The sequence below is a fragment of the Equus caballus genome, chromosome 13 (assembly GCF_041296265.1).
Source record: "Equus caballus isolate H_3958 breed thoroughbred chromosome 13, TB-T2T, whole genome shotgun sequence".
In the NCBI taxonomy this organism is placed as follows: domain Eukaryota; kingdom Metazoa; phylum Chordata; class Mammalia; order Perissodactyla; family Equidae; genus Equus; species Equus caballus.
In genome coordinates, this window is record NC_091696.1 from 35901003 (window position 1) to 35972384 (window position 71382).

Genomic DNA, 71382 nt, shown 5'->3' on the forward strand with positions numbered 1-71382 from the left:
CAGAAGGCCCATATGTGTGGGTGGAGGGGCGGGGGGGGGGGGGGAGCGTCTACATACAAGTCTACAGAGAACTATCATTTGTTGGCTCTGTACTATTTTCCAGGTGCTGTGCCAGGTGCTGCCTTCCTCTTATAAGGACCCTTTTGATTACATCAGGCCCACCCAGATAAACTAAGATAATCTCCCCATCTCAAGATCCTTAACTTAATCTGATCTGCAAAGTCCCTTTTGCCATATAAGGTCACATACTCACAGGTTCTGGAGGTTAGGAGGTGGATATCTTTGGGGGCCCTTTATTCAGCCTACCACACTGGGCTTATCCTTGGACTTCATTTATTAAAGGGTCAAGGAGCCCTCTTCAAGTCTGAGCCCATAAGAGATACTCTCTTCTGGATATCATGTGGGGTACCAATGAATTCTTAAGGTGAAAAGTGCCACTGTCTGATCACTGTCACCAACAAGCAACGTTTAGGCACATACTTTATGAAAGCCAATTCCTGTTGCCAGCAACGGACGTTCACAAGGGTATAGGCAGGCAAAGCCTATGTTCAAACCAGCGAGTGACACTGTCTCAAAATGACTTCCAAGTGAAATAACGTCAGGACAGACACCTAGCAGTGACTGGCACATAGTCAGTGCTCAATAAAAGTCAGGAGTTTGGAGGATTTCTCAGAATCTATTGTAATCAGTGAGTTGAGTTCAGGCAGGTTTGCCAAGCGAGATCCAGTTATGCCACAATAATCAAGCATGCCGCTGTCCTGGGCTACTTGAAACTCATGTCGAGAGGCTCTGATCACAGGCCACTTGAGCGCTATGGCTCTGGATAGCATCAGCTCCACGGACAAGAATCATCCACTAATGTGCTGGGCCTTAGCCACCGTTCGGCACGGAACCACGAGAGGAGGTTGCTCCTGCATTTCCTCTCACCCTTCTCAGCTCTGTCATATAAGGTGCTGTCCCTTTAACCACAGGTTGTCCACAGAAACAAGAACTCTCCTCCCAGGGGATTATGATCCTCCCAACTGTGCACCAGAGACTCAGGGCTACGATGACATAGATGCCACCAAAAGAAAAGAAGAGAGGAACCAATTTTCCAGCCGACACAGAGCTGAATCTTTGTGAAGGAGCTGAAGGCCTTTCTGGATCAATAATACCATTTTCTGGTAAGGAAAAAATACCATTTTCTGGTAAAATGGGAGTAACTCTAGTAAATGAGGAGCCGTGAAAGTGTATTTAAACCTGTAGAACAGCAGTAAGAGGAGAGTCACACTGTCTTGCCGTAACTGGATATGTGCAGACCCACCGTGGATAGGAAAACAGACTTTTCCCTTTGACGGGAAGATGAACTGTTCTCCTACTTTGCGGAGGTTGGGAGAAACATAGCAAAACTCTGTGATAGTATTTCCTTGCATTGACTTGGGAGACAACAAATGTGGGCTGGATATTTGTGATGCTTGCCAGGAGAGTGGCCTTGGTAAACTACTCACCTCTCAGTGCCTCAGTCACATTATATAAAATAAAATCCCTGCCTCCTAGGGCTATCGAGAGAATTAAACGAGATATTGCATGGAAATGCTTAACACAGTGCTGAATGCACACCAGTTGTGCAAACATCTTTCCGCTGTTGAAATTTCCCTTAACACTCGGGAAATCACTAAGACTTTAGAAATCACCTAGTTTGACTCTCACTTTTACATATACCTTCTGGAGACATTTTGTCAAACATGTTTACTGTATACAAATTTCTACAAAGGTAATGTCTTGGCCTAAAACAGTCAGTGATCCTCAGATTTGACCACGGAACCATGAACTTCTCACAGATTCCCAAGTCAGGAAATGACTCTCTTCAAATGCAAAATGGCGGCTCTTCAGTTTCCAGTTCTCCTTAAAGGCCTATCCATACAAATCTATTCAAAAAATCAAAAGCAGACCAAAGAGATAGAAAGAAGGAATGTTAGTGACAAAAAAATGTTAAAGTTTAATTGAAAAATCCTACTCTATAATAGCTTGATTTGTATTTTATTACTAAGGATTGTGTTTGCATATGCAAGACCTGTTTCACTCTATGAACATAGCATGGGAAATGCTAAAATGTATATTCAGATCAGATCTGTTTATGATATTTAGTTTTAGATTTGTTGATATGTGAATTTGATGACTTAAGGTATGGAAAACTTGTCTATGGAGATATGGGAAATAAGAACAATTCATGAAAAATCATCATTTTTCAATTTGGAGAAGATGGAGAGGAGATTTGCATTAAAAACTACACCATAGGGGCCGGCCCGGTAGCACAGTGGTTAAGTGCTCACGTTCCGCTTCGGTGGCCCGGGGTTCGCCAGTTCAGATCCCAGGTGTAGACATGGCACCGCGTGGCAAGCCATGCTGTGGTAGGCATCCCACATACAAAGTGGGGGAAGATGGGCATGGATGTTAGCTCAGGGCCAGTCTTCCTCAGCAAAAAGAGGAGGATTGGCAGCAGATGTTAGCTCAGGGCTAATCTTCCTCAAAAGCAAACAAACAAACAAACAAAAATTACACCCTATTCTCCTTAGGAAGCAAGAATGTTCCAGGTGTCCCATGTCTTGAAAGTCTTTCCAACTCATCATTAAACTGTGACCAAGAAAGTTCAAAGTGATAGAAATGAAGGCTAGAATGCTTCAGACTGATGGGGGCTCAGGTCAGCCCTGAGAGCCTGAAGCACAGTGACAGGACATTAAAAGAGGCAGAAATAAGATAAGCCACCAAGATGTTGGTGGCTCCAATCCAATAGCTTTTCTAGGGTTTTTTTGTATGTCAAATAGCTAAAGCCTTCTGCCAGAAACAGTTTGGAGGTTTGATTTTTAATGCACAGCATTTATGGAGCCCTGGCCACATACCAGCCACTGTGCTAAGGTGCTCACTTAAATCCCAAACTAGCCAATGAAGAAGGTATTATCATTACTTCTCATCACACAGATGAAATGAGACTTGGAGATGCTAAGCAACTCGGCAAACATCATCCAGAGAGGCAAGTGTGGGTGCAAGTGTGCCTCTGGTATGTGTGTGTGTGTATTTAGGAGAGGGATGGTGTCTCACTTTCAGCAGAGTGCTAAATCATGACATGGCCCCAACACTTCCTCTCTTCTTTGCTCTTGATACCTCCACCACACTTACAGAAAATTGCCCAGGTAAGGCTTGATCCCTATTCTTTCTACCTTGACATAACAGAGAGTTTAATACCAATGATATTGGCAGAAATAGCTATTCCTGGGCTACAGTAAACTGCATTTGCAGCAAATGGGCCTCTCACTTCTCCAGACGTCACTCCGAGCAGCAAAGAAGGCCTGGCAACAACAATGAGGGGATGGTACGCCCTGCACCCTTTGTTCTATTGTTTATGTTATCACCATGCTGCAGGCTCAGGCACCCTTTGCACCTGCAGATTTTTCCACTCCACATAAGGCAACTAAGTAGGACTGAAGGGCAAAAGGGTGAGGGTGTTCACCATCAACAAGAAACCTTTATTGGAGAAGGCAGCACAAAGGAGACTGAATAGCAGAGAGGTTGCATAGGCAGGCCATATGGGTTCAAGCCTTGCCTCTGACGCCATGAGAGGGATACCCTTGTGCAAGTTACTTAGGTCTACATGGGTCTCAGTTTCCCCATCTGAAAGTGGAGATAATAACAGCACCAGCTTCACAAGCTTTTCATGAATGCTGAACGATATTAGGAGTGCATAGTGCCTGGTCTGCAGCAAGCACTTAACAAACATTGGCTTCTGTTACTGAAGATAGCTCTATGAGGTGTGCTAAGTGCTAAGCACGCAACACATAGCCTCTATCCACACCATCTAGGTAGGTTAGGGAGATGGGGCACACACTAAAAAAATAATTAATAATATAAGGTAGAAAATTGTCACATGAGTAGTACAGATACATACTACGGAAATACAAAGGAAGAAATAACAATGTTAGAAAAAAACCCTGCTGGATTACAGATGGCAGGCCAGAAAGGGAAGGGGACTTTACCAATGTCACAAAGCTAGTTTTGAAAAGAGTTGGGAGTAAAGTCTAGATCTCCTGATTCATACTGTAAAACTGTTTCAGGAAACTATGCCACAATAGCACTAACGAAAATAATCTTAACAATAGCATTAGTTAACACTTTGAAGATACTTTTTATGCGCCAGGCATTTTCACACAATATCTTATTAAACCCTCATGGTAACCCTAGGAGAGAGGTATTATATTTTCCCCCATTTTACAGATGAGAAAGTCGAGGTACAGGAAGCATAAACAATTTGCCCAAAGTCCGACAGCCAGAAAGTGGCCCAGCCAGGACTTAAATGAAGGTTTCTAAACAGTTATCATGGAGGACTATAATGAAAGAGAGGAAGGCAGGGGAGCCAGAGGCAAGGGGAATGACAGACTGAATCTTGGCGGTAGAAATGGACATTCATGAAAAGTGAATGAACTGCTCTTACTGGAAGAGGAAATTCAGGTAGAGGAGTTAGAAAATACGGTTAGAACAGAGTATGAGGCAGAGAGAAGGGGGCTTGAATGTCAATCGAGGCAGCAAATTTTCTGTTTGTCTGCTTGGTTGGGGAGAAGGTAGGGACAGAAGACAGGAGCTTGACAATTCTATAGTTGTGTGTTTTGTTTTTAAGACTGATCTGGTCACAGACAGAATGAAGGAGAGTCCAGTGGCAGGGAGACTGGTTAGCGGCCAAATGTCGCAGCTCCAAAGAAGGATAGGGTGTTTTTCAGGTGTTCCCCAACTTTCTGAGGTCACACGGCCACAAGTCCACTTCCCAATCTCACTATAGAGCATCACGAGAGACTAACACTCTCCACCCGTCTCTCCCCACAGGCTGCAGTATTCCCACATCTGTATTAGTCAACAAAGCCCTTTGGGAATCATGAAGATTCTTTTCTGCTACCAGACGTTCAGATTCATCTGGCTCCCCAAGCCATCTGGCCGGCACTTTCACAAAGATCACCAGCTTTGGGCACCTCTGACTCTTGCTGACTTTGAAGCCATAAATCGCTGTGAGAGGTCATTGCCTAAGAACTTTAACTTTGCTGGGGATGTGCTGGACCAGTGGTCCCAGAAAGAGCAGGTATAAGATGACGGGCTTCCACTAGTTGCTTGGTGTCTCAGCCTTCCATTCCCTTATTCTTCCATTCCACCTGTCACTTTTAATTCAGCTCTTTCATCCCTCTTGGTTTCCTTTGCTTGTTTTCCTCCTGTCCTCCTTTCTCCCCAGGGAAGATCTTTGATCCTCAACTACACGTGGCTGTCTTTCTCTGGAGCCTCCCAGGTTCCCCTCATCCTGGCTACTCACAAAGTTAGGCCTCTTTTCCTTCATTTTCTCCAAGTCCCATGCAGAAGCTCCTTGCTTTCCATTCATTTGTTCAGGCTAGTCACAGGTTTATCCAAAGCTCAGTAATTTGAGCTTCGGTTTTATGAATAGTCATCACTGGAGTAATTAGGAGAGAATCAGAAGTTGAGAATACAGCAACAAGCCTTGAGAAGTTTGTGGTGCAGCCTCAGGTCAAGGTCCCTGCTTACTGATCCCACCCCATGGCAGGCACTGAGCTAAACACTTTGCCCATCAGAGCTTACCAAAAGGCACTGCGAGGACCTGTGCTTCAGCAGATGCAGGTACTGGGTATACACGGTATTAAAATACATTGCATCAATCCTTTCTATTAGAGAGAGGGGAAAGTCTTCCTTTAAATCTGTTATGTCTTTAACAGCTCTCTTTCACTTGCTAAACTCTCTTCTGAATAGAGAGAGCAGTTAGAAATTGAAAATCTCTGGATAAAATTTCAGGGCATATTTTGTTTTCAATATATTCATTTTTCAGTAACCTATTTTTAGCAAATGGTACTAATTTTCCAATTATGGTCGTAATTAAATGCATTTTCCTTAAGTAAATGTATACAAGTACATGTATACGATGTAAAGAAAAAGACAAAGAACAATGGCACAGGTGTAGACAGATCTGGCAAAAAAAAAAGTGGTACTCAAATGACTCAAGGTTGAGAAATACTGACCTATTATTTCATGAAATCCCCATCACCACTGTGGGGGGTTGCAGATAAGGAACTTAACCTCATAGAACACAAGCTACTTATCCAAGGTCAGCAGTTGCAAAGGGACAGGAACTAGCCCCGGATCTTAGGGAGCTTATACCCTATAGGGTAGGGCCACATCTGGAACACAGCACAGTATAATGGAGTCACCTGGAACACAAGCACAGAGCTGCAGGAACCAGGAGAAGTCAGAGAGGAGCAGAGGAGGAGGCTAAGAAGGGCTTCACAGAGGAAGTAAAATGGAAATTGGGCTTTGAAGTACTTTCCAGCCAGGGAAGGTAAAAGGAGAATTGCAGATAGGGAAAGGCAGGGAGAGTCATTTTCTTCCAGGTAATACATAACGCAAAGAGGTTTTGCAGTATAGATGACCTGCCTTGTAGAATCATGTATGAGAAGGCTCTTCCAGAAATCAATCAAGTTGATGCCCCTCCCCTAAAGGCCCTCCACCCTATTCCCAGTTACCTACGAAAGCCCATCCCTCAAACTTTTGAGTAAAAAAAGATGTTAAGGCCCTAATCAACCTTAGTACCCCGACTAGGGTTATTTGGATGGAACAGAATCCAGCTTAAGCAAGAAAGACATTCATCGGAGGGATATGGAAGAGCTCACAAAATTGGGTTGGAAGCTGGAGTCAGTCTCAGAAGGCGAGGAACCTGCACAGCTCCCCGGGGATGCACAAGTACCAAGAGCAGACAGACAGCTTGCTCCAACCATTTTCTATCCTTTGGTTCTTTTCAGACAACTCAAAATCAGGGAGAGAAGGCCTGCTTGACCCAACTTGGGTGACATGCCACCCACTGGTCAGGGAAGGACGAGCACCCTGATGGGCTGTCTCCCCAAGGCTCAATAGGAGAGGAGTAGTCCCCCCGAAGACAAACTGGGGTGCTGTTACCAGAACCCACTGGCATAGGTGCTGAGGGGAAGTGACAGCAGACGTCCCATCTACTTGGTGACCAGTCATATAAGCCTTTTCTCTTTCCCGTGTGCCCTGGCCAGACAGGAGAGAGACCAGCCAACCCAGCCCTGTGGTGGGTGAACGGCAAAGGGGACGAGGTGAAATGGAGCTTCAGAGAACTGGGCTCCTTGTCCCGAAAGGCTGCCAACGTGCTCACCAAGCCTTGTGGCCTAAAGAGAGGAGAACGAGTGGCTGTGATTCTGCCCCGAATCCCAGAGTGGTGGCTCCTAAACGTGGCTTGTATGCGAACAGGTCAGTGCCAACATTTAACATTTCTAAATCACACAGAAACAGAGAGAGACTGAAAGTTGAGGTTTTTCTGAATTGTTAGTTCTGACTGAAGCTCTGCTTACAAAGGACAGAAAAAGAAGAGTTGAAATTAAAAGCAATCATGATGTAATAATAATAACAACTACCATAAGAGGTAGGTATTATTGTGATGCCTATTTTGCAAGAGAGGAAACTGAGGCTCAGAGAGGTTAAGAAGCTCGCCCAAAGTCACACAGCTAGAAAGCTACGGAATTGGGATTTAAACACAAAGCTCTATGAGAGCAAACGTGGGTATTGACGCCTCTTGGCAGTGCTGGTTATGATGTGTTCATCCAGATGATCCAGAATTTACTCCTCTGAATATATCTGGATTCTCCTTGAGATGAATATGCAAAAGGAAGAAAAACATTTTACAACACAAGGACTTGAGAGAATATGACTGTGGATCCTAATAGGAAAACCTCTGCCTCTTGCCATACAGAAAGGTTAATGTATTCAACGACATATTTTCTCCCAAAGTGGTAATTTATAATGTACCCCAAATAAAAATTCTAGAGGATTCTTTTGCCTCCTAGGACAGGGATCGGCAAAAACCATGGCCTAGGGATGGTCATCTATTTTTGTAAACAGAGTTTTAATGTTTTAACGGAATACAGCCATGCTCCTTTGTTTACATATTGTCTATGGCTTTTTGTTCTAAAACAGCAGAATTGCTAATTGAGACAGAGATGGTACGGCCCACAAAGCCGAAAATATTTACTATCTGGCCCTTTACCAGAAAAGTTTGCCAAACCCTGCTCTATAACATGATATAAATGTTCACAAATCAACTAAAAATAAGATTATCAAAGGATATATTACTGTGGAGAATACAAAGATCTTTGTTCCAATATCGTTAATAATAGAAAAAATTGGAAACAACTATATAGAAATGATTAAGTAAATTATAATTTACCTGAGACTAAAGTATAGTTGAGGTATGTTCATTGCTAATTGAAAGTATGATGCCTTGCTTTGATGGGATGTTATTAAAAGGATAATTATAAGGATTTTATAATGGTGTTGAAAAATGCTCTTACTGCCAATGTGAAATAAAAACAGGAATATATAAAATTTTTTTGCATTCACTATTAAAAGGAACTTGCAAATGTGAAACCAATTATGGGGTGGAAGGAGATTAAAGGTGGTTTGCATGTCATAAAAAATGTATTTAATACTACTTAACATAATTTACGCAATTTGTGACATGCCAAGATTAAAACAAACCCGCAAGTTGAATGGTCAAAAATATCCAGTTAATTAAATGTTAAGCAAGCAACTGAGGATTGTTTCCTAACTCAGAACTTTTAAATCTTCTGAGCGAATGCTGAAATGCTTGTACAACACCACATGGTGGAAAATTTTGCTTTTGCTGTAAAGCGTATGCAGTCTAAGATCCGCTGGAAGAGAAGGTGCGCCTTAACCTCCGGACTGGATATCTATCCATTGAACATATTCATGTCACAGATCCACCAAGAGTACTGACCCCAAGCAACGGGCTCACGTTGCTCACCATGATCTGAGCCTATTAATCACAACGAGTTAGGGATCGAGAAAGGAAGTTTTAATTCAATTAGCCAGCATAATCGGGAAGATGGCAGACTAATGTCTCCAAAACCATCTTCAAGGATTACAGAATCTTGAGGCAGTTATATAGGGAAAACGGGCGGTGAGGAGGGGGTCCAGGGATGTTGGTCTCCAGGCATCACATTGTTCCACTCTTCTGTCAGCTGTGATGGATGCCTTGTAAGTGTTTCTCCCGCCTGTGGTCAGCCTGTTCCTGGAGAGAAACTCGGAGAACAAAGTTTCAGTTTATCAAGCTACCAGGGAGTACATGTGTAAGTGGAGGCCATAAATCAGGAGAGCATGTGAAGATTTTAGAGTACTTGCAGAGCTGTGAGTAGTCACACAGAGGAGGGGCTGGCGTAAGAAGATGGCCTCACTTATGCTCACTTACAGTACTAACAATTTCTGAGCCTATAAGATCACACAGTTTGCAAAATAAACAATCTTATATTTTCATACTAGTGAACGAGCTGAAGTCCTCTGAGGTGTCTTCTTAATTAATTTCCTTATCATCACATATTTATTCATTTTTCTCAAGAGGGGATGACACGTAAGAACTTTTAAAGTATATTCAATACATAAAATCTCCTTCCAGGAATTCAACTCCATAGCTTATGATTATTTTCCTCATTTTACAGATAAGGAAAGGAAGGCACAGAGAGATCAAGTAACAGGCTCAAGGTCACAAAGCTAATAAGTTGCAAAGACAGGATTGGACCCAGGGACTGGCAGACTCTGAAGCCAGTACTCTAAGAGTCTCCCAGTGATCAGGGTCCTGCGGGAAATCTCTGGGGACCAAGGCAGGGTATCTGAAGGCTGGATTCCACAGCTCCTCCTCACTCAGGCACAAAGCTCAAGTTTCCAGAGTCCATCACCTTACCTAATAGACAACAGTTCTCTTCAGCTCAGGGCCCTCTCTCCTTCCCAGGACTTGTCTTCATGCCAGGAACAACCCAGCTGACAGCAAAAGACATCCTCTATCGGCTACGAGCATCCAAGGCCAAGTGCATTGTGGCCAGTGAGGAGGTGGTCCCAGCAGTGGAGTCCATTGTGTCAGAGTGCCCTGATTTGAAGACCAAACTCCTGGTGTCTCCACGCAGCCAGAATGGGTGGCTCAGCTTCCAGGAGTTATTTCAGTGAGTATTTGCCCTCACTTCAACTCTGGTACCAGCAATAACACCAATCACAGCTACATCTCAGAGTCTCCTTGCCTCCAAGGACTCTGCAATACTGTGGGTTGATCCTGGCTCCCTCCCAGAAAAGAAACACCTAATAAAAGACTTTGAAGGACAGAAAGAAGGGATGTAGCTCTGCCTCCACTTCCCTGTTTCCTGCTATGGCCTGTGATGAGTATCCTGCATGGCTTGCCCTTGCCTAACTCCTGGACCACATCTCCCACCACTTTTTCTGCCTTGACTCCCTCTGGCCACCCTTTTATTCCTCCAACATGCCCCACCTCCGGGCCTTTGCACCTACTGTTTCTTCTGCCTGGAAGAAATGCTCTTCCTCAGTCCTTTTTACAGTTGTCTCCTTCCTGTCAGATTTCAGCTGGCATGTTTTCTCCTCAGGGAGGCTGTCCCTGACCACCCCATCTAAAGTAGAGTTCCAAGCCACTCCAATACATCATCTGCTGTTTTCCTCATGGCACTCATTGCTATCTGAATACCATGTGTATTCTTTTGTTCCCTTATTTACTGTCTGTTTTTCTCCTCTATGCTAGGGGTTGGCAAATTAGGGCCCATGGGCTGATTCTGGCTTAGCACCTGTTTTTTAAATAAAGTTTTATTGGAACACAGCCACATCCATTTGTTTACATATTGTCTATGGCTGCTTTCATCGTACAAGAGTACGATGTTGCAACAGAGACCTGATGGTCCACAAAGTCTAAGATATTTACTCTCCGGCCCTTTACAGAAAAAGTGCACCAACCGATGCCCTAAACTATAAGCGCTAAGATGGTGAAGGCACTGTCTGTCTGTCTGGTTGATCACTCTGTCCCCAGTTCCTACCATGTAGTTGGGGCTGAAGAAAAATTTACTGAATGAATGAACAAAACAGATCACTTAACCTCAGTTTTCTCACATGAAAAATGGGAATAATTATACTGTACATACCTCAAGGGTTGTTTTGAGGATAAAATAAGTTATATGTGAGAAAGTGCTTCCTAAACTGTAAAAAAGGCAGTAAAACGTTAATTAATGGTATTATCCTTCAAAGAGCTGTTAATAGCTTATGTTTAAAAAAAAAAAAAAAAATCCTTCCAGAGAAGCTTATAGAAAGAAGACAAGTAAACCCCGTTGAATAATAGGGCAGTTTCCTCTGTTGGAATGGAATTTTATCCTACTAATTGATATAAACCAAATCCTATTGGTCGATCCCAAAATTCTCTCCCAAGCGCCATGCCAGTGAATCCTGTTTGTGTCTTTCATTGACTGTGGAACTTTGGATAAGTTGTTACATTTCTGAAACTATCTTATCCATAAAACAGGGGTAAGCATAGCATCTACCTCATGGGGTTGTAAAAGACTCAAATGTGATGAAGGATGTGAAGTGTCTAGCACAATGCCTGGCACACAGTAGTCACTCCGTAAATATTATAGTAGTTATTGTTGCTATTATTATTTTCAAGTTAATAAAGTCACTCCTCAGTTCTGTGATTCCCTAAGGTAATGTATCCTGATTATTTGAATATGCACCTATATTAGAAAAATATTTTTAACACACTCCCCTAATACATGTATATTTATTTATTTATAAATTATATATGTGTACTTTTGTGCACTACATAAATATCAAATATTAACATTTTAAAGGACAAATAAAAGAATACATATAATTTGAAGTCCTCCTATTTTCCTCCATCCCCATTGTCTTGTATATCTCTGGGCAGCAAGTACCTCAACTTTGGAGACTCCTGTCCTCAACAACTGCAACATTCTGCTGACTCCCCAAGAAAGCATAAAGGTGTCACAAAATTCCCCCCAAAAAATGCCTTGGAACTCATGTGAATTTCAAATTGAAATTTGCACATTTTGGGGATAGTTTCCAAGACAAAGGAAATCCCTATTTCAAACAAACAACTCTGGAGTGTCATAACTCTAAAAATGCCTTGGATTGTTTCTCTAAAAACTAAGGAAAAAAGAGCTGCCATGGCCAACAGTTGGCCAGTCTTTCAGAAAACCACACGCAGCAATAATGAGGGCTAATTTCACATTGTTAGCGTCAACCTTTTATTCAAGGAGTTCATTTTAAGGCCTCTCACTCTCCTTCTGCCTCCCAAGGATAAAAGTCCATGAACGCTTTCCAGAATATTTTAATAGGATGGAGAAAAGGTCAAAATTATGGGCCAGACTGATGTTTCCCTTTTCCTATCCTGGCAAAAAGGACCCTTCCCGGTGGGTCTAGAACCCTGGATTCTGGTCTTAAGGGGACTGAAACAGTGTTCCAGGCAGAGGAACAGCAGGAGGAAAGCTATGGAGGCAAAAAACATTCTATGATGTGCAGAGAATGAACACAAGCAGTTTAGGGTGCCTAGAGAACAAAATGTGAAGTCAGAGTAGACGTCAGAAGAGCAAGCACAGGCCAGATTATGGCCTCTTATATAAAGATCTCATACGCCATGCTAAATCTTTAACTTGACTCTGTCAGCAAGAGAAGCCACTGACGAGTTCTAAGAGGTGAAGTGTCGAGGTCAGTTTTGGATTTTAAATAGATTTATCTGGCAGCTGTATCGAGGATGAATTTGAGAAGAACCAAACTGGAATCTGAGAGACCATCCTGGAGCCTAGTCTAGGGGAGAGATGAGGTGGGTCTAAATCTGAGCTCTGGTGAATGGGATGGAGGGAAGGAGGCAAACTAAAGAACCAGCAGGACTTGGAGATTGATTGGACGTGGAGGATGAAGGAAGAAGTCAAGGCTGATCTGCTTCTTAACCTGGGTGACTCAGTCAGTGGGGTACTATCAGCTGGAGAAAGAGTTTAAAGTTGGACATATTGAGATTGAGGGGTCTGTGAACATCCAAATGTCTAGCAGGTGGTAGATATATGAGCCTCAGACTCAAGGAGGTAAAGATACAAATCTGGAAGTCATCAGCACATAGTCAGTTCTAAAAAATCCAGAGAGACATAACTCAGGTATCCAAAGAAAGAGAGACAAGTCAGATAATGGAATCAGTGCTTAAAACTCTCTTTGGCATTCACAGATCATAATGTCTCTTCTTTCAGTAAAAGAAAAAAAATGAAAAGCCTTATATCAAAAGGTTTCCATACTAGATTGAGAAGCATTAAAAACAAGAGTTTTCTTTCTTTCATGGTATTAGATACGGTGAAGAAAGCCCCCTTTCTCCAGCCCAACACCTACCAATTTCGCCCTATATATATATATATAATCATGCACCACATAGTGATAATTTCAGTCAACAACAGACTGCATATATGATGGCAGTCTTAGTAGACTAATATCATATAGTCTACGTGTGTGGTAAGCTATGCCATCTAGGTTTGTGTAAGTGCACTGAATGATGTTAGCACAATGAAATTGCCTAACGATGCATTTCTCAGAACATATCCCCATCATTAAGTGGCGCGTGACTGTACTGAAGAAAATCAATACAAATGAATCTTTTTCTATTTTGAGGGGGAGGAGGCAAGTTACCAAGAAAACCACATTAATAATTCATGAAACCATTTTTGATGATATGCTGTAAGTTTATGTGATTAATCTTCACTGTGTTTTACAGTTTTAATTCATCATCAGGATGAATTAAAATGGCATCCTCAACCTTGTTTCCTTCAACCTGGGAAATTAAAAATACGATACGAGTTCCAAAAATTCTTAGGTATTGTATCAGTTATCCGATACTGGGTAACAAATCATCCCAAAACTCAGTGGTATAAAACAAAAATCATTTTATTTACTTATGATTCTGTGAGTTAGAAGTTCTCACAGGCCTCAGCAGAGGCAACTGTCTCTACTCCACATCAGCTTGACTGGGGCTGGAGGATCCATGTGGGTTCACTCATAAGTCTGAGGCTTTTGTGTTGCCTGTTAACTGAAGCACCTCACTTCTCCCACACACGGCTTCTCTCTCCACCAGGACAGTATCAACATTCTTAATGGTGGCTGGGTTCCCCCCAGTGAAAGTGAAAACTATGAAGCCTCTTGAAGCCTAGGCTGAGAAATTGCAGAACTTCTGCCACACTCTATCAGTTAAAGCAAGTCATAAGACCACCCCAGGTTCAAGGAGAGAGGACATAGGCTCCACCCCTCAATGAGCAAGTGGAATGCTTACACAGGGATGGAAGGAATTGTTGGAGCTGTGTATGCAGACAATCTCACAGATATTGTTATCAGGTAGAAAGCTCATGGCTTTAGTAATGGGAGACCCAAGTAAAGGTGGCTTAAACAATACAATTTTATTACATCACAAATAAGCATAGAGGTAGAGTGGAACGAGAGTTGGTTAATTCAGTGGTTTGATGAAGTGAGCATGGACCCAGATTCATTCGTCTTTCCATGATGCCACCCTCAGTGTCTGTCAGTCCCCTTGTGATCCCACCATGGCTAAGGTAGTTCCAGACATCATGCACTTTCATACCAATATCCAAAGGCCAGAAAAGAAGAAGTGGGGTGGGGAAAGGCAGCATCCCTTCCTCATGACTCTTTTAGAACAAAGAAACATTTCCCATAAAGCCTTTAAATCTCATTGACCATAACTGCATCACGTGACCATCCCTAAAGCAGTCCCTGGTAAGTTAATCAACACTCACTCCCTGGAGCTACAGGGAACAGTCTCCTCTCAAGCACATGGCTGCCTGACAGCTGAACAAAATCAGAGTTTTATCAGTGCAAGAAGAATGGGATGCTATTCGGTGAGCAACTAACTGTGTCTGGCAATGATACTGAAGATATTGAATAAAAAATATTAAAAAGTTTGATTCAAATGCCAAAAGATCGTCCTTTAAATCACAAAAACTCCTGAAATAATAACAATTTATAAAAATTCAATACTGATTTTAAAAAATTCATAGGGTAAAAAAAAGCACTTAGAAAAAGTTTAAATAAATAAAATACATCCTTTTGTTATTGATATTGAAAGTTATCTTCCCTTTCTATTTGGCCTATAGGGAGGTGGAGCTTAAAAAGAGAGAGAAAAGGAGCTGTTAAATCTTAGCACTGATGTGCAAAGTCCCTCTAAGATTTCTTCAGAAATTCCTCTCAGCGAGGCTCTGGATTAGGCTCTGTTCTATTAACTATCCTCTGGTATCAAGAGGACATAAGGAACAGAACGAAAGAACTATCAGAATTAAACTGGTCTGCCATCTTCAGCCACCATCTTGGGGTCCATATTTTACAGATCCGCGTCTGCAGAACACAGTTGTGTGGAGACAGGAAGTCAAGAACCAATGGCCATCTACTTCACCAGCGGGACCACAGGCTCTCCCAAGATGGCCCAGCACTCTCAGAGCAGCCTTGGAATTGGCTACACCCTCTGTGGAAGGTAGGGAAGAAACTCTGTTTTTGCTAAACTCTCCCCTGAGCTGCCAGCACGTGTACCCAACTGTCTAGCGGACGCCTCTGCTAAGATGGCTCTTAGATATCTCCAGCGTAACGTCTACAAAACAGCACTCTCGATGCCCCTGCCCAAACTTAGCTCAGTAAATGGGCACCATCTCATCAACTGATCAAGCAAGAACTTAGGAGTCAACAATGATTCAGTCCTCACAACAGCATGTCTGGCTCCTTCTCCTCATTGCCAGGTAAATGTCCCCACCCAGAGAGGCCCTCCTAGATATCCTAAAACAATCCCATTACTCTGTTTTATTTTCCTCATAACACTTATCACTATTTGAAATTATGACACTGATTTATATAATTACTCACTTTATTGTGTGCTCATTCACTATCTAGCTCCCTAAAATAAGAGCAGAGATCTGGTCTACCTTGCTCACCTTGCTTGGTAGAACAGTGCCTAGCATATAATATTTGTTCAATAAATATTTGTTGCATTAATGGCCAAACTCAGAAAATCATGCCAAACCCAGCTTCCCACTCCCCTCTCAGACTACCTAGGATTCTGAAAAAATCCTCTAACAAAAGCAGGGGGTAAAATCGCTCACCCTGCCTTGGGGCTTCTTTTGACCCTCCTCTGCAGCCACTGAGGTTCTGGCCAGTCCTCAAAGACACCAGTTTGTTTGCTCTCCTGATTTTTTTTGTGTGTCTTTTTGCTTCTCTGCATCATTTAGGTATTGGCTAGACCTGAAGTCCTCAGATATCATTTGGAACATGTCCGACACTGGCTGGGTCAAGGCTGCCATTGGCAGTGTGTTTTCTTCCTGGCTTCAGGGAGCCTGTGTCTTTGTGCATCGGATGGCCCAGTTTGACACTGACACCTTCCTAGATGTAAGTCATGACTTCTAGCTACATCTCTCCCTTGTCTCTCCCAAAGCCACAGAAAAATGATTCCTCAGCATACAGGGCTTCTTGGGCTTATGGAAAACATTCCTTTTTAAGAAGCAAAGTCTCCAGGGACTCGGTTTTTGAATGTATTTAACCGAGTGGAGAGGGAATATCCACCACACTCTCAGGTATAAAATTCACTCTTCTGCTTCAAATTGTTCAGGATGTGCTAGTGTCGCTAAACCTCTGGCCGCTTAAGAGTCTGGTTCTAAGTAACAGATCAGAAATCTCAAGTCCAAACAAATCTTTGGTTTCTGATTCAGTGAAACAAAGACAATGCTGATAAATCCGAAGCCCTGTGCAGGGGAGACTGAAGCTGGGCTCACCTTTCTCGCAGAGCAGCTCCTTCCATTCTCCCCTCACCCCATGCTTCTCACTCTGTTAATTCTCAGAACCCAAGATTCTGGAAACCAGGCATGCCTCTCCTTCTCAGCCAGAGACAGTTAGATTGAGGTATCAGATGACACCGATTTCTTTAGCCTTTAGAAAAATGTGATTCAGGCCAAATATTTTTCAACCATGAAAAATCAATTAAGTTGAATGAAATACATATTATTAAATAAGCACCACACCTGTGTGTGAACAAAAGCTATACTCACCCTGCAATTTTGCTAACTGGTCTGATGAGATGGCTTGAGGGTCTTAACAGAAATGTAGGGTAACATAAGAACTTGGATCTCTGCGTCAGGTTTACAAAGTGCCCTAAAGTAGATAAGTTAACTGTGCAGTTTCCAAATCTACATTTCATAAAATAAGAATATTGTTTTTTATAAAATATTAAATATTTTATAATATTTAAGTGAGAATATTTAAAACATTCTTATTTTAATATTCTTATTTAATATTATATTAAATAAGATAATGAATAATAAATATTGACATTATCAATTATTAATAATTAAGATATTAACATATCTTGATATAATATTAAATAATATTCTTATTTTACAAAGATAATATGTATATTTTAATGTGTCATGGATTGACACTATTCTTAGTTATATACACTACACTTGCTAAGAACAGTTGGAATTGAGGGAGCAAGTACACACAGTAGAAATGCTCACTTACAGATCAAAAGTTATTCTTGATCTCTGACAATGCAGATAGCCTAGATATACATCTTGAACACATTTTCCCAAATGCCTAAATTTAATATAAATTGTCAACTCATTACATGACATAGTGAACCTCTCTAGAAAGAGGATCTCTAAAATATTAGTATTTCTCCAGATTTAAGATGTCTAGCTTATTATTTGAGCTTTAGCACTGGAGGGATAATGAGCCCAGCAAATCTTAAACAATTAAGAAAAATCCTGAAAAATGCCTTACTTATGCATTTAACCAATCCATTCTAAAGCACCAATGTCTTTTATAGAAACAGTGTTGGCTCAAATGCAACAATTTATTTTTTGTTGAATTTGATTATGTATGTCTATTACTGTTACATATAAACATTCTTTCCAATAATTGGAAATTTCCAAAAGACATACACCTATTAGTGACAACTAATAAATATTTGCTTTCTTATTCCTAATAGTGACCAAGAGATGGGCACAGGTTAATGAAAGAAAGTGAGAGGTTAGACATCAGCTCTAATTCTGGCCTTTAATTAACCACTTTTGACATCTGTGTCTTTCTCCATCGTGCAGACGCTTACCACTTATCCCATCACCACCCTGTGCAGCGCGCCCACTGTGTACCGGATGCTTGTGCAGAAAGACCTTAAGAGGTACTGGGGCAGAAATCTCCATTTGAACCACAAACAAAAGCTACAATCCAGCATCACAGATCTCCCCTTTTCAGAACAGGAAAGCCCAGGCTTTCTCAGTCTTGACACTATTGACATTTTGAACCAAATAATTCTGTGTCGTGAGGGGCTGTCCTGTGCATTGTAGGATGTTGAGCAGCATTCTAGCTGGCCTCTACCTACGACATGCCAGCAGCACCTCCCACTCCACCAGTCGTGACAATCAAAAATGTCTTGAGGTATTGCCTGCCTAAAGTCTCCTAGGGAACAAAATCGTCCCCCAGTTTAAGAATAACAAGGAGCAACTAGGGGCAACCGAACATTTTCCTGGGGACAATCAGAGCCTTACAGTCCCAGAACTCCCACCCCCTCCCCCCACCAAAAGACACAACTACATTTATACTGCCTTAAAGGGATGCTAATAAAGTCTTAGGACTTGAAGATTATATTCAACTCAGGCAAATCACCTGACTATCCAGTGGAGTTGCACTGTCTATTCATCTAACTAATATGAATTCAACACATGAGAAAAGAAAGACAGACTCAATTAAATGGTGCAGCCTCACCCATCCTGTTCCCCGAGGTGGGGACGTCCAGGAGGGAGAGTGCTGAGACAGAATAAAGCAGATAGGAACATTCTCTTATCCTAGTCAGTGTCAGCTCCTTTGTGGCCCTCAAAGTAATTCAAGGGCTAGTCGGAGGTTTTTCTGAACAGGCACCATTCCTGTCCTAGCACACCCTCCTGCTCAGTTGGGACGTCACTGTATCACAGTCGGGCTGTTTCAGACTTCTTCAACCGAGTCTTGGGGGCAGCTGAGTAGTAAGGCCAGCAGTTAAAAGCTCAAGCTCCAAGTCAAACAGGCAGGGCTCTGCTACTGACTAACTTGTGACCTCAGACAGTGAAGATGACCTTGCTAAGCCTTCCTTCACTCCACCCAAAAGAAAGGATTAAGAGGCACCTCATTGGGTGGTGGTGAGAATTCAATGAGAGACCAGGAAGCATCCAACTCCGCCCTTTATTATTTGAGGGCTTGGGCAAGTTCTTTAACTTCTCTCAGACTCAATTTCCCATCTGTAAAACAGGGGCTGTGAGGATTATGAGAGTGCTCCTAAAGCGCTTACAACAACAGACGGAAATGCTTGATTAACATTAGCTGTTATGCCACCTGGCATAACCATTATTAGCATTTTCTCCTGCTTTTTTCCCTTTAATAGCCTGCTAAAATGTAAGCTCTGTCAGGAATCCTTGTTTTAATCACTAACATGCCCCACTTGCCTAGAACAATGTCTGGAAATGTATTAGGTGCTTGGCAAATATTCGTTGAATGAACTTTCCTGAGACTTGCCTCTCCTAGTTCCTTTACTTGTTGCTTGAATGTCCTAATTACCTTGTAATAGAAGCCACTCAGATTTCTCTCCTGAAAGACCCCACACAACTCTGACTCTCCAGATATAAATTCAAGAACTTGCAGCACTGCTTGACGGGAGGGGAGCCGCTCAACCCAGAGGTGCTGGAACAGTGGAAGGCGCAAACTGGGCTGGAGCTGTACGAAGGCTACGGACAGACCGAAGTGGTATGTTTAATGGGCAAAGTTTAAGTTTAGCATATTGGGAGCCTTTCAACCCCAGGACTGTGAACTGAGCCCCTGAAGTGCCCTCATCCTGCTCTAAATTTTTATGGAGTTTCCCAGAACACCTTGCGCAACCTCTAAATTGCTGAATTACATTTTGCCAAAGGGGAATTGTGATTATTCCTTACAGTCTTCCCGTCTCCTCCTGACGCAGGAGAGTCTCAGAGGTGTTAGGGGTTGGAGAAGTTCAGAATTGAGCAGCTCAACTTTCCATTGCACTGGGAAGGACCCCGGAGAGCCCCAAGGTGCACTTAATGGTACGCTTAGTCTAAAGGACTGGTTTTCAAAGTGTGGTCCTCAAACCAGCAGGATCAGCAGCATGTGGGAATTTGGTAGGAATATAAATTCTTCACACACGCTGCCACCACCCAGACCTACTGAATCAGAAACTCTGGGATGGGGCCCAGCAATTTGTGTTTTAACAGTGCTCCAGGTGATTCTGTTACACACTCCAGTTTGAGAACCACTGGTCTAAAATTATATATTTCACAAGATGAGCTTCAGTACTGGGAAAATGAGTCAAAACTGAGTCTCAAGTTTCATTGTCATGATAAAAATAGCTACAGATGGGGCCAGCCCCGTGGCATACTGGTTAAGTTCAGCACACTCCCCTTTGGCAGCCCAGGTCCACAGGTTCAGACCTGGCACAGACCTACACCACTCATCAGCCATGCTGTGGCGGCAACCCACATATAAAGTGGAGGAAGATTGGCACAGATGTTAGCTCAGGGCTAATCTTCCTCAAAATAAAAAAGCTACAAAAATGAATTTTTACATGCTTATATAGAACATGTTCTCTCAATAGGGAATAATTTGCGCCAACCTGAAAGGACAAGAAATTAAACCGGGCTCCATGGGGAAAGGAGTACTACCCTATGATGTCCAGGTGGGTGACATCTGACTTGTTCAGTAAAGAAGAAAGAATGTTTTACAGTTTCTGCTATTCATTATACAACTATTCATAACCCATTTTCATTTTGTGAAAAGAAAATTTTAAGAACCTAAATTGTTTCTTTTATTCTAGATTATAGATGAAAACGGCAACATCCTACCACCTGGCAAAGAAGGGGAAATCGCCCTCAGACTAAAGTCTACACGGCCCTTCTGTTTCTTCTCTGAATATGTGGTACAAAAATGCAGAATGTGCTATTTAGACTTTAATAGAAAAGGTGGTACAGGGAGTCATACAGACTTGGATCCAAATTTCATATCCACCATGTTTTGCTATGTAACTTTGGGCAAGTTACAAAACCCAAGTCTATTTTATCAACTGTAAAATGGGTAGAATATCATCTATCTCCTAAGAGTTTTGTAAAGATGAAATTCTACGTGTAAGAAGCCAGTTGCAGTGGTTGTCCTCAGAAAGGACAACCGGGCAGGCTGTGGAGTTGGGAGCGGGGCATATGGAGCACTAGAGGTGGAAGAGAGGTTTACTCTTTATTATACTCTTGGACCTCTGGTATTCTATATTAGGAACTACCTTTTTAAAGAATTAATTTCTTTTAGAAATACAATGTGTAATGTACTAGTCACTTCCTGGGATCCATACTGCTTTTTCTCTTCTGACCAAATGAATCCCCAAAGTTATCTCTGATTCCTAGGACAATCCAGAGAAAACTGCCGCCACAATAAGAGGGAATTTTTATGTCACTGGAGACAGAGGAGTGATGGACAGTGATGGGTATTTCTGGTTTGTTGGCAGAGCCGATGATGTCATCATATCCTCTGGGTTTGTACATTTTCCACTTTAAGAAAGTAACACTTTGCCAGGGGAGATCTCCTACTTGGGGAGTGTGGTGACCAAAAGCTTCCTCTCCTCTTCTAGGTACCGTATTGGGCCGTTTGAAGTGGAGAGTGCACTGATTGAACACCCAGCAGTTGTTGAATCAGCTGTTGTCAGTAGTCCAGATCCAATCAGAGGAGAGGTAGAGTGAATGTCACTAATTAAAGTAGCAATTTCATATTGTCAACTTCTATCCATTTGACCACTCTAAGGAGTGAATCAAGATTAGTCATGTAATTCTCATTATGAGGCAGACGTGGCAAAATGTACCTGGGCAATCAACTTTACAAATAAGTTGTGTCCCAAAGGGGATATATTAGGATTCTTTTGGTGGTGAGTGATAGAAACTCAACTCAAACTGATTTAAGGAAAAAAAAAGGAATTTATTGGCTCACACCTAAGAGAGGTCTTCAGATACAGCTACATCCAAGGGTTGCTGTGAAGTTAGCAAAACAGTCTCTCACCATTTCTTGGCTCTGCTGTTCTTTATGTTGGCTCCATTCAGGCAGGTTCTTCCTCCTTGATACCAGCCAACTCCACATGTACACAGGGAAGGAGACAGCTCCCTTTCCAACAGTTTCAAGTGACTCCCAGAACTGCAGTTGCCAGACAAACTAAACGTGGTCTGGGGAATGGTATATGCTGACCAGCCAGACCTGGATCACAGGCCCATCATTGGAGGTAGGAGTGAGTGGCAACCCCACCACAGAGAAGGTGGGATAATGCTCCATCAGAAAATCAGGGTACTGTTACCCAAAAAGGGGGAACAGATACTGCATAGGCAAAAGCAGCGGATATTACTGTATGTACGATTGTCATGGAACTCAGAAGACATTTTCTCACAGAAACAATGCAAACAGGAGACTGTGGCCAGGTTCCCAAACAAGTCCCATACGCCTAATTAGGACCCAGTGAAAGGGAACTCAGGGAATGACAGCAGTAGCCTTACTTGTCGGAAGAAGTCATAGAGTACGGAAGGGAGAAGTTTCCTTTCCTCATGGAAGTTTCCTATAGACTCAGAAAGCGGTGAAATTTCAGAAGCAGTTTGCCTATCAGCATCCTCCCACATCTTTCTGTAATCCCAGTTCACATACCAGTGACCCTCTGCAGTGACACTATGGATCCCATACTCACACCTCCTGTACCACCTCCTGTACCACCTCCACACTCAATGAATTCCATTCTCCAAAACATTTTTCTCCTGCCACCATATTCTCATTCTCTCATATAACTGATTTCAGCTAAACATCAGAAGTAAACACCAGTTAGAATGTATGAATAATTAATAATGTAAACTATACTTATTAACCTCAGTAATTATCTAATTGGTGGGTTTTAAACAGCATTACCAACAGAAGCAAAAAACGTCAGGCAAGAAAAACACGACAGAGGTAGAGCGACCCTTCCTGAGAGTCCATCTCCCAGCATGCACAACCCTTCCTCCATCAGGCGTCCCCAAACCCCTACCAAAACACATGTTCTCTAGAAGCACCATTTGTCCCCTTCCACACACTTCTAACAGTACAGGGCTATGGGAGTAAGTGGTCATCTGTAAATCAAGGACTGCCTGTAGAATAAACAGGGTTAGTCTGGTGGAAATGTTAAATACACGTGTGACATGTAAATCTCAACCTTCCGCTTCATTGAACCACTGCACTCCTCACACTCACAAACCATTCATCTGGAATTAGATCCCAAAATCTCACTTTACAGTGGTAGCCAAGCTTTGTTCACAGGTGATCTCCGGCATTTGCCTTCACCACTCATGCTGCTATTAACAAATAAAAAGTACCTGGGTTTAGCATTCATTCCGAAGTCTTGATATGTCTGAAAAACAACCTGTCAACATAAATTGACTCTTCTCCTGCAGGTAGTGAAAGCTTTTGTTGTCTTATCTGCACCCTTTAAATCGTCCAACCCAGAGAAATTAACTCTTGAACTTCAGGATCATGTGAAAAAATCAACTGCACCTTACAAATATCCAAGAAAGGCAAGTATTTTGCCCAAAAGTTAAAAGTGTGTTACCAGACAAGGGTCTAAGCTATTAAGTATAGAGATTTTATTAGCTTTTGACTATAGTAACTCATTATATAAGTAGAAGACACCTATTTCAACTTGTTTAGTCTTAAGAATTTTGCTTTAAGATATTTTATATCAGGACACAACAAATGCTTGATAAACTCCAAGTTTTGATCAACTGTGCAATACTGAGTAAGCAACTATTAAGGATCCTTATTGGACTAATCAGTCCCATTCCATAGGAGGAAAAATGTGGTGGCCAATCGTTTTTAGAGACAGCACCTGATTCACCTATCATAGTATTCTTGGGCCATAATACGCTTATAAATCCAAAGCACATGCCTTTAAGTATCAAGTGAGCAAATTTAAGGCTCAGGAAGAAGATACAAAGAAACTGTGGAATCTTTCCTGAAAGCATCTTCTTCAAAGAGATTTAAGAATAATTCTACGTAAAGACTCAGAGATGGCACTGTAATTTCTAGTGCTTTCCTGTTACAGTGCCTGATGCTCTCCACGAGAATTCCATTTCAATTGGCATCCATCACTGCAGCCAAAAAGCAATGAATTTCAACCTAAGAACTAGTTACATTTTCTCCATTAAATTCACTAAATCAATGACAAGTTGATTGTCAGAAATGTTGGTTTGAGGACATTTTAAAATACAGTAGTCCTATCTTGAGGGAGGGGAGCAAAGAGAATTTTACTATCTAGTCAGGGCATAGGGGAAAATTGTATATACTCTAAATTACCTCTCAAAGTCTCCCCTAGAACCTCCAGCACCCAGCCCTTAAAAACTCAAGAGCCAAGAATTAACTTGCTGTTTCTCTTTGCGTTTAGCTGTGGCCTTTATTTCCCTGGGGCAGTAGAGGCCTAGGTCCTGTTTGAACTGGGGAAAAGCAAGGGGGTAAAGAGATTATTGTATTCCTCTGGAAAACCATATAGGTGAACTTGCACGACAATCTCATGTGACAGAGCTCCACTGTCATCTTCACTGTAGAAACAGAACAGTTTCTGGTGACCAAGAAATTCAGTAAGCTCAGGCTAAGAAAAGCCCCAGACTCTGAAACTCAACATGAGTTTCAGGAAAGCTCTCTCCTATTGTACTGACGGCTGGAAAAGTCAAAATGGAATCAAGTGTCTCATAACGTTTTTCTGTTATTTAGGTGGAATTTGTTCAAGAACTCCCAAAGACAATCACTGGGAAAATCAAACGCAACGTTTTAAGAGACCATGAATGGGGTCGAACATAGCCTGATTTCTTATCAGTTAAAGGGCTGCTTCTTTTAGTCCTGGCTTCCAGATAATTCAGTGACTACTCTCTCAAAGTGCTTAAGATTTTTCCTGTTGAAAAACTCAACTAAGTTTTTCTTTTGTACTTAGCCAAAAAACAAAAATCTAAAAATATTTGGGAATTGTTATGGTGACCAAACAAAAGCAATGATTATAATGACTGTAATGTGTAAAATTACAAAGGTCAAATGATTACTTATAAAAGCACACTGGACAATGAATTCATCTTGTGTCTGATTAATTCCAAATAAAGATTAGAACTATCCTAAGAGAAGTGTTCAAGACAGAATTTCTTCTGCTTAACATCTTTATATATTACTAATTCTTTAAGGTGGATTAAAATATTAATGTTAAGATGAAAAATATAAACAACTCAAAAGCCAATTAGTGAATTTAATTAACTACTGTATTATTATACCTCATTTTGAAGCAATTTACTATCTCTTTAGCTTGGATTAGTTAAGAGTATTTAATTATTCAAGAGCAATTACATTTTCTCTATTTTTACTTTTTAGGACAATGTACATTTTTATTGACATAATTTGACATATAAATATCTTTGATATCCACTTACTATAAAGCAAGAGATTTACTAAAAGGCAGAGATAAAAAGTACAGAACACCAATCTTTAGAGAACAAATTTATTTTGATTTTTCTGAAAATATCAGGAAGTATGAAAAACAAGCTGAATATCTGGCCACACCAAAAGCAAAATACAAGTTAAAATAACCTTGAGAAATCACGTTTAACCTCAGAGAAACATGTTTTAAAATACCAACTTTCCCTCTCCTCCCTCCGGAGAGCAGAACAACTCTACTAAACCACTACACGGAAGCCGCACTTTTTTAACTGACAATTTTTTAAAATAAAAATTAAAAGAACAAAAAAAGCACTCGATCCCCATCCCCTCATTTATAACACGGTCAACTGTCAGTGAAAATAAACACTTGGTAAATCTGAAAACAAACCTTTCAATCAAGCAAGCATTCCAACAGAACACAGCCCTGCTGAGAGCTGGGGAAGAACAGCTTTTGTCACACTCAGATCTTACCAAACATTAATAAATACAAAAGGGGATTAAAAACAAATTAGTAAGTCAAAATCTTTCTGCAGAGTAGCTGCTGTCATAAAGTAAAAGGAGCCCAGTTTCACAGAGCTCTATGCTCTGTAAGCAGATGGCCAATCTTATTCCCTAAGTCTCACACTATCAAAATAAAAGTATCTTCGTCTTGGAGCAAGTCTGAAGGCACCAAAATCCGATCCTTCATATGACACTTACAACGCTCTTATCACCTTTTCAAGATGACTTCAACCTATTAAGAGTTAACTTTTTCCCTTAAAGATTGGCACCTGAGCTGACAACTGTTGCCAATCTTTTTTTTTCTTCTGCTTTTTCTCCCTAAATCCTTCCAGTACATAGTTGCATATTTTAATTGTGGGTCCTTCTAGCTGTGGCATGTGGGATGCTGCCTCAGCATGGCCTGATGAGCGGTGCCATGTCCGCACCCAGAATCCGAACCAGTGAAACCCTGGGCTACCGAAGCAGAGCACAGGGCCGGCCCCAAGAGTTAACTTTCTAAATATCTAAGATAGATAAAAAAGTTCCAGCCTTAACTGCATTAGCAAGGCCGTTTACTCTCTTTGCCCTTCCCAAATCCTTCTAGTCTGGTTTGCCAAGCCAGAACAATAGCTAGGATAAAAATATAGGCCCATGTTCACTAGCCATTATATAAATATAGTCACTGATGCAGGAAGACTTAACATTTATAATACCTCTGAACTTCTTAAAATTTAAGAATAAACCCATCCCCAAAAGCTAACTTCACAGCCCCTGAAGATTCTCAATCTGGACATCTTATTTTGCAGCCCTCTTGGGTGTCTGTCTCTTCTAGCTTTTTTCAGTAGTTTTACCCTGAAGGAACCCATGAAAAACGTTCAAATTAAGGGAACCCTCATGGCATGTGACTGTGAGCACTAAGTTGAAGGATACTCTATTTTTTCTTTTTGGTGCGGAATTTTTGCCCTGAGCTAAGATCTGCTGCCCATCTTCCTCATTTTTGGTTGAGGAGATAGCTTTGAGCTAACATCTCTGCCAATCTCCCTCTATTTTTTTCTATGTGGGTTGCCACCACAGCATGGCTTGACAAGCGGTACAGGTCCACACCTGGGATCCGAACCTACAAACCCATGCAGCTGAAGCAGAGTGCACAGAACTTTAACCACTTGGCCACCAGGGCCAGCCTCCTGAAGGATATTCTTGTTTCACAGAAATCCAGAACTGTCAGACTAGGACTCAGAGTTCCTTCTCTTCTCTCAAAGACAAAATCTCACGCTGAGAAGATTTAGAGAAAGGGTTCTTACACAGTCACACACCAGTGTTGGGAAAAGGAGGGGAAATGCTATTTAATTTGGTTTTGCAGCTCTTCAAGTTTTACTAAGGCTTGAGGCTTGTTGCTATCATTCTTCATCTCAAGCCCAAGTGGCTGTGGAAACATTTCAAGAGTTCCTCTGGCAACGTGATTGTTCCAAAGACTCAGCTTCTTTTTTCATCTAAGAATTTTGTCACTTTTAAGAAAAAACATTTTCTCCATGACCTTGCAGAATCTTGTCCATACAATGAAATATATCTGCTAAATAGACTAGTTTCTGTAGCCATTCTTCATCTGCAAAGCATTCAGCAAAGTGTGGCCTAGTGCTTTCTTGTAAGGACTCTGGGATATATCCTGTTGAGAACGCTTCCTCTGGTAAACTACTGGATTTCTGTATGGAGGAGAGTCAGGGGCTCTTCATGCAGGTTTTAGTTTTTGGTTTTTTTAGAACATTCTTACATAAATGGGTCTTTAATAAAGTTAACCATTTTTGTAGCATTATTCAGAACTTTCTTCATTTCGTCTCCAAGTTTTTTATATTAGCATCTCTCTGTGAAGAAAGCAGCATGCTGTAACGTCAACAGTAGGATTTCCTTTTATTAAAATGAGGCAAAACTTGTCATGGAATGAAGCACTAATGGGTCACCAGGAGTATAGATGACAAATCTTTGGTTTTCAAATATGGAGACTCATTAAATTTATATTGGCCTTTATTTCGGGGACAGTCCTAGCAGCAGAAAAAGTTTTCCTAACTTTCAGCACCATTTACAAATTTTACAAATGCTACAGCATGATAAATATTTGTGAAACCTGTTGACTCATCAACCCAGATAAAGAAGCTGCTGCTTTTCAGTTAACTACACAAAACCTCTCCAGCATCATGTGACGTAAGCCAATTTATTAAACTGAGAATAAAGTCTCTTCAATTTCTTGTACTGTTTCTTGCCCCAGCATTTTAATGTTAGTATTATTAGATTCTTACCAACTAGGTGATTTTTCTTTTCTGGAATAAGTTCTGCTACTAAATAATTTGCTTCCTAAACCTTTTCACTGGATATGATTTTTTGAACAAAAGCTTTACTGTTTTGATATTCTAAAGCCATTTAAAATAATCAACACCTTTACTTATCAAATGGCTATGATTACAACTATGTTACAACTGCTGGAGCAAATGCTAGATTTGTACGTTGCATTCCACAGATGATGTGCAATGGAATAGGACAGCCTGGATTACGAGTCTATATAACCATAGGGAAGTAGCTTTCATTGTAAACAAAGAATTTCTTTGTGTCCTTTGTAGCACTACTATACCATAGTAACTCAGAATACTGTAATTCTTCATCATTAACCTTATCAGAAATATCTGTGGTTCTATACCTAGAATGGTTCTCTTCTATACCACACTTTGCCTTCAAAAACTGCAGCAGTGGACTGTCAGATCTGTTTGTAGCAAACAAATGTTGACAAAATATAAAAATAGGCATAACAACTAAACAAGAAAATCGCAAAACGTACAAAAACCTCACAAAACAATTCACTTTAACCTATATGACCAATGTTTTTGCAAGTTTACAACAAAGTGGCAGAGGACAGCTGAGTTACAGCACACAAAAATTCTTTCCTTAGAATGAAAATTTCCCTCTGGGTTTATCTTTCACAAAGCTTGTTCACGCCCATTAAGTCAGTTGGCAGTGCAGAAGGGGAGGCGGGAGAAGACAATCATGAGGGACAAGCCATTGTCATCCTCCTACCACTCTCCCCTCCATGCAAGTGTTCACCAATTATCCACAGCTTCTCCTAGCTCACCGAAATGCATGTGGGCTGACTGCACGCAGTCACACCGGGCAGAAAAGATCTCTAACAAAACTGTTAACAGGGCTGCTCAATCACTGTTCACTACTGTGAGCACAGCATTATGCAGCACACACAGCTCAAAAATGATATTTTCAGTCACAATCTTATATGGAACCCCAGGAACATCTCACAGAACCCCAGTTGAGAAACCCACCTCCAATACCTAATGATGCTTTTTCACGAGAGGCCATTTTCACTTGACTCAGATCCTTCTGTGACTTGACTTCCAAGTTCAGGCTTAGCTCCGCCCTCATTCACCACCTCAGTCTCAGATATTGGTTTTGTCTGCTCCGGCTCCTCCCTATTCTCTGGTACTACCTGTGGGTTATTTGTTCCTTCTGCAGAGTCATTTTGATGTGATTTGTCACCAGATTCCAATTTAGCTCCATTTCCTGCTTGTGCTGTCTGCTTTGAGTTAAGCTGTGATGGGTCCTTAGCACTCTTCACCACCTCTTGGAGATTATATTTTCTGAACAACATATAATCTTTCACAACACTCAGGCAACAGACAGCTTTAATGATTTCTACTACCACTGTGTACTGTGGATTGGTAAGATCCACTTTGTTTTCTGTATTTAGGCTGCCTACTATTCCTGTAACAAAAAGAACAGGGAAACACAGTCTGAGAAGGATATATGAAGCTTGACGGATACAAAACAATCTTTCGTCTGTTTGGGACTTGCTAAAGCAATATATATACTAGTTCATTCACAGTATATACACTAATCCACGACATGGACCTCAATCAAATTCCCTGAACTTTTTCTTTTTTTGCTGAGGAAGATTTGCCCTGAGCTAACATCTGTGCCAAACTTCCTCTACTGTACATGGGTCACCGCCTTAGCATGGCTGACGAGAAGTGGTATATGTCGGTGCCCAGGATCTGAACCCCAACTGCCGAAGCGGAGAGCACCAAACTTAACAACTAGGCTACAGGGCTGGACCCCCTGAACTTTTTAAATAAATAAATACAAATTAACTCCTGAGACATTAAGAGTAATACTCTTATTAAGAGAATTTTTTTTCCCAAAGAAAATTCAATCTTGATTTGGAAAAGACTTCTTATCTAACTATCAGAAAATCTCATATCCAACATATTGAAATCAGTTAGGTTGGATATTATTTTGCGGACATTTTAATATACTTGTTCTACACTCAAAAAGTAACCCATAAATTTTTTTAAAAATTCTTAAAAATAAAAACAAATACTTAACATTGCACATCAATGTAAAATCACTAAGAGAAACATACCTGCCAATTCTTTGATAACTTCCTCTCTATTCAAGTGACTGTTATTCCGAGATTTGTAAACTATCTGAAATGTCCCTTTGTTTGGAGCTTTAAACCAGGGTTCCAAAAATGTTTCTGCATATTTCTTCATGTCTTCTAAGAAAGCCTTGCATGTGCCTGAGATGGGTAACATTCGTAGAATAACCCGAGTCTTCTTCTTCTTGGTTTTGTACATATCCTGGAGAATATGATGTACCAACTTCTCAGGTTCTAAAATGAAAAATCAGCACAGAGCAAACAAGTAAGACTGTCAGCTCTCAGACATTTTAAAAACCCTTCAAACTTTCTAAAATGAATTCTCATTGGCAGTAACAAAAATTGACAGAGTAGAAGGAATTATCATAAAGAATTAACCACTTCTTCCACCTAATACTTCTTCAGTGCCTACTATGTATTAACACTTTATCTAATATTTGAACTCTTCAGCATTATTACTGCTTTCACTAAAAACAACTGTTCATGAAAACGTTGGAATTAACATTCTTGTGATGTCTGATTTATCCAACGACACTACTGTACCGTTGTTTTTCTATAACAATAGCAACTATCAGTAACAAACATTAAATAGTACTTTTACAAAAACAAAACAAAAATCTTCAAGTCACTTCAAAAGATTAATCCATTCGCTAGGTTTGTACAGAAGTCTAGATCCCAGATCATAGAGGAGCTCCAGAACTACAAATTGCACAAGATCACGAGACAGTCCTTAGGCCGCATCCCGACTACATACAAGTCTATTTTGCGCTGCTCAGTGTTTTCAATACTTTTAAATTAGTTAACCATATTGGAAAGTCTAGAAACTTCTCCAGACTTCCAACTTCTTTTGAAAAACCAGGAGATTTGGCCCTACCAGAACTACATTCCCAAATGGCTAGAGCCATTCCAAATCAGCTGGAGTTGAGTAGCAGCTGCTCCTTTTACACAGAACATATACTTCTGTTTTGCCTAAAGTTACATAAGGCTAACGCAGTGTAGAGAGCATGCAATCAAATGATTATTTGGGCCACAACCATGAAGCCATTTTGTAGGCAGTGTTCTGTGAAATAGGGAGATATCCAAATATTATAGGACCAATAATCTTACGGCATATTAGTCAGACACACCTATCCCAAGTGTCCTGATGAAGACTACATTATTTGCTCCACTCTCCACTGACTGGAATCTTCTTAGCCTCATCTCTGTAGATGCCTTAATGTCACCAACTTCTTTCTTCAAAGCAGCCTCCACATCATCTTCTCCCTCACTTCCAGAGGGCTGTTGATCCTTATCTGTAAACTGTTTGCATAAAACCAATAAGCAGAAATGCCACAACAGCTCATGTTAAAAGCTATAATTAACTACCCATGTGAAACCCTCAATGATGGATGGCTCAATAGTGACAATAAAGTTTTTTATTAAGAGACTGAGATATCGCTCCCTCCAAAATGCAGAGTTAAAAGGGAGTTCCCTCAGACTACGGTACACATAATTTTTAAATGTTTTCAAAGGCATCTTGAGAGTCTGGGACAGGGGGCAATGTGCAGCTGATGAATCATTTCAGATCAGATGAATCATTTCAGGGGGAACCTTAATCCCATCACTAGATATCTTTGTGCCTGCAATGACACTCTCCTTTTTGTGAGATTAAACCACACAGCTTTGGAATTGAAAACCCTTACTCCTGTTCTACTGAGGAACAGGGAAGAGAAATACTTCAAGAACTTGCTCTAGGTATCAGCGTATAAAGGACATGCACTTGTTGCCCAGTTCTCTGCCTCACCAATGGAGTTGCCAATCGGGCACTAAAATAACTGTACACATTTATGCAGCCTTTATTATATACCAGGATGTTATTTTATGCACATAAGCAACCTTTTAGCTACCCTTAACAAGTACTATCACTCTCTTTTTTATCTAGCTCAGCAGAATTAGATACGGTGCCCATGCCGAAGTCCCAGAGCTAGTAAACGATAGTACCCGAATTCAAATCCCCTCTGCACTATCCTTCAGCATTTAATTCCTGGGGTGTTCGTGATCAGATCCTAAGCCAAGAACATAATGATTTCCAAACTGTGATGGGACAATTAGATTTTAGGTGGTAAAAGCACAAAAGTTTTTACTTTTTAAATGGTACGTGCATTTGAGACATAACTAGCACTAATACTAAACCCACTATTTCCGAGGCACTACTTAGGACCCACACATTATCACAGCCACGGTGTTCAGATGGTGGTAAGACATGGAAAAAACCAAGAGAAGGAATGAAGTTTAGCCCCGTGAACTTGGACCACCTACTAAACCTACTCGAGCCTCGGTGTCCTCGGGAACGCAACTTCACAAGGATACCGGAAGGAGTACATGTTTTTCGAAGAGCTTCAGAAACACAACGCCTGGGCCGGAGAGAACAATCTATAAATGGAAGCCACTGCGATGAACGATGAGGAGAAAAGCCCCAGGGGCAAGAATTTCCCAGCGCGAGGGGCCGGGAACGCCGGCGAGACCACGCCCCTTCGCCGCCACGCTCCCGAGAAAACTCGCGCATGCGTGTAGAGGCAGCAGGCCTTCCAGCCTACCCTCCTTCTTCAAAGCCCGAGCGGCCGGCCGCCCTCCCCAAGCCTGTACCTTTTCCGGTCCATACATGTCTTCTCCGTATTCGTTGAGCAGACTGTAGGCCTCCTCCACGCATCTGCGCTCGTTCATGTTGCAGGTAATGAGAATGCCCTGTAGCCCGGGTTCCAGCTGCCGCGGCCCGCCGCCATCGCAGCGCCGAGCCCGCTTGGCCGGCACGTAATGAGCCTTGCCTTTGCGCTTCCCGCTGCCAGACTGAGGAGGCTGCTGGACGGGGGTCGCCATGGTGCACGAGAGCTGAGGTTCGCGAGAAACGCCTTCCTCTGTGGTTCTCGGCGTCTTCACCTTTGCTGGCGCGGGCTGGTGACGTCAGACATGTGTGACGGCCTTCCTGATCCCGCCTCCCAGCTTCCTTCCTGGCTGCTAGTCCTAGGGCCGGTCAGTGGCTGGCTCTGGAGAGGGGACTCGAGGCCCACTCCTGTCCCGCCCCTCGCCAGGATTGACAGGCACTTCTTTCACCTCACCACCGGAAGGAGGGGTTTCCCTGGAAAGTGGCCTGAGGAGGGAGGAGGCCTGAGAGCTAACATGCGGGTCTCCCAGTGGATGTAGACCGCGCTTGCGAAGAACAGTGTCATTTACTCATTCAAATTCGTTGATTCATTCAATTAATATTTATTAAGCACCTTTGTGCTAATTATTGTCCTACGTACGGAGGTTGAGACTATTAGCAAAGCGAGACACACTTCGTACTCACGTTGCCCTTGGAGGCAAATGTTTCTTAGAAGTCACTGAGGCCTTCCAAAGCATCCTACTTATTCTTGCTCCGATTGAAATGTGCACATTCGCTAAACATTCCTTTAGTATTCCTCTTGCAGGACTTCAAAGGTACAAAGAAAAACAGGACACGAAGTAGAAGGATCTCATTGATGTGAGAGACTTGACATATTTATTGTATCAGGATGAGAAATATAAAATACAGGGAAACTGGGCCAAACTTCTTAACATTAAGTTGTCACCACGGGGACATTTTAACTTGTAAAATGTATTTGTATTAATACCAAAAATATTGTCTGTATCAATGTCTTCACACACTTTTATTTGACATTGGTGTCATAACACGTGGTAGTGACATTTTGGCGAATTATTGTTCTAAGTGCACTTGGTTTGGACGGGAAGTCAAATTCCTCACTTCTGAACAAAATCATGAAGAGCCAAAACAGGGTTTGTCCTTTGTTGCCCTAGGAAGGATTACCTAGTCCAGCAACCCCAAAACGTAGAATGGATGGTAGTAGGAAGTCACGAATAAAGAACTTCTTATTTATTGTGAGGCCTGCATGTCTCAGATTCCCATTCTTGTGACTCCCATGAAAAAGTAATGCTGATATGAAGTGATAGTCTAGAACTCCATATACATCTCAAAGAATTTTCACTAACAATAAGGGAAAATATTCCTCTTTTCTCCAATGAAGTATATCTTACCATTTTCTTTTCTTCATACCTGTTCCTGAAATGTTTAAGAACATTGGTCTGAATAGGTAAGCAATCCCCTTACAGTTAACACCATAATATTCCCCATACCCTAAAGTCAGGAATCCAGCTCCTTATACTTCGTGCACTTAGAAGTCAACTTGAACTTTATAAATCCCTCGTGTTGGGGTTGCATCTCTGACAGTGTACTGCTCTTGGTGAGCAAATGCAGGAATATTGTGCATTTTACTGACTTAGGTATTTCAATCTCACACTCTGAGATTTAATTATTATGTATGAAGGAACAAAATATTGAGAGGAAAAGTAATTAGTGTGATGCTGAGCTTCATGGTTAACTTGTTTTTTTCTTCATTATATGTGTAACGTAAAAAAAATATATATAAATGTGTGTTTTTTGCATAACTTTCTCTTCCTTTAGGTTCTTTTGCTTACATTACTAGTATTAAGACTGGAGTTCCTGATAGTAAGACGTTAACTGTCCTGTTCCACACTGCAGAGTGAGAGAAATGGAAAACATTCATCTCCCTTTCAGAGTTTCCCTTCCGGCCAACTATGGAAGTGATTTCATAACAAATGGGACACTTCAGGAAGTGTTTTCCAATATGTCTTTATTTAATACCATTATTCTAGGGGATGAAGGAAGAGAAATAACCAGATTATTTGAAAAAACCTACAACTTCACTTGACTGTTTCTAAATGCTTTCAGTAGTGGTAGGAGCTAGGCTGGAAATTGGCATTTCTTTATGTACTTCCAGGTAATTTAAAGGTTATGGTATTCTTTGTCTTCTTGTAATGCTGCTGGCTTGCTTACATGTGGCTTTGTTTTCCTTGTTGACTGTGTGATTTGGAGGAAATTGACTGTAGGATTGTGAAGAGATTTGGATTCAGGAAGCTCTCTTTGTCTTCCAGACCCTGAAGGCTCTCCCAGAGTTTTTACAAGTATCTATGTTCACTTCCTTTCCAACATATAATATTATTACCATTATTTGTTTTGTTTGTTACCATTATTTTTTTATTTGGTATTCTATTGCCAATTTCATTTTTAATTAATGAATTCGTCATTGCTGCATATTGGTCATCTGTATTTATTTCTCAGTAAGTTATTTATTCATACCCTTTGCCAGTTGATTAGTGGGGTTTTTGGAGCTCCTTTTTTAGCATTGATATTAATCATCTGTCTATTTTACGTGTTGCTAATATTTTTTTCTGAGTCTGACTCATCTTTTAACTGTGTTTCTAGTATTGTTGCTAAGCGGAATAGTGTATTTCCTGAGTCTTTGCACATTAGTGTAAATATTTTGTTCTTTTTGCCTTCACTCATGGATGAGAGATTGTCTGGCTATAGAATGCTTATCTGACTCAATTTTGCCCCTCATCTCTGTCCACACACATTGCTCCATTGTCTTCTAGAATTGCAGATGAGCAGTCTAATGCCATTATGACCTTTTTTTCTCTTTCTTCCTAGGTGCCTAGAAAGTTTATTTATTCCTTAAATTCAAAAACTTTCTCAATATGTGTTACAGTAATATTTTTTCTCACTAATTTTGCCTTGTGCATGCTGTGTTCCTTTTGATGATTGGGGCCCTCTTTGAATTCTGGAAAGTTTTTTCTGAGATGTCTTTAAATACTGTTTTTCCCATTTGCTCTATTCTCTCCATCAACCATGTCAATCATTCTCATATTGAAAATCTCTACCACCTCTGGAATCTTCTCACTCATTATTTTATCTCTTTTCCATTATCTCCTTCTTTCTGAAAGAGTTTCTCAAGAATGGCTTCAACATTATTGATTTAATTTCCAGTAGCATAAATTCTGATCTTGATTATTTCTAAGCTGCATTTAATCTCAAGGGAAATTTTATTCTTTTCAAAATATTTCCTCTTTATCTATCTCTATCGTGCCAGCCTCTTCCATTACAGCTCAATTTCTCAACTTATCATGTAATTTTTCATTTCTTGTTTCATAGGGCAGTTTCCTGAATTTTGTTGCAAACACAAACACAAGAGAAGCTTTCTAAAGTATACTTCTGTTTCTTCTAATAGAACTCTTTCAAAGACTCTTCTGACTCTTAAGCTTAACATTTCTGTCTTTAGGCTGTACAATCTTGAAAAACAAAAGACTAAGACATATGGCTGAGATATGTTATTCCCACTTCTGCTTATTCATCAAGGAGCCAGAAATGTACAGCCTTTTCCTATTTCTTATATGTAGTTTTTCCTCAGTTCCCCTGAGTTCCCATCAGGTTGCTGTGTAATCTATTCCTTCTTCCTGCTCTGAAGTTGGAGAACTGTGTGATATGCACAGCCATTAGCCAAATTTCCAGTTTAAAATAGCCGATTATCATTAAACTTTCTAGTTTAAAAAGTCACTTATTATTTAAAATAATAACCTGATCTTTAAGAAGCAATATCATGATACTACTACCCTATTGTCTTTCTACAATATTTAAAACCTATTCCTGGATGGGCTAATTCTGTCTTAATGACTAAAAACCTACAACTTGACCATGGCCACTCTATAGCTCCCTTCCTTCCAAATGTAGATTTCAGCTCACAACTGATGCTGGATGAGGGTTTTAAAAGACTCTGAAGACTCTAGTAAATAGTTTCCATACTGAGAGAGATTTGAATTCCTTTACTCAGATAAAAAAAAGTCTAAGCCTGTGAGATTTCTTGAAATATTTTTCAATAAATGGTTCCACCATTCTACCTGCAGGCTTTAAAGGTTTAACTCATGGAAGTTCTTCCAGTTTTCTAGTAGGTAATGGTGGAATATTCCTGGTTCCTAGTGCTATTGAAATTCTGCATCTCCTCTTGAGTTTTTACATCTAGGTGAGTCTGGGGAATGGCTGATCAGAAGGCACCAGCTTTCTATTCTCATGACTCTGAGTTAAGTAGGTTGTGATTATGTCGCTCTGCTGCATGAAATCCTCCAAGGGTGCCCAACTGTATATAGTGTCAGGTAGAAAAGCCTCTCAGAATAGCATGTGAGCTCTTTCCAATCTGGCACCATCCTATCTTTTCAGATTCGTGTGTATTCACTTCCTGCCATAGATCTCAAACTCTCACCACACTGGACTGTTGATCTCTTTCTCCAAACCTGTCAGGAAACTTCAGACCTTTCTATTTCTGCTCATATACTCTTCCTTCTGCCTGAAATGCCTTGCATTGCAGTGGGAATTCATATTTATTCTTCACAGTGGAACAGAAATAGCATCTCCTTTTTGCAGTATTCCCAGATGATCAAGCAAAATTCATGACACCATTCTCTGTGGATCCATTGCTGTGGTCTAAATGTTGTGTCTCTCCAAAATTCCTATGTTACATCCTAAGGCCCAATGGGATGGTATTAGAACGTGGGGCCTTTGGGAGGTGATTAGGTCATGAGGGCAGAGCCCTCCAGAATGGGATTAGTGCCCATATAAAAGGGGCTTCAGAGACCCAACTAGCATTTGTCTCAGGGAAATTATCTTCTAGGAGATCACTGAATTTTCCCTCCCTTTTATTACCTCTGTTCTCTGCCTCCAGAACCCCAATAAGAGAAAGGGCAGACATCTGTGCTGCTTCACATTTCTCTCCCACATGCCATCATTCTGCCTTTGGCTCTGGTCTGCAAGATTCCATTGACTTTATCACCAGATCACTGACATGTTGTTAACCATCCCCATTCTCTTAGTCAGTCTGTCCACTGAGTTTTGTTAGTGTCAAACATATTTTTAATTCCCAGGCACTCATTTTTGTCCTCTGATTGCTCCTTTTTTGCAGCAGCAGTCTGTTCTTACTTCTGTATGTGCCATTTTCCAATCTCACTAGAGTCATTTATTTTTTTAAATTGTTTTGTTTCTTGAATGATCTTTATTTCCTAAAAACACAATTATTTTACTTGTTAATCTTAACGTGACTCATGTATGTGATTTCTTTTCTTCACGTTTGTGGACCCTTGGCTGTTAGTTCATGTTTGTGAATAAAGATCTAGGCTGTTGAGTAGTGGGAGTTCCATTTGGATTTGCGTAGATCGCTTTGCCAAGAAACTTCTCCCTGGATGAGCCTCTCCTGGTGGGTCTGGTGTCATAACTGGAAAATGAGATTTCAGAGTTGTGGGGGTTGGCCGGCTGTGGAGAGCAAGTCAAAAAAGGGAGGACTTGACTTGAACAGTGAATTATTTTGATGTGTTCCTTCTTGAGAAAAGCTGTGTCACCTCTCCTTTCTCATTAAGGTGCCTGCTGGATGTTCCAGAGTTTCCTCAGACTCTGCTTTGCTTCCCATTCATGGTCCTACACTCAAATGAGGAGGCATCTGCATGTAAGCAGGTCACTTTCTTTAGCGTGCACAGCTTGGATTTCTATGTGGGGGCCAAAAGCCTCTGTTGTCTGCTGTATATATTTGGGAGGAAGGCAGGGAAGAGAGATGGGGTCCAACTAGTCCAGCCTTCCCAGATCCAGTCTTTTAAATCAAATATATTCAGCATAGGTATATCTATATATTGAGCAGTATGATAAGAGTGCAAAAATGGCTGCAAATTTTGTCTATCCTGTATCCATGCCCCTCTGCAATGTGACTTTGGAGCTCCTCCTAGCAAGAGGTGGAGTCTGTTTCTCCATCCCCTTGAATCTGGCCTTGGCCCTGTGGCTTACTTTGTTTAATGGGACTCTAGAAAAGTGACCTGAAAGAGAGACTTGAAAACCACTTGCACACTGGGCATGCTGTCTCTTGCTCCCCTTGTAAAGAAGATAGGTAAAAGGCCAGAAAGTTAAAACCACATTTTTTTCGCATATGCATTCTGAGCTATCAAAAGTAACAGTTCTATGAAGAAGACCAAGAGGATGACAAGAGGCATGTGGCCTATTTGCTTCTGTTGCTCTGACCAACAGCCTGCTAGACACGTAACATGTGACAAAGACTTCCCTAGATTATCTAACCAGCAGCCAACCTACAGCTGACCATGGATGCTTCACAGAGCCCAGCAGAGATGAGCTGAGTTCACACAGATAAGAACTGCCTAGCTGATCCAAATTATGGACAAAATAAAGAGTTGTTGTTTGAGGCCACTATGTTTTGGGGTCGTTTATTGCCCAGCAAAAGCTAACTGATATAAATACCAGTTGTACTAATGTTCCAGGTACTGAAGATACTCTGATAAACAAAGTAGATAAGACCTCTGTCCTCAGGTGAGGAGAAACAAAGAAATGAATGAGTCAGACAACTTCAGAGATTCACACATGCTCTGAAGGAAAGGAAGCAGGGTGATGTGACTGGCTGGGGTTGGGATCTAATTTAGATACTGTGACCAGAGAAGAATGCTTTGAGCAGCTGAAGTTTGAGCCAAGACCTGAATGACAAGGAAGAGCCAACCATGTGAAAGTCTAGAGGTAGATTGTTCCAGACAGGAAATAGCAAGTGCACAGACAGTGAGCTGGGGAGATACTTCACGTGTTAAAAGGACATAAAGAAGGTCAATGAAGCTGGAGTTGGTGAGCAAAGGAGAGAGAGGGGAAAGATGTACAGTCAGGAAACAGACCTTGGGGGAGGACTTGGCCTGTGATTCATTTACCAGTTACTTTCATGCTTGTACCCTGTCTCATCTCTGTCCTGTATGTTTGTGGACTAGGAGCTTGGAGCTCTCAAAGGACCCCTGTGGGAAGGGTCCCTCTTTTCCCCAGCATTTTGGGCTACATCTTTCTGTGATCTGTTTTCATCAGTCAGATCCATCTGCTTTCTGTCTTCTCGGATTTCTTCAAGATGTCCTCCAGCTGACTGCCGTTCTAGTTTTCCAGGATTACTATGGATTCATTCTTTTTAAAATACAGGGGTGTTTTTTGGGGCATTTTTAAGGACCTTGGTATATATCAGTCCCCAAATCACCATCTTTAATTGAAATTCTCATATCTCATGTTTAAATTTGGAGCTCTAAGCCCATCTTAACCTCCTATCCTCCTTTGTTATCCTATATTTTTCTCTGTTTCTTCTCTTTTCAGCTTGTCTTTACAGTGGCTGGTGAGAGCCGAGCCCTCAATGGGCTCTTTATTCACTATCCAATAAATATGTCCTGAGAAGCTTTTATCTGCAAACAAAATGGAGGCCCTTCTCTCCTACCAGTTGCCCTTTGCAGCCACTTGCCTTGCTCGGTTCCTGCTGAGTTGAATACGCTCATCCAAACACCCCCTGCTGGGACATTGAGGGGACACAGGGTCAGTTCTTCCCAGTGCCTTCCACTTCACTAGACACTTCAGGTGTTTCATTTCCTAGGGAGGTTTTGATGTCTCAGAATTCATATGCCAGAAAACTGTATTTGAACTCCCTGGTCTTCCATCTATCTGTCTGTCTGTGTTCTATCTTCATTGAGTTTTGGGTGCCACAAATCATTAGGAGATGGCACATAGGATGTCATACCTGGGAGGGATGGTCCATGTTACCCTTCTGAGAACGGGAGACACTACACCCTTGCAGACCAAGAGCGTGGCCTTCCTGGACATTTGTAAAGTTTCCAGGCAAGGAATCTTCACTTATCTCCCTAAAACAGATAAATATACTTTTGTACAGAGATTAGAGCACGTGAAAGGTGAGACTAGCAACTTCAGGGCCCAGTGCTTACTCATAATATTTTCTTCCACAAATCTGTTGGGTCCTTTGCAGAAACCCAAAGTACAAAACTCTCTGCCTGCCCTGCATTTGCCTTACAGGAATACCACTACACACTTCCCTCCAACCCAGAATCAGAGGCCAGAGCACCTTGAATGAAGAGGAAAGGAGGTCCATATTGTCTTCTCTACCCCAGGGCCATTGCATGTGCTGTTCCTTTGACCATACTCCCTGCTTTTCCTCCAAGTCTCTTACTTATCCTGGCTCTTACTTATCCTTCTGGACTCAGCTTATAAGCTGCTTGCTCAGAGAGGCCCTCTCTGCTTTTCTGATCTTCCCTTCCTTCCCCAAGTGTAGTGGATGCTGCTGTGCCCTGCCCGGGTCCCCTTCACTGGTGGCACGCTCTTCCCTCAGTTGCTGTGAGTATTCATTGCTCAAATGGAGCTGCCTTGCCTGGGAGGTTACTCCTGGCCGCAGGGGACAGTCAGTGGCCAATGATTGACTGGGGCACAAAAAGCCGGAAGCCTGGCCTCAAGGTGGACCAGAGCCTTCTGGGATACGAGGGAGAAGTTAGTCTCCAGCTGAGACCGCCCCTTTGCTTAGTTTTCTTGTCCTGTCTGCTGCTTCCCTCACACTGCACCCCCTCCAGAGAGCCCTCCTCCAATGAATCCTTTTCACCAGAATCACCGTCTCAGGCCCTGCTTCTCGGAAGCCTGACCTAAGACACTGAGAAAGCCTTCTTTAAGAGGTTTGTCTGTGTATTTACACAGCGAGGACAAGTTTTCTCTCTGACCCCTGCGCCTCTAACAGTGATGGAGAGTCACATGAATGGACTCAGATGTGAATAGTCCCCCTGGAACTGGCCACACAGCAGCCCCCCGTCTGAGGCTCCTGAAGAGCTTCTCTAGGAGGTGGAAGGGGAAGAAGAAAAAGAGACACTGCACGCAAGCAGTTCACCGGGAGGCTGTGCTGTCATTTCTGAAGCAGAGCTCTTTGTCTGACCTGCTAAAAAGGGCTACTTTTTTAGAAGCTTTAGTAAAATCATTTAATCTAAAATTCAATATAAATGCCACTCAGTGTTAATTTTTAAGAACCAACTAGTCAGTCCCGTATCTGTTCTTTCCCTGAAGTGAAGCAAATTTGGTTAAGGATGGGTGTTTTTGAGTTTATTTCCCACACAGTTGAAAGCTCAATGCCATGATTAAGTCTCTTCTCCCAAATGTAACCCCTTGGGAACCACAGCAATAGCACAAACTAATGAAACAGGAGGAATTCATGTTTGAAGAGCCAGAGCCTCTGGAGACATGGACTAATGGCCTGAGCCCCACAGGGTGGTTTGGAATTGAGTTCCTATGCAAATGTTTTTAAACACCACTTACACTTCAATACTTAAAATTTAGATTATATGAAGGTGACTCTTGAGATTTAACAATTGTGACATTTTCTTGAGGCATGAACTCAACTCACACATCCTACAAAGTTGGCAGATGGTGAGTGAACGAGGTGACCACTGAGCATCTACTTGGCACATGTGCAGTAACTCACATGAAGGGATTTACATCTTTCCAACTGTGAATGTTGCTAACAGAAGGGCAGAGGTGGGGCACAGAAATGGCAGGTGTTTGAGGGTCTGTAGGACCAAAGCTCTCACAGCTGTCGCGTGATCACTATAGTCCCTCCATGTCAGCCACCACGATGGCTGCTTTAGAATCTGATTTTCCAGATGCACAATTAAGGATACAGAGGCACTGGTGTGCTGTCTTAGGAAGAAGATGGAGCTTGGGTGTCTGTTAAATTGGAATTTGAAGGTGGTCAGGGTGGCCTTCCCCTCTCTGATTTTCCCAGCTTCTCGCACCCGCAGTTGAAGAAGCCGTGTCCTGATAGTCTCAGGCAGACTAGTTCCGCCGATTCCTTATTCCCAGTGCAGGTTTGCTTTTCTCTCTGCATCTTTCTTTTCTGTTTATGACACCACCATCTTAGTTGCTGAAGTTTCCAACCTTGACCGTTGGCCCCTGTACCTTTTTCCTTCTTACGTCTTCTCCTGTCATCAACCTCAGGGCCACCTCCACCCCTTATCTTCTGGCTGTCATTCCTTGGGCTCCTCATGGGATGTGACCATCGCTTCCATCCACTTGAGTCCTTCATGGGCCTGGCCTCGCCTTGGACCTTTGGGTGACTCTGAGTCTCTCCTCCTCCAAGAGCATCATTATGGGGACCCATTGGGAAAATCCTCTACTTTGGCTCTGCTCCCAGGGTCTCTTCCTACAGCAGAGCGTGCTGTCTTTTCCCTATCACAGGAAGCATGTGAGATTAACTGTTTTGACTCTTTTCTCTTGTTTTAAAGAAAGCAACACCAAGATGTGTGTTTCCTCCCAGAAAGGCTAGAGATAGGCAATAAGGAAGGGGAAAATGTGTTTGCAAATCTGTAGCTTAAAGCTTCAGGTATTTAAAAATCATTCTTGTTTGTCTTTTATATTCCTACAAAGTGCATAGAGAGTCTTATCCATCAGTATTCCAGACAAGATCAAAGAAGCCTGTGTTCAGATAGGACCATTAAAGAGGAGGGGCCCCTCTCTCCCTGCTGCCCCTGAACAAAGGCTCCCGTGAAAGCTAGGACAGTCGCTCTGACACCTGCCCCATCACCAGATCAACCTCAGGAGCTCTGGGCCCAGGGGTGTCCTGACTGGAGCCAGAACACAGGAATAGGGGAGGTTCTAAGACCTGAATAGTACTTGGCATTGGATTTGATAGACACTGCAGGGACTGAAAAACCCATTAGCCAGTTTTCTTCTTTTACTATCTCATAGTTTGTATTTCATTTCCATCAAATGGCATGAAAGCATGTTATTGGCCAGCGAGAGGATGAAACCCTGATGTGGACCTACCCTAAACCTAGTGTGAATTCTGAAATCCCCGCGACTGATCACAGTGACTTCTCCTTCCACGTCTTCAGCTCTGTTTTCCCCTGGAACCTGTTGTCTGTCTAGCTCAGGATCTCCGTGCTCACACCTCTCTGGCCTTGCTTGTTTCAGCCCAAGGTTAGCCACTTTGCTGGTTCTCATGAGCATCCCTGATGCCCTTGCCTCCGTGAACTTCCATGACCCCTGGCTTCCCATCCTCAGCCATGCCACTCATTACCCCCTTCAATATCTAGAATGTCAGGCCGCACCGAATAAAATCACAAGAGTTATTTGCTCTTTATCTAGTTGGCCCTTTGATGGTTCTAACGTCCTCAGTCCTTCACTGGTTGACCACAACATATGCTTAACGTACTCCAAACCTGTTCCACTCTGATCAAGGTGCGTATTCCATCCCCACTGCCAAACTCGGCAAAATCATATTTTGTGGGGACCAAGTCCCTCCAGTGTGAATTTCCTCAAAATCTCTCTTATCTACATCAAATTCATTTTTGTATTTGCCTCTCTCGTGTTTTTCTTCTTTCCTCCAATAAAGAAATTTCCCTGGGTATTATCTAATCAAGTTGAAAATGTACATGGTCCCTGACTCAGTATTTTTTTCTGTCTCTTCATCTCCCTGCTTATTTTCCTGTTAACTTATTCTACTTATTTTTTTTAGAAGGTCTCTTTAGTTATTAGGAGGATGAGGCTGTAGAGAGAGCCATGCTAATTATGTGTGTCCCTTTCCTCCAGAATCTCAGCCTCCTCCAAAATAGACACAGTGGTCAGACACTGTCGTCGTGGAGCTCAGAGGTCAGTGGGGAAGATGGAGTATGAATAAAGTGTTACAATGCAACGTAAGTGCTATAACGGATGTCCACTCCAGGTACGGGTGTGGCACAGAGCAGCGGATGAACTCAGTGGGGGTGGAGGCAGGAAAGTGTTACAGTCAAGGAACAGCTGAGCTGGATCTTAAAGCATTATTAGTTCAGTAGACAAGGTGGGGAGGAAGCCATTAAATATTTGTTAGATTAGCAAACGAAGGGCACATCCCACAGAGAAAACAATGGGTGCCAAAAGAGTGATGAAGTGACACAGCTCTGTCTCTTGAGGAAAAGTGGAGGCTCAGTCTAGCTAAATCAGGTGGGAGGAAGAGAGAGCTGGCAAATGGGCCTGAGAGCACAAAAACTAAAATAAAGAGTATACCTAAGAAAATTATATGAAAGAAATAATACTGATAAAAGCTGAAAATATTGGTTCAAGAAATCATAAAAACAGTAGCATTAACAATTAATTCCAAGAGTTGTTTCTTCAAAAGAAACAAAGAGCAAGAAAGGAGAGCCAGCAAGAGACCAGAAAGGCAAGAAGAAGGGGTGGAGGGAGGATAGAAAGAGGTCTTGTAAGTTTAATCAGGGGAAAAGGAAAACACATACAAAGTAAATGTATTGAAAGTGTATTTATAGAGGGCTCGATGCTTCCCAGGTCCTGGGCAAGGTGTTGGGGACAAACAGCTGTATAGACAGACACGTTGTCTGCCTTTGAGGAGCCGAATTTTAGTGAAGAAAGTGCTTCTTTAAACACATAACTACACAGACAAAATAGAACCCACTAAGTGAGAGATGTGAAGGCAAAGTAAAGAATACAGCGAGAGGTTGTAGCAAGGTCAGAAATTAACTTGGGGCTGGGTGCTGGATCGTGAAAGGCTATCTGAAGATGTGGCGTTTCAGCCAGCATCTGGGAGAGGAGGATGAGGTAACCAGACAAAGTGACTGCAGAAGCAATCCAGGGAGAAAACCAGCCCGTGTGAAGGTCTTGAGGTAGGAAAGTCCAAGTCACTGGAAGAAGGTGAGTGGGGCTGCAGTGAACAGAGGAAGCAGAGAGTTTCCAAGACTTACAGGGAGGGTGCCAACAGTGTCAGTTTGGCCAGGACTAGGGGGAGGGTCCTGGCGTGTAAGACTTTCAGATTTAAAACTGGGACAGTCCCAGGCAAACCTGGATGAATTGGTCACCCTATTTACAGGTCTCATTCAAGATTTTGGACCTTAGCAGCAGAACAATGTGGCAGCCATAATCAAGGCAGCCATAGTGAGGATGGAGAGAAATGGACGGATTCAAGAAATATTTAGATGTAAACTGACAGAACTTGAGGACAAAATGATAGCCAGGGAAGGGGTTAGGGCAGGGGGAATAATCAGGAATGAACCGCAGATTTTTCTGGCTTTGGAAACCAGAGGGATGTGCATTAAAAAGGAACGAATACAGAAAGAGACGACGCTAAAGTTGGTCTTTGACATCAGCTGTCAAGTGAGAGCTCGAGGTTTGATCACATTTGAGCACACAGGAATAAATTTTGGTACTCTCCATCTCTCCCACCCCTCAGATTGGAATAGAAAGTGGGCCTGGTAGAAACCCAAATGTGCTCCAGACAGAATTTGGAATTCAGTTTGAACCTGTAAAGAAGTGGAGTGTTCCTCACCCTGATAAGAGGACAAGACAACGTAAGAAGTAAAAGGAAAACAGGCGGCCTTTGTTACAGACCGCATTCAGCCTGCATTCAGATGGCATGTCAAGAACTGTATTACTCTTGTCCCCCAACCCAACTCTTAGACTCCCATAATTAACCCAGAGGAAGTTGTAACTGAAACTCAGCCTCCACATCTGGTTGGTTTTACCATCAGATAGCCACCCATCTGTTCACCAGGATGACAAGTTTACACACACACCAGAATCAGATTTTTTTCTTTTCTTTCTTTTTGGTGAGGAAGACTAGCTCTGAGCTAACACCTGTTGCCAGTCTTCCTCTTTTTTGCTTGAGGAACACTGATGTTGAGCAAACATCTATGGGAGTCCTCCTCCATTTTTTGTAAGTGGGACGCCGCCACAGTATGGCTTGGTGAGCAGTGTGTAGGTTTGCTCCTGGGATCTGAACCTGTGAACCCCAGGCTGCTGAAGGAGAGTGCACAAACTTAACCACTACGCCACTAGGCTGGCCCCCAGAATCAGATTTTATTCCTCTTTTTTCCCTGAATTGACTGTCTTGGGAAGAGAAGAGTAGCCAGGTAAGGGGACGAGTGTGGGGAAGTTTTCTTCCCTACAAAAAGACTCTAATAAATCAGACTGTTTCTTATCCAAGTTATAGTATTTCTTGGCCCTTTATTCTTTCCAAATATGCTTTTTTGTCTAAAATTGAAGCATAATAATAATCATAATAAAATTCTCTAGAGTGTCAGGCTCCAAGTTAAAGGTAAGCTGTGATTCTGTATATAGAAGAGCTTCATAAAGAGAATCAGAACTCTGATCCCAAGTGCCTCGCAGTGTGAGTAAAAAGGTACCAAATTAAAAAGACTGTTGCCAAGTTTCCTTTCTTACTGTGTTTTGAGATTCAGAACTATAACGGCATGGCGCTCAGACTCTGTCAGTATGCATTGGACTCTGGTGGCTAATGTGCAAAGTCCATAATTACCCGGCCCTTCTGGATGTCCCAGCAGGAACCAAGTGGTGAGGACCTGCAGGCATCTCTGAGCCTCCTGAGGTTGAGGGCCGGAGGGTGGAAACCCCATTCTGGGCCAAGGGAAGTGGCAAGATGGTCATTGTTGCTGTGAGCTGGTTTGAATACAGATGTGAAGTGAAGAGGTGACAGTGCTGTGACGCTGTCTGCTGTCCAGGCTTGTGGCCCCAGTCCAGCCTGCAGCCTGTCGCTGTGAATACATCCGATGGGCGGCTGTGGCAGTGACGCCTCCTTCCACAGCGGTCTCCTGGCCTGTCGAGGGTGTGTCCACAGCTGAACAGAAATCCCACCAGTTTTCCACTTTGCCCTGGAACAAAGGTTGACCCAGAGCCTCTGAGCTAATTCTGGCCACTGCTTGTTCTGTCAGTAAAGTTTGACTGGAGCACACCCGCGCCCGCCCGTTTATGGACTGTCTGTGAGGGCTTTTGAGCTATGATGGTGGAATTGAGTGGTTGTAGCAGGGGCCTGCAAAGCCTAAAATGTTTATCATCTGACCCTTTACAGAAATGTTGCCAACACCATTCTACGTGAATGAAGGTATCTGGAGTGCTTGCACCCAGAGAAGGTTGTGAGATCGTTGTCATCACCCAGACGTGGTAGCAGACACCTGCACTCGCACTCAGATGAATCTGGGGCTGGCCTGGGACCTCGATGCAGACATCTGGTTGCAGCCGAAAGACATCGTCCCTCACATTAAATTAAGGATGTTAACGTGAAATTGACTGGTCTTGTAGTTTTGTTTTATTTAATTTTTTTTTTAAGTTTGGCACCTGAGCTAACAACTGTTGCCAATCTTTTTTTTCCTGCTTTTTCTCCCCAAACCCCCCCAGTACATAGTTGCATATTTTAGTTGTGGGTCCTTCTAGCTGTGGCATGTGGGATGCCGCCCCGCATGGCCTGATGGAGCGGTGCCTTGTCCACGCCCAAGATCCAAACCAGCGCAACCCCGGGCTGCTGTGGATCTGTCCATTCAGATCTCAAGTGCCTGCTAGGGAAACTGAGGCAGAAGACGCTTTATGTGGATTGGGCTGATGTGGTGAAAGTAGCAGCAGTCTGTCTTATGAGCCTGTGAAAGCCCAGGCTCAGGGTGGGTTATCCAGACACCAAGTCTCAGCCCAGCTCATTGGCTCAGGATGGGCGCACAGGTGAGCCCGCAGCTGGGAGGTGTCGGGCTGCCGGAGGAAGCAAGCTGTGGAGGCTCCATCCCACACACACTAGCCTTTTCCCTTGGTCTCTCTCACCTGCAAAACATCAGCCACCCATAAGTCTTGGTTGAACTTTCTCCACATAATTATGGAGCTCACAGTGGGATTTTGATCCTGGTGAAATCCACGCAGAATTCCACTATCTCCTGAAATGGCTGGTAATTCATCGAGCGTTTGGGTCTAGAGTGTGGCCTGAAAGTTTGTATTTCTAGCAAGTTCCCCACTGATGTTAGTGCTGCTGGTCCAGGGATCACGCTTGGGGAAACTCTGGGTATAGGAACAACTTGTGTGTAAAACAGAGGTATGGACCTTAAAGCGTGACCTCCATCTCCATTTCATCCAGATCAGAACCCTGAATAGGTGCTATCGATCCATTTTACAGATGAATAGAGTGAAGTACAAAGAGATAAAGTAGGTGGGCTCAAGAAAAAATGCTTGGGAGCAGTCATCCGGCTGGGGAGGGACCGGGGAGGGGAGGGCATGAACCAGGAGCTGCAGATGTGAGGGCCAGCAGAGGCCCTGCAGACACCCTTAGTGAACAAAGTCATTCTGCAGCAGCTTGGAGCACGTCCATTCTGTCTCCAGTTGTCACCACGTGAGAACGGATGCCCAGTATTGCTAGATCTTCCAGTTTTTCAAGAGAAGTCAGAAATCCCAATTTGAAAGTGTAAATTAATTTTAAATTTTAAAAAATACTGTGCAAGCCAGGTGGTATACATCTGCCAGCTAACTTTGGCCCAGGGGCTGCACGTCTGTGCCCTACGTGTTAATGCTTTTCGATCCTTGCTGTGCAACTAGATTTTCTAGAGCCCTTTTTAAAACAACGGATGCTGATGTAACAGGTCTGGGACAGCTCAGGATTTTTAATTTCTAATGAGTTCCTGGATGACGCCCGGGCTCCTGCTCCACGGACCGCACACTGAGTAGCAAAGCTCTGGAACAGAGCTGCTCAGTGTGTCTTTGCTGCTCAGTGTGCGGTCCGTGGACAGGCAGCAGCAGCATCACCTGGGGCTCGTTAACAATGCCTCCTCTCAGGCCCAGCCCTAGAAACACTGAATCCACATTCTGGGGCTGGGGCTTCAGAAGCTGTGTTGTAATGCATCCCGTGGACGATTCTTATGCACAAGCGACTGGGAGAGGCGCTGCCTGGGTCAGCGGGGCTCCACCTTGGTGGGCACTGGAATCACTTGAGGAGTCTTCAAAACACTGAGGCCTGGAGACTCTTTTAATTGGTCTAAATGAGGCTGAGCTCCGGAGTTTTTCAATCTTCTCGGCTCTAATATGCAGTGAAGGTTGACGCCCGTTGCCCTAGAAGTACATGTCAGGTTCTTCCATGTAATTTGTCCAAATTGGAGAAATAGGAATGTGATTTTTGAAAAAAAATAGGTGCTTTCAGCTAATGCCTGGGAGTGGGGGTTGCATATGCCTGAAGCCACCGTGCCTGCACAGCAGCTCACGTGCCCAGGAGGAAATGCCGAGAGGCGATGGGGGCAGGAGCCCTAACTCTTTCACGGGTCCCAGGAAGCCACGACCATTAGTTTCCCTGGCACTTCACAATTCTTCCCACAGCCAAGACCCTGTCGGGAAATGAAGCCAACACCACACTCGGCCACTTGGAGGATGATAACCAGCCAATGCCTGCAGCGGCCAATGGCCTAAGTAACCCATCCACAAAAAGCCCATCTGGCCAGGCAAAGAGGCCTGGCTTTAGTGCTCTGCCTGGATGCACACTTATGAAGCAGGCCAGTCTGTTTTCTGGTTTTATAAGTTAATTGATGACCAGTTAAATGTCCAAAATAGCAATATGAATCACAGCAGATAATGACCATCTGACTTCCCCTCCTGTGAGCGATGTTTGAAGTCTCTGGTCTGGACTGTGGTCTCTAAAGACCAGTCGAGCAAGAAAACGGGACTAGTCCAGGGCTTCAGAACACAGAGAAAAGAACTGACATCAGAGTCCCAGAGGATGGTGGACTTGTTTCCAGTGGCAGAGTGCAGAGCGAAGGAACAGAGCAATAGAATCGTCAGGTCCACCAAGCATACAAGGAGAAGGAAGGGGAACTAAAGTAGACAATCAGCAACATGGAGAAAGCCAAACAAAGCTGGTGCATCCTGGAGGCAGAATTTGGAAAGCATCCCAGAGGACCATAGGATGCAGGTGGATGCAGACGTTTATGGGATGCTTGTGGCTGAGGAGGTGGACTGGAAAGGAGATACCAAGAGCAATAAGCCTGTCTGGACAACATCTCCCATTACGTCCTTCCACACTGGCCAGTTGGTCAACAAATATTCATTGAGCCCTGGCTATGGGCCAGCAATGGGTGGAGTTGGACTGAGCTGCTCCGGTTTCATTGATGACTAGTTTTAACGTGAACAAGCGTGTTCTGAAGGTTCATTCAGACATTTTGCAAATATTTATTCAGTACTTTTGTATTCCGAGTACTGTGTGTAACACTAGGGATACCACAGCAGAGGAAGCATCCTGGACAGCTGCTTCCCTCTTGGAGATTACAGGCTAGCAGTGGAGGCAGATCATAGACAAGCAAGAGAACGACACCGATAAAGATACTTCAGTGCTGTGGAGACAAGTGATAGGTACTAACAAGAAAACTTTTCCTTTAGGTGTATGGAGACATTTCCCAGAAGAAGTGACATCTGAGTTGCTATCTGAAGGGCGAAGAGGAGTTAAGTTAGCCAAAGCCGTTCTGAGCCCCTGGCAGAGGGCACAGAGTGTGCAAAGGCCTGGAGGCAGGAAGGGTCCTGACGTTTTCAAGAAATGGAAAGGAGGCTGGTACGGCTGGAACCTAGTGAACAAGGAGAAGGAACCAGCTCTTGCCAAGCCTAGTGTGCGATGCAAGGGACTTGGAGTTTTATCCGAGAGGAAGGAGATGCCATTTAAAGCTTTAAGGAATCAGGGTCACCTGATGAGTGAGTCTGGACACGTTCTTCAGGTTGTCAGTGATGATGCCCCAGTCACCCCTGATAAATGGAGTTTTGCCTGAACTCTAATTCCCACCAGATCAGGAGTTCTCAAGATTTCCAGGTGATGGAAGCTGTCATTTCCCAGCAGCGGCCCTAGCTGGCAACAAAATTCATATTTCTTAGATATGATCCCAAATGTTTGTAGGGCCCGTGTACCTTCTGATCTTCCTGCCCAAGAGATACAGCTCAGGTGACACTGCTGGGTTCACCTGAGCTCTTGGTTTGACTGCGGCATAGTCAGCTACTGTGTGCAGACGGGATCAGAGGCTCCAGAGCAAATGCATGGCAGTGTGCTCTCTGTATTTGTACATTACAGTGGTTGAAGTGACCCAGGATCTTCTTAGTGTGCTCTCTTTAGTGGTCATATAGGATCCATCTTCTCACTACAATCTCACTATATACTGTCATGCATCGCTTAATGACAGGGACACATTCTGAGAAGTGCGTCTTTAGGTGATTTCGTCGTTATGTGAACATCATAGAGTGCACTTACACAAACCTAGATGGTATAGCCTACTACACACCTAGGCTATATGGTACTAATCTTAGGGGAACACCGCAGTGTATGCGGTCCATTGCTTTTCTGCGTTTTGGGGGAAGGCTCTCATATTGACCTCAAGTGTGTGTTTTGGAGGCTAGAGGACAACACACACAGAGACGTGGGACGTACACGTCCATAAACAGCATATGTCTAGAGACCAGTTCCCAGCATAGGGACTGTAGCTAAGCATCTCTGATAACGAGTAGGCTTCTTGAGCTCCCAACCATGTAAATGGATTTTCTTTGATCCTGGGGTTCTTGTCCATGGGCTTGAGGATGTCTAGGAAGTCCATGAAATGATATGCCAATTTCTTAGTGTAGATGATTGTTTCTGGGGAGAGGGTTGTCAGAGCTCCATCTAAATCAGTGGGAAACAAGGTTTCTATTCCTAAAGACGGCTCTAAGATTCAAAGACTCCAAAGAAGCCCACTGCCGTGTGACCTGCTAACCACCTCTTTAGAAGTTATCTGAACATATTGCCACGTATGCTCCATTTAAACTCCTCTCACCATTTCTCAAATTTCTCTTCCAATTCTTTCCTCATCTGAGTCCACTGCACTGTTTTCTCCATAGAGTTGGATGACTAGAAATTCAGTATTCTGCCTTTAAGATCACCTGCCAATCTTATGACTGACACAGGATAAGTTTCAAATATCAGACATACTAAAAGGGATGTGGCCCCAAAAAGAGGAAAAATGCCTGTAGATTTGCACAGGGAACCATTCAGATGAGACATTTGCATTTCAGCAGGACTTACACATTCCTTATCACATTTCTGGAATGCCCAATAGGGGGGCAATCACATGCCCTTTATACAATATTGCTACAAACAAATATATGCTACACATTTGTTTGGAGAGTCTAACCAATTAAGGAAGGAATGAGAAACAAGTCACTGAAATAAATAATAGGAAAAGAAGAAATAAAAACATAGCACAGAGAACATACATAGAAATTCAAAGAAGTAACAGAATTATCAATATGAGTTAAATACCTTATAAAGTAAATAAATATATACAAACATTAATATCACTCATGTTCACCAACTAAACTAATTAGGTACTATTCTCAACAACAACAAAACTTAGGAAGCACATAAAAGCTTTGTGTCTATAAAGAGAGGTCTCATGTTGTAAAGATGTCCATTCTCCCCAAGGTTTAGTTCACAGATTTACTAAATCATAAATGCCTGAGTTTTAGTTATTTTTGTATCCTCAGGTCCTAGCCCCTAGCACAAACCCAATAAATATTTGGATGAATGAGCTCCATACCAACCAAAATTATGAATGAATTTTTCTAAGAGCTAGAAAACAAGTGATACCTAAATTCATTTTGATGTGAAAATAGGAGAGAATAACTGAAAAAGAAAAGCTGAAGGACAGCAGCTCTCCCAGATTTAAACCACTTTACAGATCCGCAGATACTCACACAGGGTGGTCTTGAAACTCACACACACACACACACACACACACACAAGGTCATGTCATTGGAAGAGGAAGCCAGCGAAAGGTAGATATAGGAACTATGAGTTTTAAAACAGAAGCATTTTAAAACAATGGAAGAATGAAGAACCACTCTTACCTTTTCAGTAAATAACATCCAACCATAACCCGAATCTCCTCGTCTCTTTCTTTCTTCTTTGTCCCCAGCACTATGTATGGTGTTAAATACTTTTTCCAATGAGTCTCCAATGTCATTGTCTTCACTCTGGCTGTCGTCCTCTCTCTTACCCTGTTGCACTAGCTTCCTCACTGGTTTCCTTTCTCCTTCTCCTCTTTCCCTTCCTCCACAATCCTAACTCCACCTTCCCCCAGACTTGTCTTCCTAAAGCACCAGTTTTCTCAGCTTTCTGCATAGAAGGGCTCCCCAAATTCTACTGCAGTGGTCCTCCAGCTGTGATCCCCCCAAACTGGCACAGAAGCTTTCTAATGATGGTCTTCCCCATATGAGAACAAAGCCAATCAATACTGCCTGTCTCCAAAAGTTGGTCTTCACAGTCATGGGTGGTCATATATTTATGTCCTGCCTTCTTGTGGTGGTTTGGGGAGTAGTATTAATCCTAGCATGTCCAAAAATGCAAAAGCAGTCAGAGTACTGAAAAGATTGTAAGAGGACATGAACAAGTATAATGAACATTAAAGAACTTATAGGGGCAGGCCCAGTGGCACAGCAGTTAAGTGCGCACATTCCGCTTCTCAGTGACCAGGGGTTTGCCGGTTCGAATCCCGGGTGCGCATATGGTGCTGCTTGGCAAAAGCCATGCTGTGGTAGGCGTCCCACATATAAAGTAGAGGAAGATGGGCATGGATGTTAGCTCAGGGCCAGTCTTCCTCAGCAAAAAAGAGGAGGATTGGCAGTAGTTAGCTCAGGGTTAATCTTCCTCAAAAAAAAAATAAAAATAAAAAAATAGAAGAACTTATAAGTAACCATGTGGGAAATGATGCCTCAAGAGATTTTCAACATCCTACAACAAAACTGTCTATTTTGGGGAAAGATGGCCCTCAGTTTACACTAAGCAAAGCAAGTTGAGTATGCTGCTTTTAAAGCTTTTTAAAGCTTTGAAGAACCAACCTACTCCTTCTATCAGATGGAAAGGCATCCAGGGGCTTCTGAATTAAATACCACAGTCACTCTGGACTTGAGAACATGTGAATCTATACACAGCCATTCACTACCTACTTAATTTAAAAGTAAAAGCTGGGTAAAGTTTTTCTACTGCTAAGAATCAAATGTTGTCTTTTTCCAATCCATAGACAAAAAATGTTAAGTTAAAGGATAAAACTGCCAGTGTGTTAGGTTTCCCCTAAGAATTTTTCTTCCCTTTTGGAATTCTCTATCGCCCCGCATCTCTACCTGCCTGTTAGCAAGATTTCTCAAGTGTCACATGTCACAGAAGCCTTCCCTGAGCCCCAAGCACATCTCAGAGACTCCGTGCCTGTGCCCGGCTCCCTCTATGCTAGCCCTCACCAGATCTAGCAGAGTAGAACACTTTGATGAATTTCCTCAAGGAACAGCTGGGCAGGGGTTCAAGCGGCCACTCCAGCCCGTGCATCTGCGAGTATCCAATGACCACGTGAAATCCAAGCTGGCTGATTTACAAATGTTCACACTGACAGTAGACAGGTAGCTGGTAGGTGCTTAGAAGAATTTCTGTGCAGTTCTGAACATGTGTTTATTCAAATACTTGTATTCATTTGAGCACCTGTTTACTAGTCTATGATTTGTGACTAAAACTCTTTAGGAGGCACAAATTTGGCTAAGCCACGTGGAAGAACCCTGAGAAACTATAGAAGAAATGTTAATGAAACATCAAAGGAGAGATCAAGTTGACCGCTGGACCAAAAGCCTCTCTAAGAAAGACCCCTAAAAAGAAGAACTGTGGGAAAGAAGAGGAAGAGAGAAACATCTTAGGACTAATCAAAAGGAAGGAGCCTAGGCACATAATCAAGAAGCTGTAATTAATGTGAAATATGAAGACCTGTTCCCATGTCTGGCCACGTGGAGGCCTGAGATGAACTGAATATTCTTTTCCTATCTTTTGCTACGAATAGGCTCTACCTATTCAAAAGCAGATTCTTGTATAAATCACAGGGTCACATTTTCAACAGAACCTCTTTTATCTTTTGAAACTTGTATCAAACCCGCACCAAGTCATGAGTAGGTGCTCTCTCAACATTCCAGCAGAGTGCTCATTAAGCAATGTATCTGAGAACAAGAATGTTACCTTGTTTATATGAAAAGACAGGAATAAATCAAGATAAGGCATTACCATTTCCTTACTAACACCTAAGATCTGCTAGAATAGGTACAACTGGCTATATTCAAATTATCTGTTGGTATGTCTGTCTCGCCACTCAAGTTCCTAGGAATTGGTTGTATTTTTAAGCCCAGTCCCTGGCATTTGACAAGTTCTCAAGAGATATCTGTTGAACTGAATTGGTAATTGAACAATGAAATTGACAACTGAACATTAATTCCATGGCAATTAAATGAATAAATGAAACACACAGAAAACTCATGTAAGGAAATACAAATACCAGGACATGTTCACTTCAACCTTAGTGGAAAAAATTAAAATAGGCAGCAAGTTTGATAAAAGACAATGTCCAGTGCTACTGAGGTGATGGTGAAACAGGACATCCCTCATGTCGTGCACAATGACGTCCACTGCAGTGCAGCGTGACTGCCGCGCTGCACACTAAACGACAGCACTATCGTTTCAGAAGGCAATTTGGCAATCCCATGACCACATAAATAGTAACTCCCTACAGATGTAGTGATCCTAAGCTCCAGAGAATTCCTCATAAAAATATAATAATAAAGGATGGCTATAATCATTGAAACGATGACTGGCCATGTCAAACCAAAGTGGAGGCCTCGAAAGAGAAAAAACCAGCTCAAAGCCCCTTGGAAGACAATTGTGAGTGCAGGTGAACAGAAATGAAAGCTTGAACTAAGGTAACTGGAAGAATGGCCATTGAGAGGCAGAGACCAAGTCGAAAGATACTAAGCAGGCAGAATTGCCAGATCCTGGTGAGAGCCCGGATATAAAGAACACGGAGGAGAGAGAGGGGGCCTGACAGGTGACCCAGGAGGTATGGTGACATTCAGTGCACTAGTGGGCACTGGGGCACACAATGCACTAGGGCAAGTGTCGGCAACTCTTTCTGTAAAGGGCCAGACAGTATATAGCATAGGCTCTGTGGGCCACATGGTCCCCGTGACAACTACTCAGTTGTGTGGCTGCAGTGCTGGGCAGGGCACCAATAAACCTTTTTCATAGAACAGGCAACAGGCCAAAGGTGGCCGACATATAGACTGAGAATACAGGGAAAGGAGGCCCATTTCAGGATGAAGTTCAGGAGTTGAATGATAGCAGGACATTTAAGGGAGACGTCCATGGCAGAGATCAATGTAAGGATGAAGAAGTGCCAGGGCTGGAGGCATGAAACTGGGAGCCATCAGCCACGAGGCGGTGTTAAGGGGCTGACATCAGCTAGGGGTGTGGTCTGAGAAGAGAAGAGACCAAGGACACTTCCCTGTCCCAATACAAGGGTGGATACGCAATATCACTTCCCATCACATGGGCCCTAGAAAGGCAGGGACGTTATTGTCTAACCTCCCTCAACTCAAACTTTGTACAAAGAGGCTCCTTTTTAACTTGGGGCTTTCATTCCCTTTTCCGAGATAAGTAACTTGAAAGTTTCAGATTCACAGGTGAAAAAGAAAACTTCCCACTGGCTAGAAAATAAGGCAATTCTAAAGCAAAGTGTCTATCGACTTTTTCATGTTTTCTTTGTACTATGAAGTCTTTTACACTCAAAAACTTATAACCTACATGCAAAGTACGATGAATCATGATAAAACACACGTCCCGTCCCCATCTCAAGAAGCAGCTCATTACCTAAACACGACCGTCCAGCCTTTCACATCAGGAGAATTAGTCTCCAGAGCAGAGGTCAAAGCAGGCAGCCCAAGGCCAGAGAAAGCTTGCAGATATGTTTTCTTTGGCCTCCACAGGGGATTTTTCTTTTTAGTTGACAACATTTAAATGTCAAGAAACTTTACGTGGAAATCAGCATTCTGGGGGATCGGTGAACATGGGAAGATGTGGCTACATTGTGTGAACATTCCCCACGGCAACAAGTGGCTAGAGCTGGGAGCAGCCAGCTCCTGCAGATGGACACGGACCCCCTAGCTCATCACAGTCCTCACTCACTACTGTCTTCTAACCAACCGCCCACTTCACTTCTTAATTTTACCTGCCCTGGCACTGGAGTCTGTGGCCCCTGCTTACAGAATATAATTGTGGCTTCCAACTTCCTGGAGTATGGGAAACAGCATTAAAAGTCTAAAAAGTTCACAGGCTCTGTCTATTGGAACATTACTGAAAGTAAGATGGGTCCATATCCCTTATCTAGCATTTTGAAATCTAAAGGACAAGTTCTTTTTATACCTCACTAGGCAGCGAAACCGGACCTGAAGTAACACGAAGCTATTTATCATCTTTATGTATTCCATTCGGTGTGAGATACATTCATATATTTTGCTACAGAAATACTAACATGTTTGATTAAGGGCTGCTGCCCCAGACCCTGCCGGAGACATTATATAAAAACAGCATATACACATTATTACTTTTCCAAAATCTGAAAAATTCTGAATTCTGAAACTCATCTGACCCCAGAGATTTTAGATAAGGGACCGTGGGCCTGTTGTACTTTTAATATCTATGTTGGAGAAAATACACACACACAAACACACAAGGCAGATAGAAGTGCAATAATATTTTTAAATGAATTTTCAGTGGATTAATTACTGTGGCATCTACCAGTATGTGAGAAACATAAATAGAATGATGTATTCAAATCATCTGTAGTCTGACAGGAATGTGAGGTGCACATACTGATTCTAGGACCCTGTGCCTGAATGTCCAGTCCCTGAAGGGTCTGCCATGCCCACAGTGGGAACGGCAGCCACAAAGGGAATTCCAGGTTAGAAACACATGCTGCCTTCACATATAAGAATGATGCTGTATGACCACATCCTTTTAGGATTCATTTATTTCTCAGTAAACGTGGGTTGTCACTTACCTATACATACCCTGTTTGGTATTCTAGGACTTCACAATATGTCAAGTACATAAAAGGCCCGGGAAGATCAGATCAGAAGGAGCTGCAAAGATCCCAGATTTCTTTCCACTCCAGAACACGCTGCTAACCCATATTAAGCGTCAGCTCAATGAAATCCAGCTGCAAGTGCTCAAAGGGTCCAGGGGGAGGAGATGTGAGGCCTCTAGGGATAGAGTTTTGCTTAATGCACTATGGTGGGGAAAAGAATGCAAAAACCCAAAAGTGGGGTCTGCCAGGGAGCCAGAACCAAGCAGCTGTTTGGGGTTTCCCATAGCCCTGGCTGTTTGTTTATGTACAGCCACTATTTACACACTTTAATTCCTCTGATTCAGGACCAGATAGTTGCCGTGTTACAAGAACACGTCAGGATAATGAAAGTCTGGCAATGAGGGGCTATTCTTTGCAGAGACAGAGCGGACTTCATCCACACATGCCATTCTCTACAGATTCTGATGTTGCCGCCTTTACACGAAAGTCAGCTAAGGCATTTTCCTGACACTCAGACTCAGTCCTCGTAGGGTGGCCTCAATTTTGATGACAGAGACCCAGTTTAGTTTGATGAGTTTCCTTTCTATGAACCATTGTCAGAGTAACTATAACTGAGAAAAGACTTAAAAAGTGTTCATTATACCGCAGTTGAGAAAGGAATTTGGCCATTTCTGTGACATACAACATTTTAAGATAATAATTAGAGTTATGACTGATAACATTATATCAGGACACATCAGATTTGTAGGAATTTCACATAATTTCTAGAATATTTACATACCTATGCAAATACAACATAAAGAAGTCTAAATATTATTTCTCATTTGAAAATGCCGCCCATGTAATTTAACTTATTGAAAAAGCCTAATTAGTATCATATCCCTCTTTTTATAAGGAGAGAGAACGAGTCCTTAAGATGTTCCAGGGATCCTCTGAAAAATCCCAAAGTTAACTAGAGGTCGAGAAAGACTTCATTTAGAATTTGATTTTCAGAAGTTCATCAAAAAATATCAAAACAGTTTTAAAACCCTTGGTCAAATAGGATCATAGGTCACTGTGAGCTAATACTCAGTTATGCCTTTGACCATGGTGACAAAGACTTTCGGACAAATAGAGAAAGTTAAATGGCCATAAGAAAACCCTTAGCTCTTGCAATCAAAGACCTGATAAAAACAACACAGGAATGATTTTGAAAACATAAAATCCCTGCCTTTTAGGCAGACTATCAAATGTAAAGAGAAGCCTTTCATAGTCTCTTCATCAAGAGCAGACTAGAAGCCCAAGAAAACCTCATCCTTATAACAGTGAGAAAGCCACGTTTCTAATTTTGCACCAGCTTACTTTTGGTCTTAGAAACGCTGACTTAATTAAATTCCTTCAATCTTTGCCAGCTTGACTAGGTGGAAAACTTCTTTTCCTGGGGTTCCTTTTCCACAAACCTTCAGTGACTTTTACTCATATTCAGAGTTTGTTCTTTCCTCTTTCCCACAACCACTTTGACTTTGGGACCAATTTACTTTCTTAAAACATCTCCATTCCTTATAGCTTCTTTTACTGAAAACATACATTATAGTATAAATTTTTCAGTGTGGCACAAGACATGTTTACTAATAGACCCAAACATCTTTTAGGTTTTTTGTTTTTAATCAGAAGCTGAAAGTAGATAAACCTAAGTTTAGTAATTAATGTTTTACTATTTTATCTTATCTGGAAATGATCAAGATACTCAATAAATTTCTAGCATTTAACTTAATTTAGTAAAACTCTAAGGTTTCAAGTTACCAAGAGGTTTTGAAGTTTAAGTACTTATACCATAACACATAATTATTATTAAAAAGTTCAGCTAAAAAATTTTATCTTACTTACATCATTTGCTTTACTTGTTCCTAATAATTTTGTTTACATTACCTACAAAAACTTCATGAGACATTAGACAAAGGCAGCCATCAATTTTCTGCTGACAAATTTTGTAGCAGAGATAATGTAAACTTGTTTGATTTTTTAGCAAAGCTAGGTAGAACAAAAGTTTTCTATTTTATGCTGGTAACTCTCAGGACATGTCTATTTTAATTAACCCAACAAACTTAGACAAGCTTTTATTTACCAAAGATTATTTTATATCACGTTAACTTTACAAACATTTAGATTAGTTTCTATTATATTTAGAAATAGTTTATATAAGCAGTTACTTTAAGTTGATTAAATAAAGCTCTTCAGAAATTAATTCTGAAAATACCATCCAGAGGTAGAGAAATACCCTGTCTACAACGTACACCCATACATACACAGAGACAGACACAAACACAGATCTTCCAGCTTTTATTTTAAAATTGCAGCCACGAGTCACAGACAATGGAAAACTCTCTAGTTTATAAATAGTTGTGTCCACAGCAGATGACATTTTAAGGTTGCCTGCTTAAAAGCTTGTTTTTGGTCAATATTTGTAGAGAAGGCATTTAAGATTTATATTTACCCTAGACAAGTAACCCTAAGGAATTAGATCTGGGGCAAGAGAGCCTCTGTAGCAACTTCTAATTTAAGGTGGAACATTTCTCCCTATTTTTTTCCTTAACCTCAGGCTTCACCGATTGAGCTAGGCAGGCTTAGTTTCAGGCAATCGGGCTGCTATCTCTGGGGTGTTTACATTCCCAGGACATGGTAAAATTTACAACTTCAAAGGACACAGAAAGAAATGCAAGTTTTTTCCGAGGAGTTTCAGGGTAATTGCTATTGAAATTTTTCCTTCAGTCTTAGGAAATTGCAGCTGGTTGAAAACAGTTCCTGGAGGGGTTACAAGCCTTTTGAGATAAATAGGAGAGGTTTGTGGACTGGTGAAAGGGAATGGGTGGAATCTGAACTGCATTTCCAGTTTTCAAGAGATTTCTAAGGTAAGGACAGATGCTCTCAATTCCTCAGAAATTGGGTTGTAACTTAAATGACATCATTGATTGACCTACCCATCCAATTACATTATCCTCAAGTTCATTCTTTCCCTTTGGGTACATAGTTTTGTTTCAGCTTAGGGGAGAAAACCTAAAAAAATTCCCATCAGTCTTTGAACATAGGCTTCCTACTTGGCCAAATTTCTGAATATAAAAGTATTAAATCCTTCCAAATATCAGGTTTCATCGGGAGAAACAGTAAATATTTCTGGCAGCACTAAACAACCCAAATAATTCTAATTTCAGCTTTCCCTATGCTGTTTAAGGGAATAACAGCAGTCTTTCAAAAGAACCCTCAAGGTCTCATCAACTCTGGGAGAAGCGCATTAGGGGGCCCTCCTTCCAGAGCAGACAGGAGGGTGTCTGTAAGGCCACTAACCCAGCAGACTTTTGCTTATAGTTGTATAGTCTTCTCTTTTAGGGACCTCTCATATCTTTAACATTTCAGTAGTTTTTTGCAACCAAACTTGCAATAAAACTATTGTGGAATTTTGAAGCCTTTGCTTTTAACTGCATGCACTTTTAAATGATAATATCAAATCAGGACGTTCCTTCTACTGCCAGTTGTAATTTGAAATCATCCTTAGTAATCTTGGTTCACTGGGATTAAAATTTACAAGAGAAGGGACCATATGTTTTCAACAGAAAACCAGCTGGAGATCCTGAGGGAGGAACTTCTCAAGGAACTTCAGGAAATAAAAGTCCCATGTTAAAGAAAAGGGGGCAAACAAAACAGTAAGAATGACAATAGGGAAACCCATCAATTACGTCAGAGTGCTCACCAATCAGGGGGGAGACAACTCTGCAAGGGAAGCCCTTCCTGGGCAATGACCTTGAGCCAAAAAAGCCACACTGGCACTGAGACAATTGTCTCATAGGCATTCAACCATCCCCAAAAAGACACTGAACTCAACCAAGTGGAAGGAGCTCAGAACCTGGGAGGGCTCCCAATTGCAGGAGCCACAGGTCCCTGGAAACCGTCAGCACAAGGGGCTAGTGTAGGTACCATAGCCGGTTCCTGAGGATGCCGGTCCACAAAGGGGAGATTGCTTCAGGTCCTGCTTCTGGCACATGTATGTTAACGTCAAAGCGAAGAGCCAAACCGAGAGGCAGAAAGGAGTTCATTTTGGGTTCAAAGAATTACAATTAGGGGTACACAGATTTGAGTAGCAACTGGAAATAGCATCCCACTGGCACTAAGAAACCAGGGCTTTTAAAGACAAAAGAGAGAGATTTGCATTACAAAGAACGTTAATTGGAGTCGGTGACAGAAACTTAATTTTGATTAAACATAATTAATTGCTAAGGCTGACTACAAAGAGGCAAAAGTCTGTCACTGTGACAAGTTGCAGGTTTATTGCAGGATTCTCAGAATATTTGAGTCTTGACTGAGTTCAAAAGATCATATTCTGCCCAATGAGGACGTGCATAAGACCCATTTCCATAATGGGTTTCTGGTTCCATTTTAAAACCCTTAGACATAAGTCACCTGTTTTGTTTCCTATTTCACACCAGAAATGTTCAGTGTCTTCACTAGGGTCGTGCTTATCCGCAGGTATAGGTATTTGTCAAAGCGTACTGAGTTGCAATCTTAAGGCGGACGTGCATCACTATGTATAATTTAATGCAAATTGAAAAAAAACTGTGGCATGAAGATCAGCAGCTGAAGGACAACGTGGACGGTATGGAACACATAGTAAAAAGCTCAGAGGCAATGGGTACTTTCTATTAGCACACCTGCTCACACATGTACAGGTGGAGGTAGGTTGGAGATGACAGCCTTTAGAGCAGCTGTCATGGCAGCTGACAGTGAAGTGGCAGGAGTGGCACCTGGCACTGGGAAAGTCACTGAAGCAGAAGGAGAAGAGCCCAACCACGGTGGTTGGAAGAAGTCTTCTGGAAGAACAGAGGCACCTGGAGGGATGGGTGACTGCAGATGAGGCATTAGTAAGGTCCCAGGTAAGGCCTCAGAGTTTACAGGCACACCCTCCCTGTTGGAGGGCCCTCCCACAAGCTGGCATTGGCTGGGAATGCCTCATAGTGCTTTGACTTGTAGCCACATGCAGTCACCAGTGACCTGACACATGGTGGGACAGTCCAAGTGAGCTGGACACTCTTCGTTGATCGCAACAGGTCAGTGCTGTGAACCACAGCGATGGCCTTCTGGTTTGGTGGCCTCGGCTCTGGCTTAGGCCATTCCCTGGGGCGAGTGGGCAGCAGTGTGGCTTCCCTCACCGGACACATCACTAACTTCACCAAGGATGTGCTGAGGAAGGGGACGAAAAGGTGGAAGACTTCCCTGACTCGGGGAGAAAGGAGACGGAAGCCATTCAGGCAACTGTACCATCCTAGAAGGAGAGACCATCAACTCCAGCTTTGAGAGACACCAAAACTTTATAGGAAACCCTAGAGGAAGAAGACACAAGGCTTGCCTCCCTGAAAGAAGAAAATAGTCACCAGAAAGAAGAACTGGAGCGACTGAGAGAACAGGCTCCAGCCGCACCTGTGGTTGACCCTAAAATGCTAGACGCTGTTACACCACTACCATCTGAGGTCTCTGAGTCGAATGTGATAAAAGGTCATATGGAGGAGCAAACAAAACATGGTCAAAAGATAACCGAAGAGCGAAAGCAGAGGAAGACACAACGACTTCCGTCTTTCCTAGAGCAGAAACAGGAAAAGGATGATCTGAAATACCAGCACAAGCAAATGCACAGGAAACACACACAACTCTATTCAGCCAAACATGAGGAAATTGACAATTTGCAAAACACCACAGAACAAATCAAAACACAGTTGCCTGAAAAATCCCAGCACATTCAAACAGAACATTCTGAGATTTTTTTAAAAAACAAAATTTCAGGGTCTTACATAACAAGTGGAAGTGAAAAGTATAGTTTCTGTAAAGCCGAAGGTAAAAGATTAGAAAAAGAAAGAAAAGAGCAACAATGGGAGATGAAATTTCAAATTGAAAAGACAGTCCCTTTAACTGAGCAGACTGATCAGCCATACGAAGATGAGACTGGTCAATGAGCTCAGATGACCCAGCAAAAAGACTGGGAGAGCCAGGGGCTTCCTGCTCGGATAGCTTCACGTGCCTCCATCCAGGATGTGGGGGACCTCCAGAAGCAACTGCAAGCCTATGCTTTGGAAAGGGAACGAGTGTTAGCTGTTTTCCACAAGAAGGTGAGAGAAAACAGCAACTTCAAAAAAAGAGAGTATCACAAAATGATGGATCTGCTGGTTGCCAAAGGAGCAGACCTTGTGAGGCTGCAAGATGAAAATCAAAAACGGTGCACTCGATTTGAAAGCAGCGGTGAGGATATGTTTAGAGAAACGATCCAGAACTTACCACACCTCATCCAAGCCAAAGACATTCAAATCGGTGCCTTGAGCCAGAAATGTCAGACTTTATTCACCACCTTGCAAACGTCCAACACTGGCGATGAGGTTCGAGGTGTTAACATGAATCAGTTGGAGGAGCTTCTATAGGAACGGGACACATTAAAGCAGCAAGTCGATGTGCTGGAGGAGTGGCAGCGGCTGGTGATGACCGTGGTGCACAATATGCAGCGGGAGTCATCCCAACTTCAGAAAGAACTCCCACCACTCAAGGCATGGGTCTTAATGGACAGCGAGGAGAAGACTCGGCGACAGATGCACTCTGCCGCCAAGATCCCCCATTCTCAAGGGGATGCGACCCAACTCAAACTCTTGGGGAAGAAATTAGTACAAATGCAGCTCAGCCTAGAGCAGCTCTGCAATGCCAAGGAGGTTCTTCTGGGTACACCTGACATCACGACACCACAGCCACCCGCCACATCATCGCTGACTTCTGAGGCAGCCAGCTCTAAGGAGGCAATTAAGTCTGATGTAGTGGGCGAGTCTTCGAGAGGGCCGCCAGCAGAGATAGAAGCCTTAAAGAAAGCCAAGGAGGAAAAAGACTCAGCCATCAGAAGCCTCCAGGAGGAGACTCAGAGACTGTCTGAGGCGATGGCCGCCACCTCGGAACTGGAGAGAGAACGACACGCACAGACGGATTCCGAAATTCAGCAGCTCAAGGAGAAACAAGACGTTTTGCAGAACATGCTTCAGGACAAAGAGCTCTTAATGAATGCGAAAAGGGAAGAATTCCTTTCTTTTGAGTGAAAATGTCAGGACCCAAGCGAGCGAAAACGAACTTTTGAAGCAGGCGGTGACAAACCTGAAGGAGAGAATAGTCCATCTTGAAGTGGATACCTGCCAAGTAAAACAGGAAAATGCAAAACTACTGGAAAGGTCCAGGGAGAAGGAAACCAAAAACCACGCGTTACAAGAGACAAATATGCACCTCTCTATGATGCTGAGGGAGAAGGAATTCGAATGTGTCGCTGTGAAGAAGAAGGCTCTCGCTTTTGAGCGCCTCCTGAAAGAAAAAGAACAGGGAATTAAGCCAGCTTTTCAATGCAGTGACCTCCATGCAGGAAAAGACCATTCTGTTTCAACAGGAGAGAGATGAGGTCGTGCTGACGCTGAAACAGGAACAAGGGGAAAACTGTGCCCTGCTGGAGGAGGTTCACCTTTTACGGGACAAGGAAGTGCACTTAAGCCAGGAGCTGAGGAAGTCTCGGACGCAGGCTTCAGAAGACGAAGACTCGCATCTCCGGGAAGCGGGGCTGGTAGAAGGCAGAGCGGCTCAACTCAGGAGGAAAGTCACAACGCTAGAGGAGAAGCTCCTCTCATCTTCCCACGCAATGCAAAAGGTGAGCCAGCAGGCCAGTGCCCTTGCAGGGTCCTTGCAGGAACAACTGAATGCTGTCACCAAGCAGAAAGAGGAAACTGTCCCCCAGCTTTCCGCCTCCCGGGAAGCAGAAAAGCAGTACACTGGAGCCCTAGCTGACCTGAAGGTGGTCCTGGCCGAAAGGATCGAAAAGGCAGATGGTCTGGAAGGAAACCGGATGTCGCTGCATGGACGGCTGGAGAAAGCGCATGCCGCCTCACGCCTGCAGGAGGAGCAGATCGGAGAACTGCAGCGACAAAACGAGGCCCGACAGGAAGTGCTGGAGGACGTCCAAAAGAAGTGGACCGACTTAGTGAGCACCCTGGAAGGAAAAGCAGACAAAGCCCTCCTGAGAAAGCTCTCCATGGACGCCTTTCAAACTGCAAGACACGAACGCCGGGAAGCGTTCCGACGGATGGGAAGCACCCTGGGTGTGGAAAGGGAGGAAATGGAGCAGTTGCTGCAGGAAGAGCAGGGCGGCCTTACCAGATGGGTGACCCGGCGGCTCGGATCCCACAGTGCCCCTGACATGCCTCGGAGACCCAATCAGCAATCCGAGCTCAAGAGTTCCTTCTCGGAACTTTTTGTGAATTTTCTAGAAACTGAGTCTCAGGGAGCTTCTCCACCACGACAGCTCCCCGCTCAGCCCAGGAAGCGTCCAGAAGCACCCGCCAGGAAGAGACTGGCTAAGAACGTGCCACCTCTTCTGAGAACCGCCCTCACAGCCACCCCCAGAAGATCGGACGGGAGTCCCTGTTGCACAGCTGTGTCTCTCATCAACCCACCCGGCCCCGGAACCCGAGGGTCTAGGCACCTTCTTTTAGACGCTGTGACCGACATCGTGCCCATGGGCACACCTTTGCTGCTGCCACCTGCCAAGAGTGCTGCCGGGCTGCTCAAAGGTCTGTCCAAGCCGTAGAGACTCCCCAAGCCGCAGAGGAGACGGCGCTTCCAGGAAAGGCAGTCACTCGCTGCGGGTTCCTTAGCACAAACTGGCCTTGTGGTAAAGGTCATAGATTTCTTCGCAGCTTTACTTGAAGTTTCATAGAAACACTCTTCATATTTATTTAAAAAGTGTCTGGTAAGGTATTCACCCACCTGAATGCTGAAACCAGCATTTGCTTCTTGGGAGAGTGGGCATCGGTGTGATTGGAGGCTGTGGTCAAGGACACTTTCCATGTTGTTTGTCTTGCCTTCATTGTTTAAAGAGCAGGGATTTTCAGGTATACCTTGGGTAATTAGATCATTAACTTCTGTTAGTGCTCAAAAGTTATAAAACACATGGGTGCACACTCTTTGTATAAGAAAAAATGTGAACAGCAGAAAAGTGCAAGATGCATAAAGATTGGAAATTGAAAGTTCAGCTTTGCTGGCTCAGTCCCACCCCTCTTTCCACGGCCTGGAAACCACTCGATTGGGAAGCTGGATCCTCTTGGGCCTTGTAGAAATACAGGTATAGTGGACTTTCCATTCATCCTCATATAATTGACCCCTTTACCCCTTTCACTCTCCCCCCAACTCCTTTACCCTCTGGGAACCACCAGCCTGTTGCCTGCATCTACGAGTTTGATTTTGTTTTATGTTCTTTGCTCGTTTGTTTTGCTCTTTATATATATTCCACATGAGTGAAATTATACAGTATTAGTCCTTTTCTGTCTGACTGACTTCGCTTAGAAAAATACACTCAAAGTCCGAACACGTTGTTTCAGACGGCAAGGTTTCACCTTTTTATGGCTGAGTAGTATTCCATTGTATATTCATCACATCTATTTTATACATTCATCCATCGAAGCCACTTAGGTTTTTTCCGTATCTTGCATATTGTAAATAATGCTGCAGTGAACATAGGGATGCATGTACATTTTCAAATTAGTCTTTTCATTTTCTTTAAATAAATATTGAGAAGTAGAATGCCTGCATCACATGGTAGTTCTAGTCTTAATTTTTTGAGTAATCTCCATACTGTTTTCCATAATGGCTGCACCAATTTACATTACTACAAACACTGTATAAGGGTTCCTTTTCTCCACACTCTCTCCAACGTGGTATTTCTTGTCTTTGTGAAAATATTCTAACGGGTGTGAGGTGATTCCTTGTGATTTTGATTTGCATTTCCCTGATAATTAGTGATGTTGAACACCTTTTCGTGTGCCTGTTGGTGGTCTGTATGTCTTCCAAGGAAAAATTTTATTCGGATGGTCTGCCCACTTTTTAATCAAGTTGTTTTTGTTTTCTGGTTTTTTTTTTTTGCTGCTGAGTGTAAGAGTTATTCATATATTTTGGATAATAACTCTTTCTCAGATATATTATTTGCAAATATCTTCTCGCATTCGATAGGTTGTCAGTAGTATATATAGATGTTGAATTATAATGTTGTACACTTGAAACCTAAACAATGATAAAAACCAATGTTACCTCAAAAAAAATAATATATGTATATTTGTATATATGGCTAATTGCTCCATTGTGCTCTAGAAACTATGTATTCAGACTTCTTGGAAGACCTCATTCCATTACTTTTCCATAGGCCTTACCTTCCGCTGGTCTCTTTCCCTAAGCAGATGAGCACGTGCAAGTCTCTCTCACCATCTAATCCTCTCCCTTCTACTCCTCCAACTACCGCCTTGTCTCTCTATCTTTTCATGGCTAAGTTTCTGCAAGAATCATTTACTCCTCGTCACCGTCTCATCTCTCACTGACTTCTTCATGAAATCTCCACAAAATCTTGTCTCAGTAACGTCCCAGGAACTTTCAAATGCACACTGGTTAGCCCTTTATTTACCTCGACTCTCTGTGGTGTCTGAGGAATGCTGCCCATGTCTTCAGTCTTTACAAGTTCTCTCCACCCTCTTTCTTTGGGGGATGCCCCTCTCCCCAGGTGCCCTTCCTAACCTCAGACCCTTCTGTCTCAGTTTCCTCTGTGGCTTTTTCTTCTCACCACTTCTCAAAGGGTTCTGTTCTCGAAGGCACAGTCTTCAGGGAACAGGATCTTCTCACTCTCCCTGTGCTCAGGGGGCAAGCTCATCCACTCCCATGATTCGACTCTCAGTTGCATGCCCAGGACTTCTGAATGCCTGTGTCCACCCTCACCCTTCTCCCGACGCCACACTGTTTTATCTAACTGTCTGCTGGACACCTCTCTCAGGATGTCCAAAGGCTTCTCAAAACCAACACGTTGAAAACGGAACCCAAGATCTTCCAATACAACCCTGTTCCTCCTCCTATATTCCTGTTAGCACCTAATAAAGCCTCTGTCCATCTTATCACCCAAGCGAGAGGCCTCAGAGCCATTCTTGATCTCTCTGTCTCACCTACTTCACAGCCTACCAACTCCCAAAGAGAGCTGAGCACCTTCCCTTCTTTTCTCTCCCCACTGCTCTGGCGCATGCCTTCCTGTCTCTTGCACGCAACTAGCACAGTAGGCTCCTTACTGATCTTGCTTGTTCCACTCTTTGCCTCCCTTGAATCCATCCTCCACACTGCTGGGAGGATGAACTAACATGATAACCTGATGTTGCTTTCCTGTTTTAAATTATTTTAGGGTTCCCCATTGCCTGGAGTCTGAACTTTAGCAGAATAGCCAAGGCCTTGCCTCTGCAGCCTTACCTTCTGCTCATCACTCACAAAAGGCCACCCTCCAGCTACATGTGATGTTCTATACACCCCAAACAGATCCTTACTCAAATAACTTCAAGCCCATGAGCCTAATCATGGCATGGTAATGCTTTCAAGAAAGTGCACAACAAACGTGTTTAATTTGCGTCCTCTTGACCCGGATCCTGAGGGAGGCATTCCCACCTACCCTAAAGCGATGGGGATGGCTGAATAGTGAACAGATGAGCTCGACAGCAATTTATTAGTGAGGCGAACTCAGAACCCGGGGAGGACACTGCACGCCATGCAGAGACACATGCGGGTGCTCTTGGGAAGAGAGTAAAGAAGCAGGGCTGTAGGGGGCAGACTCTGTAGTAATAAGAGGGTGGAGGTGTCCCCTGGTTCCCGCAGGAGGGTATGACTGGCTTGTTTGGATAATTTCATAGGTGGGCAGGGAACTGGAGCCCTCTGCTTGGGGAGCAACTGTGCCTGGTCCCTGTGATAAAAGGGAGTGTTTGGCAAGGGGACATCATCTGTGGAAGCAGAGAGGGAGGGGAACTTGCAAGTTTCTTACGTAGTCTCTACAGCCCTGCCTGCTCTGTCCTACTTCTTCAGCCTCCCTTCACACCACTCCCCCCTTCCCTAAGGGATCCTTTCTGTTCTTCAAATGTGCCCTGTTCCTGCCTCCCTTGGGGTCTTTCAGCACGCTGCTCCCTCTGCCCACAATGCTTTCTCCCACCGGCCTTGCCGCAGTGGTTCCACGTCATCTCTCAGATGGAGGCAGCCACTCAACACTCTTTATTGAGTGCCTGCTCAGTTTCTGGAGACCCTGTTCCAGTGCAGGCACACAAGTGAAGAAAACAGACAAAACTGAAGCTCTTATGGTGCATTTTTTTCCAGGAGGAAAACAGACAGGAAGCCAATAAGCAAAATACCTGGCATGTCAGGTGGAGGTAGATGCAGTAGGAGTGTTGGAAGGAGTTGCTATTGGTGATGGGATGGCCAGGGAAGGCCCTGCTGAGAAGGTCAATGCTGGGGAAAGAGCTGTGGGCGGTGAGGGAGTGAGCCCTGTGGATATCTGAGGGAAAAGTGTCCAGGCAGACAGAACAGAAAGGCCCTGAGGCAGGAGCTGGCCTCTCCTGTTCCAGGAGCCACAAGGCCAGCGTGAGTGAGAGGGAGAAGAGTAGCAGATGGAATCTGGGAGGCCGTGGGGACAGATGCTGCAGGCTCTTGGAAGGCCCTAACTTGTGCTCTGAGATGGGAGCCACTGGAGGATTTGGAAGTGAAGAATGAGGTGATGTGACTTGGGTTTTCACAAGATCACTTCAGCTTCTCTGTGGAGAACAGACCGTAGGGCAGAAGGATGG

At 42.9% G+C, this 71382-nt stretch overlaps 3 protein-coding genes and 1 long non-coding RNA gene across 4 annotated transcripts in view; 2 read left to right on the forward strand and 2 right to left on the reverse strand.

The window, feature by feature from the left end:
* Nucleotides 1–872: 872 nt before the first annotated feature.
* On the forward strand, nt 873–25110 carry ACSM4 (acyl-CoA synthetase medium chain family member 4). The gene is made up of 14 exons (XM_001498571.5): nt 873–1163; nt 4852–5101; nt 7077–7287; nt 9839–10046; nt 15266–15409; nt 16155–16311; nt 18021–18100; nt 19569–19692; nt 20555–20635; nt 20774–20875; nt 21351–21478; nt 21575–21674; nt 23403–23522; nt 24715–25110. The coding sequence occupies exons 2-14, from the start codon at nt 4901–4903 to the stop codon at nt 24799–24801; spliced, it is 1743 nt and encodes a 580-aa protein (XP_001498621.2). The 5' UTR covers nt 873–1163; nt 4852–4900; the 3' UTR covers nt 24802–25110.
* A 359-nt stretch (nt 25111–25469) lies between these two features.
* THUMPD1 (THUMP domain containing 1) lies at nt 25470–33382 on the reverse strand. Its single transcript, XM_001500682.5, has 4 exons — nt 32957–33382; nt 31459–31630; nt 30317–30565; nt 25470–29658 (listed from the first exon to the last, which is right to left on the reverse strand). Exons 1-4 carry the CDS (start codon nt 33185–33187, stop codon nt 29243–29245), a joined length of 1068 nt encoding a protein of 355 aa, XP_001500732.1. The 5' UTR covers nt 33188–33382; the 3' UTR covers nt 25470–29242.
* Nucleotides 32695–48095, forward strand: LOC102147805 (uncharacterized). Its single transcript, XR_288210.4, has 3 exons — nt 32695–33041; nt 44619–44722; nt 47878–48095. It is a non-coding gene; the product is annotated as an uncharacterized lncRNA (long non-coding RNA).
* A 19140-nt stretch (nt 48096–67235) lies between these two features.
* The window catches only part of LOC138917003 (rho GTPase-activating protein 17-like), a 12094-nt gene continuing 7947 nt past the window's right edge, over nt 67236–71382 (reverse strand). Inside the window, exon 6 of the mRNA XM_070230884.1 lies at nt 67236–68809. Coding sequence (XP_070086985.1) covers nt 68728–68809 — 82 coding nt within the window. The 3' untranslated portion in view covers nt 67236–68727. The remainder of the gene's footprint in view (nt 68810–71382) is intronic.

Excerpts from the sequence above, each read along its gene's own strand:
- ACSM4 (XM_001498571.5), top strand. The coding sequence starts at position 4,901 with ATGAAGATTCTTTTCTGCTACCAGACGTTCAGATTCATCTGGCTCCCC. Across the intron at positions 16,312-18,020 it reads ACACTGACACCTTCCTAGAT|ACGCTTACCACTTATCCCAT; the intron begins GTAAGTCATGAC and ends TCCATCGTGCAG. Across the intron at positions 21,479-21,574 it reads GATGTCATCATATCCTCTGG|GTACCGTATTGGGCCGTTTG; the intron begins GTTTGTACATTT and ends CTCCTCTTCTAG.
- THUMPD1 (XM_001500682.5), bottom strand. The coding sequence starts at position 33,187 with ATGGCGACCCCCGTCCAGCAGCCTCCTCAGTCTGGCAGCGGGAAGCGC. Across the intron at positions 30,566-31,458 it reads CATCAGGACACTTGGGATAG|AACCTGAGAAGTTGGTACAT; the intron begins GTGTGTCTGACT and ends TTTTCATTTTAG. Across the intron at positions 29,659-30,316 it reads AGTTATCAAAGAATTGGCAG|GAATAGTAGGCAGCCTAAAT; the intron begins GTATGTTTCTCT and ends TTTTTGTTACAG.